This window comes from Sphaeramia orbicularis, chromosome 7 (assembly GCF_902148855.1).
Source record: "Sphaeramia orbicularis chromosome 7, fSphaOr1.1, whole genome shotgun sequence".
NCBI lineage: Eukaryota > Metazoa > Chordata > Actinopteri > Kurtiformes > Apogonidae > Sphaeramia > Sphaeramia orbicularis.
In genome coordinates, this window is record NC_043963.1 from 17,421,895 (window position 1) to 17,482,842 (window position 60,948).

At 35.3% G+C, this 60,948-nt stretch overlaps 1 protein-coding gene across 1 annotated transcript; it reads left to right on the forward strand.

Moving 5' to 3' along the window:
- Positions 1-32,590: 32,590 nt before the first annotated feature.
- On the forward strand, positions 32,591-58,625 carry tcea2 (transcription elongation factor A (SII), 2). Its single transcript, XM_030139225.1, has 10 exons — positions 32,591-32,760; positions 38,123-38,185; positions 40,056-40,161; positions 42,808-42,904; positions 42,989-43,122; positions 43,208-43,264; positions 44,837-44,991; positions 46,462-46,608; positions 51,506-51,577; positions 58,257-58,625. Exons 1-10 carry the CDS (start codon positions 32,692-32,694, stop codon positions 58,263-58,265), a joined length of 909 nt encoding a protein of 302 aa, XP_029995085.1. The 5' UTR covers positions 32,591-32,691; the 3' UTR covers positions 58,266-58,625.
- Positions 58,626-60,948: the final 2,323 nt, after the last annotated feature.

Sequence of the window (60,948 nt, forward strand, 5' to 3'; positions counted from 1 at the left end):
TTAATTACAGGAGGTTTCACAACAAACATGTTGAATAAATGCATTTTTGTGAATGTATAACATGTATAAGCACTGATAAACTGTCCAAATACAGTTTTTATCAGTGGATTGTACAACTAAGTCTCATTGAAAATTATTTATTTATTTAGAGGTAATTTGATTGTTTTAATACATGAAAATATTCTTTATTAAACATTAAAAAGTCCAAAAAATATGCAAAATCTCATGTAAAGTTAGTGCAAAAAACTGTATTTTAATTATAGAAAATTAACGTATTTTTATGAGATGGTTATTTTCCGTTATTTAACAGTATTTTTTTGGCGGCCTAGCTGCTGGAATATTACCGGTTTTTTTACTTCTTTTTTTTTTTTTTTTTTTTTTTTTTTTTACGGTGTTGCAAAGGACATTCCATTAAAAAATAAATAAATACATAATAATTTTAAAAATGTATCTGTAAAAACTGTTGCATTATGCAGTTTCCAATCAAGACAATTGTTTCATGTAAAAAAAAAAAAAAAGTTTAAATTTTCACTTTCCTGGGTCTCAGGAGGATATGAAGGGTTGAAGGGTCGTTGTTGAATGAGTGAGTAGAAAAAGCACAGAATAGTCCTGTAGAGTTACAAATTTGCTGAGTGAGTCCGTCCTGACAGCAGCCCTGTGGTGTTTATGGTGTTTTTGTTTTCTGAACTCGCTGAACTGAACACACATGGACTGACAGACCCACAGACAGACAGATGGATGACTTTTTCAACTCCCCAGAGTCCCATTGAGAGGAAGTGGAGGTGGATGTTGGGACAGGAAGAAGAACCAGGGAGCCGGCACTTTCTCAGTTTCACACCACTGCTATTCTGAGTGTAAGCCCAGAGGAACAACACAACACGTACAAACAATACACACACCTGAGGACGCACTCACAACAACAGGGAGGACCGAACACAACAGGCAGAGGGAGAATCCAGAAAACCAACAGGAAAAAAATACAACCATTTACTATCAGGACAGATGAGCAGATGAACAGGGGCACTGTTTGACCTTTGATGACATCTAGTGGTGAAAATGTATATGAACGCCAACTGAATCCCCCCTCACCCTCCCCTATGGTGGTGCTAAAAATGTGTGAAAGGCCACTTTAAAGGGGCACTTGTTCATTTGGGTCATCGTAGGAATTTCGGTAAAGGAACAATAGTTGCTTTTCCATTGGACATCTGCACAAAACTTTACCAATATTTACTAAATGTAAAAAAAAAAAAAATAGAAGTGCGTAATGTCAGTTTTTCCATTAAATCACTAATACAATGATTTGTTTATTTATTATCGCGAGATGACATGAGAAGTCATTCCATAAACATGGTGATGGACGTAAATATGGTGTTGATTTACAGATATATTCATTATTATTATATATTACCGCTCTATCTCGTACTAAATTAAAACATGATTGGGTTTCCTGGTGTGTCCACACATACTGCGATAGGTTTCTTTGAAAACTCTTCTTCTTTGCTTGTTGTAACGTCTGTCAACATTTTTTTTTTTTTTTTTAAGTCAGGCGACTCCAGCTGCAGAAAAAGGTCTTTCCATCACAGTTTTGTGTGATATACCAATTGCGCTACGCTCAAAAAACTACCTAAACACCAAAAATGACAGCTTTGGTGAAACTGTTGTTTTTCCATCAGGGAAATTTTTATGTGCAAGATATATTCACGCAATTTGAGGGTCAATGGAAAAGTGACTAATGACTCCATATCGAAGATAATAAAGTATCTATCTATCTATCTATCTATCTATCTATCTATCTATCTATCTATCTATCTATCTATCTATCTATCTATCTATCTATCTATCTATCTATCTATCTATCTATCTATCTATCTATCTGTCTGTCCGTCCGTCCGTCCGTCCGTCCGTCCGTCCGTCCGTCTTAATAGTGGATGACATCCACAATGAAAAAATAACAAGCATGGTATGATATACTGTTAAAACACAAGGGGACTAAGTACTCCAAAAGAAATCCAATAATGAACTGAGACATGTACACCAAGGTTTTTCATTTATTGCATTTCTTAAAGGCATGTAAATGCATCAGATCCTGTTATTACATTTATCTGATTACTCCCAGGCAGCAGATTTTTATGGTCATGTGAACAGGCTCAGTGTTGTTCTATTAGATCAAATTTTTTTAGGACAAATTTTACTTATGTATTAAGTCCAATCCAATCCGTTTTATTTATAAAGCACAAATTTAAATCAACACAAAGGTTTCCAAAGTGCTGTACAGCAAAATAAACACAATAAAAACATAAGATAAAACAAAATTATCGTGTGTTGCAGTTGCTCCATTCAAGTATAATAAAAAAAAGTAGTAGGAAAGAAATAATCAATACAAGAAAAACAAAAAAATATATAAAGCTCTAAATATATAAACAGATATAAAACTCTGAAAAAAAAAAAAACAACAACATATATATATATATATATGTATACAGTCTATTAAGACTCAGAACAGCAATACGTACTAGACAGTATATTATCAATATGATAATTAAAGGAATATATGTATATATAAGTATATGTGTATATTTGTGTTATTAAAAATGATGTGCTTATAATGATGGGGATTAATTTAATTGCGACATCAACACTAGTTGTCACTAAATATTACTCACTGAACCTACATGTAACTGTAACACAACATTCGTGTGTGTGTGCGTGTGTGTGTGTGTGTGTGTGTGTGCGCATGCAGGAGGAGGGGAGGGGATCTGTGAGGAAAGTGTGGGAGTGGGTCTGCCAATGCCTTCCCACACACAGACACACACACATCATAAAACACTCATAAAACACACACACACACAATCGCACATGCTCCTGCTGTGAAGGAAATCACACACCAATGAACACACACACACACACACACACACACACACACACACAGCTCTGTCTACATCCACTTGACCTGAACGGACCTGAATTTTACTGTTTTATGGTCACATTCAGATGGATTCTTGGATATATATTTTTTGCACCACGTATGGGTAAGGAACCAAATATGGTAACTTCATTGACCTAGATTTTCTACATGACAACAAAGAAAAAAATTTAAATTTGCAAAAATAATAAAGTCTTGTTATGTCATCCAATAACACACAAAGGTTGTTTTTTTTTATTTAAATTTTTTTATTTTATTTATTTTTTCATTGATTTCATTCATGGATGTGCATTTCATCAGCAGACGTTCAATAATCACATGCATTTACACACCCATGTGTGAAAAGGAGCAGGATGAAGAAAATCTTATATTTCCTGCCCCTTTCTAAATAATAATAGCCTAATAATAATAAGAATAACCTAAGATCTGCGAGGTCGCAGGTGGTCACAAGGTAGGATAGCTTGTTGCTATTCACTTATGTTGCCTGTGACTCAGTTAAGGGCCAAAATCTACTGAATTTCTTTCCTGTAGTTTTCATGGCGTTTGATAAGCCAAATAAAAGCGCCCGTTTTTAAGAAGCCTGTGCTGTGTTGTCATTTTGGAGCCACAGTATACCTAACGAAAAGATGCAAAACTATTACCATACCAGACCAAAACTAGAAAAGCACTCGAAGAGCGCAGACCTCCACCAAGGCACATCAGCCCCCCTCCCCCATCACCACCAAAATGTTATCATTTGTTCCTTGTACCAGTATCAACATTTCCTGGATGATTCTCTGAATTCGGTGCCTTTTGTGTCCCACAGATTTACCTTAAATATTTTCACATACAGTAAACCACAAAATGCATTTTTAAGTCAGAAATGGAAATGCCCATGTGTCTTTGACTATAACACACAAACATACTGTGAAAATCATGTTTTATTTTTTTTTTATGGATTGCTGAAAGTGTAGAGGTCAGCCAAATATGCATGTCCCGAGTGACTAAAGTTATATTTTTATTGGATTTAAAACCAAGAATAAACAGTTGTACGCCAAAGTTTTTTATACTGATGAAATGACATGATTTTATACTTTAACCTACATAAAATAAATCTGAGAAAAACACACAATTTACTAATAAAATATCACTATTTCATCATGTCCCTCAGTTTTGCTCAACCCCGTAACAGAACACCAATTCCCCCCGTTTTAAACATAATGGTTCAGTCCAACTTCCTCAGCACCCAGGAAGTGACATCACTTAAGTCTTCTCCAACTGACACTGTAAAGAGAGGTAGGTGTTAACATGCTTTCATTCCTGTATTTCATTGTTTTTATTGTCAGACTGGCATTGTCAAGCTCACCTGTTCAACCCCATTGCGTGTATGAATGATATTTAATATTGTTTTGGAAAAATCAAATGATAATGTTGGTAAAATATATTACATTCTCGTTTTCCTCATGCCATGTGGTGTCCCATATCCCAGTTAATGGAGATTTGTGGCTACTTTCAGCTAAAATCATCAACCCCGTAACATTCAACCCTGTAACAAAATGGCACCGAATTCAGAGAATCACCCTCCTGACAATTTCAACCAAATCCTTTCATAACTTTTGGAGTTATCTTGCTTACAGCCAGAAAAACAAACACACAATTCCACATCGACCAAACTATTTTAACTTTGTTTTCTCATTCCTTTATTGAGTGTTTTTTTTATCTTTTTGTCTGGTGGCGTGGTTCGGTCAGACCTCAGTTGCAGAGAGAAACTCACTGAATCAAATAGTTAGATGGTCCAGTCGCCTGATTGGTTAGTCCCAGTCTTGTCCCGCCTCCCTGTACACTAAACAGGTCCAGAGGATGGCTTCATCAGTTCTTAATAATGACTCCCATTCTTTTACAAGGTGAATTCCAGCTCCTTTCCTCTGGACGGAGGTTTTTAGTCCCAAGGTGCAGGACACAGCATTCTAAAAACAGCTTTGTTCCTGTTGCTGTCACTGAGCTCAATAAGAAATAGTGATGTTGCACTTTACTGACTTATTTATTTGTTCCATTTCTTTGCTCTATTTATTATTATTGTGACTTCAAATTTTTAATTTTTTTAAAATTTTATGTTCTTATCCTGGTTTTTATCGCAGATTGTTTTCATCTTTTCTGTTTTTTTATTGTGTTTTATTGCATCTTGTTTTTATTAATTTGATGTTATTTATTTATTTTATTCTCTTACTTATCCATGCTGCTATACTGATGAATGGTGGAACACTGAGCACTTTTTGTTCTGTCTGTAAGCTCGATCAAGTACCTGTCCAACATGTTCAATGTATGTCTTGTTGTAATACCAAAGTGCGATAAATTATTGTAACAATTTCCTGCAAAGGATCAATAAAGTATCTATCTATCTATCTATCTATCTATCTATCTATCTATCTATCTATCTATCTATCTATCTATCTATCTATCTATCTATCTATCTATCTATCTATCTATCTATCTATCTATCTATCTATCTATCTATCTATCAAAGCAATCACCTCGACTGCAAGACAAATCTACCTACGGGCACGGCCGTTGATCAGGGGTGTTAACCTATACAGCTGTGGGGGGGCCCAAGGGAGAGGGGGCCCCATGGGATGTTAAGATTTTTTTTTTTTTTTAAGTATTTTTTTTTCCTGTTGTTCCGCTAAATTACATAATAAATATCGACCTATATGCAAGCTTCACGCATTAGATTTTAGAAATTGGTATATTATTGTATTCCAAGAAAGTAAAGACTGCTGTCACTACTCTGTGAACACCCCTTGAGAAAAACGCAAAATGGTTCACTTCACACGGAGTTTGAGAAACGCACCTTACTTGTTAGGCTATCCATTGAAAGCACATTGGCAAGAGCATTGGACTTTAACCCTTTCATGCATAGTGGTCACTACAGTGGGCAGTTACTCTACAGCTTTACTCTTGTATATTCATGGGTTTGGTTGTTTTAGTTCAAAATCAACCAACACAGTGGACACTTATGCATCATCTCATAAACTGCAATTCATACCATTATTGTAACTTTGCTATTCTTGGTTGGTTCTTCAGTGGAAATCAATTGTTAATATTTATTTTTTGCATATTATCTCCATGAAGTGAGTAATAACTAGTATTAGAATATGTTAAAATGTGAGAAAACATCAGATTAGCTCCATTAAACATGGTTTCATTTCACTGTTTTCATATCACTTTATGATATTGGGTTTTAAATACATGTTTCTTTGCTTCAAGAATAAAATTCATGGTGTAGCTGAGTGGACGTTTTTGTAACTCCATGAAAAACAGGTTGATTAAAAAAAAAAAAAAAAAAATCAATCACATTGGGTTTTTTTTTTCATGCCTAAAGAGGAATAAAAACACTCAGGAAAAAAAAAAAAAACCTTGATTAAGGTTCTCATAATTCATGCATGAAAGGGTTAAAGACCTCATCAGGGATTTTGCCTGCAAGAAGACCCATCAGTGGGCATTTTCTGTAGAGTAAACTGGAATGTATAGAATTGTGCTATTTTTATTTTTGGAATACTTGTTCAGATCTGTTTTTTTTTTTTTTACCTTTTTTGTGTCTTTACAGGAAAATGACTATTGAGTCATGTTTTGTTTGGTCACCTTTTATGACATATTATTATAGGCTATTGAAAAATTTGGCCCATTCTTGTTCACTTAGGAAATATAGTGGGTAAATACAGTCTTGCGTGGTTGTGTTTTCTTATACAGTAGTTTAAGCAGACTTGCGAATTATGGTTAAATCATAATGTGAGCCCTGTGATATAGCCATTATGTGGACATGTGTGTGTGTGTGTGTCGGGGGGGATTCAGGACTTTTTGTGTATGGGCCCAGAATTTGGTGCTACGGCCCTGCCTACGGGTACAAATAAAGTAACCTTGAATCTTGAACCTTGAAAAAATTCAGCCCCCCTGCATCCCCCGATCACAACCAAAGTTTAATCATTTGTTCCTTGTGCCAGTATCAACATTTCCTGAAAATTTCATCCAAATCCATCCATAACTTAACCCTTTCATGCATGAATTATGAGAACCTTAATCAAGATTTTTTTTTTTCCTGAGTGTTTTTATTCCTCTTTAGGCATGAAAAAAAAACAATGTGATTGATTTTTTTTTTTTTTTTTTTTTTAAATCAACCTGTTTTTCATGGAGTCACAAAAACATCCACTCAGCTACACCATGAATTTTATTCTTGAAGCAAAGAAACATGTATTTAAAACCCAATATCATAAAGTGACATGAAAACAGTGAAATGAACCCATGTTTAATGCAGCTAATCTGATGTTTTCTCACATTTTAACATATTCTAATACTAGTTATTACTCACTTCATGGAGATAATATGCAAAAAATAAATATTAACAATTGATTTCCACTCAAGAACCAACCAAGAACAGCAAAGTTACAATAATGGCATGAATTGCAGTTTGAGATGATGCGTAAGTGTCCACTGTGTTGGTTGATATGGAACTAAAACAACAAAACCCATGAATATACAAGAGTAAAGCTGTAGAGTAACTGTCCACTGTAGTGACCACTATGCATGAAAGGGTTAATAGACAAACAAACCCAGATGAAAAGATAACCTCTGCCGTTCCTTTGCGGAGGTAATAAGTAAATAAATATGTCACAAGATGCAAAAACAAATACGAAGCAAAATGTAAAAACTTAGAACTGTTCTCTCGGGTTGAAATATTGAGTTTCATAGTATTTCTCTGAGTATCTTAGATAAAAGGTTAACCTAGCCTTTGTAGGGTTCGGATCCATGTCTGCGTTGATGTTCTGCGATTTCAAACTGTCACACTTCTTGATTGTTTTTGTTTCTTCACACTGCATATGGGAGGTTTCTAAAAGCTGAAACACACAAGACAAACTCTCTCATTCTGGACCAAACATGAAGTTCTAATCCTCGTCTCTGTTCTGATTTCCCGGAGCCGATCCTCCTCACCTTGATCTTAATTTCCTGTCTCCTGGTGTGGTCGGCCGGTCGGAATGCCTCCACTGTGATAGGAAACAAACAAACACGAACGCACACTCCTTCGACACACAACAAAGACTAACTGTTGACATCATTGGATTTATACGAGTTAAGTCGAATGTGTCTCAGCGGCCAATCAGAAACCGGATGCATGACTACATCTAAAGCACCAGGAAGTCATTTTAAGTTTTTTTGGCATGGCTGAAACAGTTTGTCAGAAGGAAATACAGCGACACAACAGAGAAAGGAAACAGCAACGAACACTGGACCGAGCATCAGAGACTCCGAGCACATTTAATGTTGGTGACTGGAAAAAAATATCCCCACTTCTAAAGAAATCTAAGGTCCGTAGAGAGGCGTTGTCATGACGATAAAGCACTGTTTATTCAAAAAAAAAAAAAAAAAAAAAAGAATCTGATCAAAATAATGAAAAAAATGTACCTTAATTTAACGCTTAAAGACCCAGTGCTACTTTTGTGGCTGTTCCCAAATGAATTTTTCTCTCTATTCAGTCTTCCTTAAGTGATATGTGACTATTCATTATACTATTATCCTCTGTATTTGGCATTTGTTGGTGTAAATCAGGTATTTTTCTCTATATTTAATGTACTGATCATGTAGATAAGGGGTGTCAAACATGCGGCCCGGGGGCCAAATGTGGCCCGCCAAATGGTCCAATCCGGCCCGGGGGATGAATTTGCTAAGTGCAAAAATTACACTTTAGATATTAACAATCAAGGATGTCAAAGTCGTTTTTGTTCAGGTTTCACATACAGACCAATGTGACCTCAACTAAAATAATAATAGCATAATAATCTATAAATAATGACTCCAAATTTTCTTAGTTTAATGTGAAAAACGTAATATTACATTACATCTATAAATAAGTAATGGTAACTTCAAAATTTTCTTGTTGTTTTAGTGTAAAAACTTACATTAAATGATGAAAATATTAACATTTACAAACTATCCTTTAACAATAAAATGCGAAAAACCTGAAATTTTGAAAGTGAAATTTTAACATTATTCTTCCTGTTATTAAATATTTTGTGCCTTTGTAGATCCAATCTGTTAATATGCATGTATAAGTGGTAAGTTGAGGTGTAATATTGTTAAAATGGCACTTATTTTTCTCAAGAAATTTCAGTTTTTTTCAGGTTATTCACATCAATTTTGTTTGGCTAGTTTGCAAATGTACATGTTTTTTATAATTTAATTTTAATTGCACTAAAACAAAGTGAAAAAATTGGAGTCGTCATTATTTATAGGTTATTACCTCCGCCAAGGAGGTTATGTTTTTGCCAGGGTTTGTTTGTTTGTTTGTTTGTTTGTTTGTCTGTCCGTTAGTGTGCAACATAACTCAAAAAGTTATGGACAGATTTGGATGAAATTTTCAGGGTTTGTTGGAAATGGGATAAGGAAGAAATGATTAAATTTTGGTGGTGATTGGGGGTGGGGGGGCCCACGGGGGGGGCCACTGATCAGCCTTGGTGGAGGTCTGCGCTCTCCGAGTGCTTCTAGTTATGTTATTGTTTTACTGGTTCGGCCCACTGGAGATCAATTTGGGCTGAATGTGGCCCCTGAACTAAAATGAGTTTGACACCCCTGATGTAGATGTTCATAAAAGCTAAGAGTAAAGTTGAGGACTATTATATCAAAAACATAGAAAACTGAAAAAAAAGTGACCTTTTCAGTAAAATATATCAATAACTGAACATAAATCAATAATGCAGTAACCTGTTCCACCTCCCAGTACTTTAATTCAAATGTGCAATACCTAGTTTTTTCCTTCCAGTACTTTTATTATTATTATTATTATTATTATTATTACCTCCGCCAAGGAGGTTATGTTTTTGCCAGGGTTTGTTTGTTTGTCTGTCTGTCTGTCCGTTAGTGTGCAACATAACTCAAAAAGTTATGGACAGATTTGGATGAAATTTTCAGGGTTTGTTGGAAATGGGATAAGGAAGAAATGATTAAATTTTGGTGGTGATCGGGGGTGGGGGGGCCCACGGGGGGTCCACTGATCAGCCTTGGCGGAGGTCTGAGCTCTCCGAGTGCTTCTAGTTATTATTATTATTATTATTATTATTATTATTATTATTATTATTATTATGATACAGTACTCTATTTTACAAGTGTGTATTTGTGTTTGTCTGTGCAATAATTGTTTTTATATGCTTTAGCTGTGTTTATGTTTTGTTACTGTTTTTTATTCATGTCCTTTTTTCTTTGGATTCCGTAACTCAGGGAAACGCACAAGAATTCCAACATACCTATACTGCGATGTATCTGTGCAAATGGCAAATAAAGTCTATTTTATTCTAAATCAAGTGTGTCCATCCACTGTCATTGATCCGACTCCATGGGTTTTACTGGTGAATCAAGGTTGTAGAAGATGACAGTAGTCGCTTTTCCATTGGACATCTGCGCAAAACTTTACAGATATTACTAAATGTCGAAAAAACAGAAGTGTCGGTTTTTCCATTAAATCACAAATGCAATGATATCTTTATTATCGCAAGATGACATGAGAAGTCATTCCATAAACATGGCGACGAACGTAAATATGGTGTTGATTTACAGATATATTCATTATTATTACATATTACCCCTCTATCTCGTACTTAATTAAAAAATGATTGGGTTTCCTGGTGTGTCCACACATACCGCGACATGTGTCTTCTTCTTCTTCTTCGCTTGTTGTAACATATGTCAACATCTGTTTTTTTAATTCACTTGACTCTAGTTATGAAAAAAGGTCTTTCCATTGCAGTTTTGCGTGATATACTATTTGCACTACGCCTGAAAAACCACCTTGCCAGCGCAAAAACTTTTAATGGAAAAATGAGACTTTTGGCGAAATTGTCATTTTTCCATTAGGTCAATTTTTATGTTATATTTGCACAATTTGAGGGTCAATGGAAAAGCAACTAGCATTTCCATGGTAACTACAGAGCCTCTGAACGTCCAAATGGGTCATATCTGATGACCATGAAAAGATGAATAACTGTATTTTACACCAATTATTTACATGTATTGATAGGATTAGTGGATCAGCTGGTATTAAACATCGTAGATAAGTAGATGGTTTGGTCGCCGGTGGCTCTTTGGGTCTTTATGGGTTAGTGGAAAATAGACAGAAGGAAACACAAAGAGCATGAAACAAGACGATATCAAACCAGACTTCAACTTCTGTCACATGTACGTCTAATATTGATTCTCTTTTATCTCGGTTTTGGTCTCCACCAAGGACTTACAGGAGAGATTTTGACTCGCTTTTAAATACTGCATGAGGTTAGTCCCATTTTAGGAGTAGTTTAAGTATCTGACAGGAATTATGTGAAAAAAACCATTAAATTATTCCCACATTGATATGTTGTTAATGAAATGCAGCCCTTTATTAGGCTTTACTTGAGCCTCGTTATTGAATGTTATTGATTAAAATTTCTAAATAGCAAAAATGGCCCTGTTTCTGTCCATCTACAGATGTTTTTATCTGATCAAACAGTCTTGTAAACAAATAATACAACCGTAGCCAAAGACGATGCAGCCTCAGTACGGACAATATATTACATTCCTGTAAGTTCTAAATCAGGCATGTCCAAAGTCTGGCCCGGGGGCCAATCACGGCCCGTGGTCAGATTTTATACGGCCCACAGCTTGGGTTTTAGAATGTATTATTTATGGCCCTCTTGGACTGTTGAACCGAGTACATGAATCATAAAAGGTTCAAAATGCAGTTTCTCCTTTCACCTCATGGTGGCAGCACCACTCTAACTCTATCTGGCTCTGTGACCTCGCCGTGAACCCTTTTCGCTAATTTCTAACCACGGCGCCTGTAAATAAAAAAACGAAAGTTGACAGTGAGGGCCGCCGCTTCCAGGAGAGATGGGAATTACAATTTTTTTTCACTGAAAATCAAGGCAATTATGTTTGCCTAATTAGTCAAGAGACTGTTGTCTTGTTGTCTTGTTTAACGAATTCAATGTAAAGAGACACGAGCAGACAAAACATGCTAACGCAAACAACAAGCTAGCAGGGAGTGAGCGCTCCGAAAAAGTGAAGCAAATTCAAGCTGCTTTAACCTCACAACAGTGACTCTTCATGTGAACCTGAGTTCACTGAATTCACCACCAGGGCAGGCTACCAAGTTGCCAGGTTAGTTGCCTCTAACTGCTGGTGTTATGTACTAGTAGATGTGACACAAATATTACTTTCTGAATGATTTTGTGAAAGACAAGAGTAAGAGTCATATGTTTTCATCTGAGATGTTAACAGACTTTGCATTACTGAGTAATATATGAGTAATGATTACTCATATAAGTCATGTTTAAAATGAATGTGGGGTTAAGATTTTTATCAACTTGGATGTTTAAGATACTCTATACAGTTTGTTCTATGTTATCTGACTCCAGATGTGAAAGGAAGGCAGAATTGTTTTTTTTTGTTTGTTTTTTTTTTGTTTTTTTTAATTTGTTCACACCTGAGTGGCTTAGATTCGGTTACACTGCCATTTTTAAAAAAATGATATTGTGACAATGAAAATAAAATTGTTGTAGAACAGCGCATTTATATGTAATTTTTACTGTTTAAAAAATGTCTGAAGGGACCACTGGCCCCTGGCAATGTCCACATTATCAGATCTGGCCCTCTTGAAAAAAAGTTTGGACACCCCTGTTCTAAATGAACTCCACTACCGTTGGAATGTAAACAGAATCCAATGCTGTATATTTTCTGTAGCATATTTCTCCTTTTTTTTAGGCCGTATTTTTCTTGCCAAAGCTTGTTTATTCATATTTTGCCGAACTAGACAATTATGGTCAATAAGAAACACCCCTTCCACTGTCCAGAACATTCTTTGCTGACAATAAAACGCTACAGAACTCCAGTCATTTTGTCCTGTTTGTCAACTAATTTCCAAGGCCACACTACAAATACATCTATATAGCACAGACCAGTTTCATATAGTTTATTGAATTTTTTTGTCGGATTTTTAAAAGTTGAAGTTAAGACTGCCATTATAACAGGCTGCCAAGGTGTCTTCATGTTTTCTTTGCAATAAAAGTGTCAGAAAATGTCTTCTTTGACCACTCTTTTGCATCTTTGTTTTCAGGAAGAACTTCACTTTCAATATCTGGCCATTAATTATCATTATTATGAATAGTATATGCTTAAAGCAGCATTTTTTAGTAAAAATGAAAAAAAAAAAAAAAAAAACAGACTTGAAGTTTTAACATATTTATTATCAGAAACAACTGTAAATATCCATTACAAAACTTTTTGAGATTGCAAAAATAAACGTTCAACTATTTTACATTTGCTCAAACATGCTTTTTGGTCTTGAACATTCAGTATTCATATTATGGCTTCATGTTTTTTGTTTTTTCTAGGTGTTTTTTAAACCCCTTTTACACAAGACTTCTATTATGTGACTATTTTACCTTGATTTCCAGAACGACGTCTGTGTAAAAACAAAATGGTGGGACCAAATATCGCAGCTTTGTGACACCTCTTGACGTAGTAACAGAAGCATGATAAAAGCAGAATCATGACTCTGGAATGCTATGTAAAAAGAACACCCTTCGTTCCACAACCAAGGTATGATGTTTTGATGACGTATTCCATGTGCCGGGGGTATTTAACCCTCCGGTATCCGGGTGCGCCTTTTATGCACACTTTGCACTTCGTTTTAAAAAACTTCATATTATTTTTCACAATTTAAATAAGGTTAGAATTCAAAAGTTGTTCATTTTTGCATGATCTTTAAAATTCTGGCCACCAACTAAAATGTACACATTGTAAACAAAAGAAAATTACAAGACTAGCATCTGTCTCCCAAGTGTGCCTAAAACGCACCATTTCTTCCATTTGATATGTATGATTAGGGCTGACCTTGATTTACAAAAATAAAATCAAATTAGAGCAGAAAAATAAATCAATATATAATATTTAATAGTTTGATTTATAGGTGTGCATTTTATGCACACTTGGTGACAGATGCTAGTATTTTTGAATATTTGACCTAGCACCAAAAATAATAATGCAAATTAACCAATGTTGGAGTTAATCACTGACATATGCCAGGATGAAAAAATCAAATAATATGTGATCCACTTTTTATGTAGTATATTGAAATTTTTTTTTTTTTTTTCTTTTTTGCATCCAAAAAAATGGTTTGTTTACATTACAAACATGGCATTTAAAGGGTTAAAAAATGTGGCAGTTATTGAGTATTTGGTATTTTTATTCACAGCTCAAGTTGATGAAACAGAAAAAAAGTGTAAAAGAATGAAAAACAAACTGTATGAAAATTTTTTTGACATTATTCCACAAGTGTGCGAAAAAGGCACACTTGGTGCTTAGTAAGGGCCGTGCTGAACGGGATACCGGAGGGTTAAAAATGAGCGCTGACCATGTCCAGTAAGCAAACACATCAACGCAACCAGAAAGATGTCAAACTGGGGAGATGCTGAGATCCACGAGCTGTTGTCACTTCTGTGCTCAGTGCATTGCCTCAAAACTGGACGGTAATTGGATAAATGCCACGATGTTGTCCCGCCCCCGGATGCTCAGGGTCTCTGGGGGTGTATGGAGCTGTGGGCGGAGCTCGGCTGGGCTGGACGCCGGGCTTCCACGTGGTGATTGGAGGATCAGTCGAAAGGTTGAATCCCATTTGATTGACAGCTATTTTGAGATCTACTCCTTCACTGACAGTTCAGTTTAATACCGTCGCGCATTCTGCTGTGAAATCGAGAGAGAACCCACTACGAAATTACTTGTTCATGTCTTGCACTGTAAATAAAGCACACTCATTGGACTTCCTTTTTTCAATTTAACATAATTTCAACGTTTTCTTGTTTCAGTTACATAATTTAATCATTTCTTGGTTGAGTTTAACCCTTTCATGCATGAATTATGAGAACCGTAGTTGAGTTTTTTTTCCTGAGTGTTTTTATTCCTCTTTAGGCATGAAAAAAACAACGCAATTGACATTTTTTTTATGAACCTATTTTTCATGGAGTTACAAAAATGTCCACTCAGCTGGACACCAATTTTTGAAGCAAAAAAACATGTATTTAAAACCCATCATCAGATAGTGATAAACTGAGTGAAAACTATGAAATAAAAACATTTTTCATGCAGATAGTCTGACGTTTTCTCACATTTTAACATACTGTAATACTAGTTATTACTAACTTCATGCAGACAATGTGCAAAAAAAAAAAACCTTTTTGATTAAGCAAACTGTTGATTACAGTCTAATAACAATTAGCAATTGATTTAATGCATGTTACTGCAGATCAGGTTTATCAACCTGATCTGCAAAGTTACAGTAATGGTATGAATTACAGTGCATTATGGGATGATGCATAAGTGGCCACTGTGTCGGCTGATATGGAACTAAAACAACAAAACCCATGAATATACAGGGTGGGGAAGAAAAATTTACAATGAACATTTAGTTGTTTTTTCTCAGCAGGCACTATGTCAATTGTTTTGAAACCAAACATATATTGATGTCATAATCCTACCTAACACTATTATCCATACCTTTTCACAAACTTTTGCCCATATGAGTAATCAGGAAAGCAAACGTCAAAGAGTGTGTGATTTGCTGAATGCACTCGTCACACCAAAGGAGATTTCAAAAATAGTTGGAGCGTCCATAAAGACTGTTTATAATGGAAAGAAGAGAATGACTATGAGCAGAACTATTACGAGAAAGTCTGGAAGATACTATTAAAGAAGAATGGGAGAAGTTGTCACCCGAATATTTGAGGAACACTTGCGCAAGTTTCAGGAAGCGTGTGAAGGCAGTTATTGAGAAAGAAGGAGGACACATAGAATAAAAACATTTTCTATTATGTAAATTTTCTTGTGGCAAATAAATTCTCATGACTTTCAATAAACTAATTGGTCATACACTGTCTTTCAATCCCTGCCTCAAAATATTGTAAATTTTGCTTCCCCACCCTGTATAAGAGAACAGCTGGAGAAGAACTGTCCACTGGAGTGACCAGTATGCATGAAAGGGTTAATATCGTTTTGTAGATAGTTAAATCAGTCATACTGTTGGCTAGGTCGGAGTGAACTAGCTATTAAGTCCCTGGAAAAGGCGCCTACTTGGTACGAAAAGGTCACTGACCATTTTCTTAAAATGGAACGGAGGGCTGAATTTACATTTAAATAACTTGACAATTTTTTTGATGTAAGCCGACAATGAGCTTCCCCTGTCTGAAAGACCAGCAGCCGCCACCGGTTTTAGATAAACAATGGTTGAACTGGTGTGACGTACCTAATCGATCTTTCCCATCTTCTCAAAAACAAACCTTGTTGTAGTCTTACAGTAAAAGTAAATCTTTCCATCTTAAAAATGTCATAAATGATGTGAATCCACTCCTCCAGCCCATGGTTTAATCAGAACATAAGATATAAGATGCATCATAGTAATTATGTTCTTGACTTATATTCCTGTTCGGTTTGTTCAGAACGTCACTACATGTTCATGAGGTCTGGCTTTAATTGTGCACCTCACCAACATCTGATCTATATTTCTCCGTAATTAATTACTCTCTAAATAATTCAGTTCGTCACTAGCGTTCGCCAGCAGAGAATTTGGTGACGAATCCTCAGCGGACTCATTTACGATCAGATCGGCTCCACACAATACTTGGCCTGCTTTCTGAAGGAAATAAGAATGGCTCCATCCATCCAACAGAGAGGACACTTCCTGTCTGAGGTCACGGCCATAGATCTACAGTAAGTAGAAAGGACACTTCCTGGTGCCGAGGGTTAAAATGAACAGCTCCAGATGAAGGTGAGTGGACGCTTCCTGTTTCAGATGGTCAATATCTGAGACTCAATAGATCCAGTTAAAGTAGAGAAACACTTCCTGGCGTCAGAGGTGAGTCTGAATGAGTCAATAGATCAACAGAAGGAGGGACTTCCTGCAGGTTTCATTGATCTGGAGCACATGAAAGGACAGCTTCATAGATCTAGGTCGGGTAGATCCAGCATTTCCTGCTGTCGTAAACTTGAATGCAAAACTTCAGACTTTTTTATTATTATATTATACAATAATGCAGGCTGTACACGAAACAACTTATCAGACGGTTTCACTGGAGGAGACACATTTCCACTGTCGCCATAAGATCCTGACTGTCGTGTTCATGAGTTGTTCCAAATTGTTTTATGTGAGGGGGTCATTAATGTCCAAAAACTGTTCAAAGAAGAACGTAAAAATTGCTTTGTTTCTAGTAAAGAAGTTTTATTTCCAAGAATAATCTGATCAAGCCTGTTTGCCATTAGAAACATAATCTTAGTTAAAGAAAACATAAATAATCCAACTAATATCTAGCTCAATTTGGTCAGTGTCTCTTTTGTTAATTGGATTTTCTTTTCAGGAACAAAAGAAAAACTTGTGGTTAATTGATTTTTGTTTTAAAATAGAAGAATTAAAATGGAATTTCAGGGTGTTTTTCTTTTGCAGTGTCAAAACAGAGACACTAAATTGAAAAAAGAGATTGATTTTTTGCTTTTTGTCCTTCTAACAATAAAAAGAAAGTTACTACCAGACAGAAATGGGAAAAAAAAAAAAAAAACCTGACCCAAAACGCCTGTTTTTTGTTTTGTTTTTGTTTTTCTTTTCATTTCTGAGACTGGATGTTGTCATTTTCAAGGAAAGAACGTTAATGCCTAGGTCACAAAGATTCTTACAAACGATGGGTTTGTATGAATCTTCCAATTTGTATGAAATCTGGACATCATAGACATGCTCCCTCCACAAAATGTCTACGAATTCCTAAAAATCTAATTAGATTAGATTAGATTAGATTAGGTTTGGTTAAACTACATTAGATTAGATTAGATTAGATTAGATTAGATTAAACTAGATTACATTAGATTAGATTAGGCTTGGTTAAATTAGATTAGATTAGATTAGATTAGATTAGATTAGGTTTGGTTAAACTACATTAGATTAGATTAGATTAGATTAGATTAGATTAAACTAGATTACATTAGATTAGGTTAGGTTAGATTAGATTAAACTAGATTAGAGTAGATTAGGTTAGATTAGATTAGGCTAAATTAGATTAGGTTAAATTAGATTAGATTAAATTAGATTAGATTTACAGAATAAAGTGCAAGCAAAAGTGTGCATGCTTAAAGATAGTGCAAAAAACAATATAAAATAATAATAATAAGAAGAAGAAAACCTATACACATACTATATGCGTATTTACATATACACAGTAGAGTGGAATTGCAGAATGTCAGACAGTAGGTGGGTCACATACAGAACAGGGTTACACTGTTGTGTTGCGTTATCATGTGACATTGTTCCATCCAGTCACATAAACTGTGATGAGGAACATGACTCAACAATCAGAAAGAACTGACATTATTATTTATCAGAAAGTTTAGGCATTTATTTTATATTGAATAACAGGTCAGTACAATATTGATTCAGCGCCAATCTCTGGTTAAGATTTGCAATAATTTAAAGCATCTGGTACTATATATACGTATATCGGCAGTTCTCATGTATTAATGTTGATCAGGAGGGAAGACATTGTGGGATAAAAAACGAACAAAAAAATACATCAGTTGATCGGAGACAAAAGCATGGAAAAGAGAAGGAGGAAGAGGCAGCTTTTGTTTTTTCAAGCATCACTTGCAGAATTTCTCTTGACTATCGTAAACACTACGACGGAGCAGCTGCCAGCTCTGCAGCTGGATGAAACTTCAAGCAGCAAGAATTCATGACAGAAACGGGGAAAAAAGTTTCACCGAGGGTTATTTACTTGTGTCGAGCGCACAGAAGAGCGTCTGATTTAAATTTAGAGAGAGACAGAGAGGATCACTGTGGCTGGGGAAGTTTATTTAACAGCAGAATCTGTTGTCCATTACAAGAAAAAATTTGGCACTTTCACTTACAGTAAATAACTTTTTCCTTTTTTCTCTGTCTGGTCAGCCAGGACTGGAGTAAATTCACATTCATTTGGAGCATTTCAAGGTGTTTGTCATCTGTGTACATGAAAAACAGCTGTGTTTTTTTCTTCTTTTTTTTGTTTTTTTAACCCAGTCACCAGAAAAATAAGTAGGCGGTTGCATTTTTCTGCAGTTGCAATTATACAGTATTATATCTGTGTCAGGGCCAGATTAACACTTCATTGTACCCTGGGCAACAATATTCAAGGGCCCCATCATCACAACCCCAGGATCCCTATAATCTGGCAAAATACAGAATAAGTTCCAGGAATATATGTAAATATACCTCATACTTCAATATCTAACTATCATCAAATGCAGTTTGATGTACAAATGTGTAAATGCTCGTAGAACTACAAGTGCACCACTATAGCCTCTTGTCAAGGCCACTCACTTGCATATGATGATATGAAAACAAAACACATTAGCATCAGTATAATCTAAAATTGATCCACTACATTAGAAAGAGAGGGAAGTGTCCTCCATTTTCACAAAAAATAAATAAGAAACCATTTCCAAAGTGTCCAGTATTTATTTAAGAACACTTTTTGCCAACACAAATGTATTGAATCGTCAGAAAAAGCCCACAGACAAAACACAAACATAATCTGATAGAATCAGATATGAATTTTAAACAGAAATCCCCTTGTCACCTCAGAATTCAACAAGAGAGTTAAAGAAAGTGCAATGTGAAATGACCTATTTTAGGTATGTTCTTTAAATTTTCAGTTTTTTTAATGTCCCTCTCCTTTTTTAATTTTCATTTGGCGCTCCCACTTAGCTGCTTCTCCATGTTTGCAATGTTTTGATTCGCGTACGTTGCATAGTTCTTGACGTCTCACATCCCGCTCAGTGCACGCACGTTGATTTGCGTCACCGCTGATTCGCTTTTTGGACTGACCAATGAGGAGAGGGTCTCAGCTCACAGTCACAGACAGCAGGAGCAGGGTTTCTGTGCAGTGCAATGGCTCCGGGCAGCAGACAGTTTCATTTATAAGCAAAAGATAACCAGATATTTTTGTTATGCCCGAGCTACCCAGGGCCCTTCAGAGGTCGCGGGCCCCTGGGCAATTGCCCAGTTGCCCATATGGTTAATCCGGGCTTGATCTGTGTCATTCAGTGTATGCATCCCAACTAAAGTATAGGTTTACATCAGTGGTTCCCAACCTTTTTTGGCTCGTGACCCCCCGCTCCAACTTCTCAACAAAAGGCGACCGTGCTTTTGCAATTCTGACCCCAACCCTCTGGAATAGTCTTCCCCATCACATCAGATCATCAGATTCTATAGACACCTTCAAGCAACTCTTAAAAACTCACTTTTATAAACAAGCATTTCATTAAATCTCTTCTGTTTACGCCCCAGTGAATTCATGTTACTGACTTGACTTCTTCCCTGGAGTTTCTGTGCTTTATCACCTCACAGGTTTTCCCAGGATCATCACCGGTTTTTCCCTGGATCTTCACAGGTTTTCCTAAGATCATCTCTAGACCTGCTGCTGTGGTCCTGCCTCTCTCCACCTTTATCATCATCACTCACTTATCCATATAGTTACTATAGTGTTTATCATACTGTTCTATACATGTTCTAGTTCAGTTATTTGTGCATGTGTCTCCACCTACCTCCCCCCTCTCCACCCCGCCCCCCTAGTCTCTCTCTATCTCTATCGCTCTCTCTTTTCTCCTCCTTTACTTTCTCGCTTTAACCCCAACTGGTCAAGGCAGACGTCCATCCTTCAGGAGTCTGGGCCTGCTCGAGGTTTCTGCTGTTAAAGGGAAGTTTTTCCTCACCACTGTCACCAGTCATAAGTGTTTGCTCCTGGAGGATTCTGTTGGGTTTCTGTAAATTGGCTTAAAATTTGATTTGATTTGATTTATCTCCCCTTTATGTGAAGCACTTTGTAACATGTTGTTTTAAAAAGTGCTATATAAATAAAGCTTTACTTACTTACAAATTTCTGGCGACCCCAGACATTCAGAACGGAGACATTGTTTTTGCTAAAATTAATTTGTTTTTGATCATGTAATAGTTTTCTATGCTATGTTGCAAATAAACGTTAATTTTAGACGACATTTAGTCTATATAATGTATATTATTATGAACGGAGGCAGAAAAGCCAGGTGTAGATTACTGCATAAAAGGGAGAATTTGATTTTCCTTGGTCAGGATATGTGCAGTCAGTCCAGCTTGGATTTACAAGGCTGACAGTTAACACTGAACAAACAAGAACTCAAACTATGAATTATGAAAGAGCTGCAGCATCTGAAACCGACCACAACGAACATTTGACAGATAAACAGTACCACAGTGCTTCAGCTTCAGCTTCACCGTTTGTCATGTCTTTTATGGATTGGGATTGTCTCTGTCAACTCACCATATATTTTTTATTTAAGTTTCTTTTTTCTTTTTTTATTCATATCAATTACTTAAAATTTCAGATGACCCCATTTGAATTCCAGGCGACCCCACGTGGGGTCCTGACGCCAAGGTTGAAAAACACTGGTTTAGACAGTGAAGTGAATGGGATTAGGGAAAAAAAATAGAAAAACATTTGGATCAATTATTAATAAATACATTGTGTCATTGTGTGTCATGTCTTTGTGTATCTTTATTCAAACATGGTCACTTTTAAACTTTAAAAAAAAATGTACAAATTAACTATTATTCAAAAATATAGAGCTCAGGATTGACTAAAGCACAGAATGGTTTAGGCCCAAAATACATCAGAGACCTTCTAGGCCAGTATGAACCATCCAGACCATTCAGGTCATCTGGTGCAGGTCTGCTCTGTGTTCTAAAAGTCAGAACTAAACATTGAGAATCAGCATTCAGTTTCTATGCTCCATATGTCTGGAACAAACTACCAGAAAATATCAGGTCTGCTGAGAGTCTGAGTTCTTTTCAGTCCAGGTTAAAGACTCTCCTGTTCACTGCTGCCTTGGACTAAACGGCTTTTGACTTTTTACATTTTATATTCTCTTTCGAAACTCTGCACTGCAACTCTTACTTTAATATGTGTGTTTTTATATTTTTGGATTGTATGTGTTGTTTTCTTACTTGCTGTTTTTAATCACCTTTTACATGTTTATTATATAATGTTTTATACGCGTTTCTTTTTCCCTTGTCGTTGTATTTCAATGTCCTGTGTGAAGCACCTTGAATTGCCTTGCTACTGAAATGTGCTATACAAATAAACTTGCTTTGCCTTGCCTTAAAGAAATTACTTGTTTAAAAGACTAGGATCAATATTGGTAGTTAAGATAATGACATGATTTACCTGAATTAAAATAAATATGTGTTCTCTTCTGTTATATATGTAGCAATGGTTACACTGAAAAAAAATTCTTTGTTTGTTGGTTTTCTTGTGGAAACATTGTGTTAATTTTAATTTTAATTTTTAATTTTTTTTAAAAATTTGAATCTTATCCTGTTTGATTGTTGGTTTATATTCTCATACATGATGTTGTTTTATCTCACACCTCTATTTTTGCATTGATTTAACAGCATCATGTTACATTATCCGTGCCCTCCTTATTCCGATTCATTTAATGTATTCGAAGTGTCTTGTTTCTGCATTGTTGTACACATCTCTCCTATTATGTTGCTTCTATTTTAGTGTTTTTACTTACATCTTGTATCCTGCTGTTGTGCCCTTTACTTGTTTGTCAAAGCACTTTGTAAGCTTTGTTTTAAAAGGTGCTATATAAATAAAGCTATTATTAGGCCCGAGCCCAGACATACATATGTCGGCGAGGGCCTATTAAAATTGCATGGTTCCGTTATTATTATTATTATTATTATTCTGTCACCGCTTTGCATGCAAATTTGACCCCCTGAACGTTAACGAAAAGTCAATTTTATTTGACCGAAATTCAAGCCCGTCGAAAATGAATTTTTTGTGAACTCGCCCAAAAAAAATTTCGTAAAATGACTCAGTGGCGCCCTCTCAAAAATCAAAATACATTACGCGGATGGAAGCCCTCCCCAAATTTTTTTCCACGTACAAACATGAAACTTGGTACAGACATAGGCCATGGTAAGACAAGTAAAAAATTACATTATGGCTCCGCCCTAAACCCAACAGGAAGTCGGCCATATTGGGTGGAAGTGTGGACCTCTTAAATCCCACCCCTCATACTTTCATCATCTCCTCCTAGGGTTTACATCCAATTTGGACAAAACTGGGTGAAAATCACCTACACACATGTGTGATCAAAAGTTATCACCTACATTTTTGATCAGATGTTGGGCGTGGCTGTGATGACCTCACAAATAAGCGGCCATTTTTAGAAGTATAGTAGTGTGTATATCTCGCACACAGAGTGTCAGATTGAGTTGGACCCAATGTAACATTTGTGCGGAATCACAACCTGAACACAATGATATGTCACTCGTATAGTTCGATCGTAAAATGGCTCTCTCACGCCCCCTACAGTTTTTGAATGGGAGTCAAAAAATTTTTTCGACATAGGAACAAGAAATTTGGCACACATATCCCTCATGCCAAACTGAACCAAAAAGCCAATGAGGACACACCCCTATTTACAATTGCGTTGCCATGACAACACAAAAACTGTGCCATAGAAAAGAATGGGGTTTTGTCAAAATCCCACCTCTCATACTTTCACCATCTCCTCCTAGGGTTTACAACCAATTTAGACCAAACTGGGTGAAAATCACCTACACACATGTGATCAAAAGTTACCATTTACATTTTTGATCAAATGTTGGGCGTGGCTGTGATGAGCTCGCGATTGAGCGGGCATTGTCAGAAGTATAAAACTGTGCTTATCTCGCAGAATGCCGGATCAAAGCCACGATATAGCGTCCTCTCGCTGTCGGTGGCCTCAGCGGTTGCGTGGGGAGGCGGTCGCGTGGGAGGGTGAGGGCCTTAACACCGCTTGCAGTTTTAATTATTATTATTATTATTATTATTATTATTATTATTGTTGTTGTTGTTGTTGTTGTTGTTGTTGTTATTATTATTATTATTATTATTATTATTATTATTATTATTATTATTATTATTATTATTATTATTATTATTATTATTATTATTATTGTTAATTGTAAATAGGGTTCGGCAAAATAAGTCTTAACTTCAGCCTAAACCCTTTCGGTTGTATTGTATATAGAACAATGGATATGTTGTTTTTGTTTGTTGTTTAAAGTAATTAACGATCAAATAAACTACAACTACTACTAAAACTATGGCCATTAAATGTTTATTTACTGTGTATATGAACAGAATTTTGGAGACAAGGTTGAAAAAGTACCATAAGTACAAAACACACAACACTATAGACACACATATGCAACGTCACAAAGTTGGGATCTTGGGTTTGTTAATCATGTTGGACTTATATACTGATGTAGGATGGACATCAGTGTTCGAAAGATGCTGAAATTTGGTTCCAAGTGAAAATCATATATTTGTGAAAATCTTGTGTTTAATTTGGCAAGAAAATAATCCATTTTGGTTTTTATGCTATCAAAAAAATGTTTTTATTCCGTGTAAAGCCTGTGTATTTTTGCAGATGGACAAAGTTAGAATAGATTTAGGCTTATAACAGTGTTAAAAAGTAATGACTCATTCAGTTCATTTCAAAATGTTCCTTATGTTTTTTGACCAGAGGAGCCATAGAGAGATGCTAAAGAGCCATATGTGACCCCGGAGCCACAGGTTGCCCACCCCTGGACTAGATAGATAGATTTACTTTATTAACCCCCAAGGGGAAATTTAAAATACGGTCACCACTCCACAGAAACAGTCATACACTGTAAGACCGGATAAGTTGAGTTTACTTTAAAAATTTGAGTAAACCGGTTACCTTAAAAAATGTAAGTAGTGAATAATGAAAACTTGAGTGTATTAAACTTAAATACTTGATTTGAATTGAATTGCTATTTTAAGTACAACTCACTAAATGCCAAGTTAATTTAACGTGAAATTTGTCACAATGTCAATTGCTTTGTATAGTCTTTAGCCTTTCTATCATCAGTTCTTTGTACTCAATTTCAAGTTGATTTAAATTAAAGTCTTTTGCCATATATAAGTACTTTGTATAGGGTGGGGAAGCAAAATTTACAATATTTTGAGGCAGGGATTGAAAGACAGTGTATGACCAATTAGTTTATTGAAAGTCATGAGAATTTATTTGCCACAAGAAAATGTACATAATAGACAATGTTTTTATTCTATGTGTCCTCCTTCTTTCTCAATAACTGCCTTCACACGCTTCCTGAAACTTGCGCAAGTGTTCCTCAAATATTCGGGTGACAACTTCTCCCATTCTTCTTTAATAGTATCTTTAAGAAAGTCGACATTGCTGTGTGATGTTCTATTGGTAGCATGTTCTAAAACGCCCCAAATAGCAGAATCCAGAGGGTTTAGATCTGGGCTAGAAGGCGGCCATGAACATGATTCCCAAAAATTACTAAAGTTGGATTTGTTGCTGTTGTCAACAAGTGTGTTGGTGTTCTTGTGTAAGATTTTAACTTCAAATCATATTTTACTGCATTTCTAACGCTCTTGTTGTCTACCTCAAGTTCAATTGCCATTTTTCTCATGGATTTGGTTGGATCCTTTAGGATTTTGGATTTGAGAGCTTTAATAAAAGCTTTGGTACGTTTTTTGTTGCTTCCTCCACTTCCAGACTTTCTGGTAATAGTTTTGCTCATAGTCATTCTCTTCTTTCCATTATAAACAGTCTTTATGGACACTCCAACTATTTTTGAAATCTCCTTTGGTGTGACGAGTGCATTCAGCAAATCACACACTCTTTGACGTTTGCTTTCCTGATTACTCATATGGGCAAAAGTTTGTGAAAAGGTATGGATAATAGTGTTAGGTATGATTATGACATCAATATATGTTTGGTTTCAAAACAATTGACGTAGTGCCTGCTGAGAAAAAACAACTAAATGTTCATTGTAAATTTTGCTTCCCCACTCTGTATAATAATTGAACTTTACATATTGTACCTTGGATGGAGGTTGGCTCATTGTCATTTACTAGTACAGGAGGTGCTTTTAATTTGACAAAACATTAAGTTTTCTAATATACAGAAACAGTCTTAGATGAACAGGAAATCTGTTGTTCTTCCTATGGCTCTGACTCATGGTGCAGCTGTATAAAAATACAAAAACAAACACAAAAAGGCCAATAAACATTGCCATACACACATTAAGTCCAAATTAACACTAACACCACAACCCCGCTGAACTCCTGCACAGAAAAATAACACATTTTCAACAACATGCCCAATACCCACAATGCAATGCGGAGATAAAAAGGTGTGGTCATGACTAAAACTTAATGATTTAAATCCATTCAACTTAAACTTTTTCGTACTTTCAACTATATCTACAAATTAATAGAATATACGTAACATTTTATAGTAATGTCATTAAACTTAAATCATTTAAGTGCATTGTCATTAAAGCATTTAGGTAAATACAACTTCTGGGCTTACAGTGTACCACATCAGCAATAAATAAATAAATATAGAGTGTAAATAGCTAAAAATAAGTTAGATTAAAAAGAAAGTGGAATTAAAAGACAAAGTGTATATTCTACCTAACATATTAAACATAAAAATATAAAAAACTCAAAAAACACAACATAAAACTAATGATAATGTTTGAATATTTTATATAGAAATATCACATACAGCCCCTTTACAGAAGTTTTCCATAGAATTTAATGCGCAGCTGTTATAATGTTGACCTCTGCTTCATCCATTGTCCTCTGGAGAATCTATACAAGATATAAATACCATACAAATACACTCCAGCTGTCACAGTATCTCCAGTATCTTACTTTTTTCAGTTCATTTTCTTTATTGTTTTATTTGTAATACCTGTCTAATGTTCTGTTTTAATCATGTACTGATGAAATCCACCTCCTCTGAATGTATGGAAATAATGTCAAAGATGATGAAGCTTAGATTTTCATATTCTGGAGATTTCTTAGCACAAGAGGACATTTCCGATCTGTTAACAAAACATTTCATTCCTTATTTGACTGATTTGTTTTTTGCCAATACATGGGTTCAAACACTAAACACCAAAAAAACAACATATTTGTCATAATGTTGGATGAAATATTCTGTAAAAACACATAACGATGCATGATTTTCAGGAATTCCCCCTGTTCATGTATACACACTGTAGAGTAATATCCTGACAACACTGACATCTAGAGGACAAATACAGTAAATACATCTGTAGGGGCACTGACCACTGCATTTCTGTGGATTTCTTGTCACACTATTAACCCTTTCATGCATAAGTCACTCCAGTGGACAGTTATTTTCCAGCTGTTCTCTTGTATATTCATGGGTTTAGTTGTTTTAGTTCCATATCAGCCAACACAGTGGACACTTACACATCATCTCATATCCTGATATTCACACCATTACTCTAACTTTGCTGTTCTTGATAAACCTGATCTGTACTAACATGTTTGAGTGTAAATCAATTGTTATTTGTTAGACAAGAAGGTTTTTTTTTTTTGCACATTATCTCGATGAAGTGAGGAATTAATAGCGTTAGAATATGTTAAAATGTGAGAAGACATCAGATTAGCAGCATTAAACATGTTTTTATTTCATTGTTTTCATATCTCTCTCTGATATTGGGTTTTAAACATATGTTTCTTTACTTCAAAAAATTAAATGCATGGATGTTTTTGAAACTCCACAGAAGAAAAAAAAACCTTGATCGCATTGTTTTTTTTCATGCCTAAGGAGGAATAAAAACACTGAAGAAAAAAATCTTGACTAAAGTTCTCACAATTAATGCATGAAAGGGTTAAATCATACCTAGGATATTTAAAGTAATTTGCTGATTTATTATCCTGTCTTGTAATTTTATTTCTCTTTTTTTTTAAGCTGTTCTTATGTTCTACCAAAAAATAATGTCCAGTTTGTGACAGATACAGACCTGATCAAAATCTTAAGACCAGTTGAAAAATAGCTAGAATTTACCTTTTGCACATGTGGATCTTAATGAGGTTTTAAGTAGAGCTACAATATACAAAAGCAAGAAGGGGGAGTGAGACAAAAAGCACTTTGAAAAAGTAATTTATTGAAAACAACAAGTAAACTGAAATAGGCTGTTTATCAGCTGATCAAAAGTTTAAGACCGCAGGCTATAAAAGCCAAAATCTGCTCAAAATTCTCATTTTCTGTCGGGCATTCACACGGTCATGCCCTCCTGATGGCTAAAGCTAAGAAGCTTTCTCTTCTAAACGTGGTCGGATCGTCCAGCTGCATAAGCGAGGCCTCTGGCAGCGTGCCATTGCTGCTGAGGTTGGACGCAGTAAGACAGTCATTCTAAATTTTTTGACAGATCCTGAGCATTATGGAACAAAAAAGTCAAGTGGTAGACCCAAAAAAATGACACCTGCGCTGAGCCGGAGGATCCAATTGACTGTCCGTCAAGACACAGGGCGGTCCTCGACCCAAATTAAAGCTCTTACTGGTGCCGACTGCAGCGCAATAACCATCAGACGACATCTGCGGGAAAAGGGTTTCAAAAACAAAAAACGAATTCAAAGACCTCTTCTCCTACAATGCCACAAAACTGCCCGTTTAGACTTTGCCAGGGAGCATCAAACATGGGACATTGAAAGGTGGAAAAAAGTTTTATTCTCTGATGAGAAAAAATGTAACCTTGACGGTCCAGATGGCTTCCAACGTTACTGGCATGACAAGGAGATCCCACCTGAGATGTTTTCTACCCAGCACAGTGGAGGGGGGTCCATCATGATCTGGGTGCTTTTTCATTCAGTGGAACACTGGAGCTTCAGGTGGTGCAGGGTCGTCAAACGGCGGCTGGTTACGTGCAGATGTTGCAGCGGGCATCCCTCATGACTGAGGGCCCTCGTCTGTGTGGTAACAGCTGGGTTTAAAAACAGGACAACACTGCAGTTCACAAAGCTCGCTTGACGAAGGACTTCTTCAGGGAGAATAACATCACTCTTTTGGACCATCCCGCATGTTCCCCTGATTTAAATCCCATAGAGAACATTTGGGGATGGATGGCAAGTGAAGTTTATAAAAATGGCCATCAGTTCCAGACAGCTGATGCCCTTCGTGAAGCCATCTTCACCACTTGGAGCAATTTTCCCACCAGCCTCCTGGAAACACTCGCATCAAGCATGCCCAAACGAATTTTTGAAGTGATTAACAAGAACGGTGGAGCTACTCATTACTGAGTCCTACTGAGAACATTTTTTGTTCTGGTTTGGAGAGTTTTTGTCATTTTTTTAGCGATGGTCTTAAACTTTTGATCAGCTGATAAACAGCCTATTTCAGTTTACTTGTTGTTTTCAATAAATTACTTTTTCAAAGTGCTTTTTGTCTCACTCCCCCTTCTTGCTTTTGTATATTGTAGCTCTACTTAAAACCTCATTAAGATCCAAATGTGCAAAAGGTAAATTCTAGCTATTTTTCAACTGGTCTTAAGATTTTGATCAGGTCTGTATACTCAGTGCCAATGAAAACGCAACACTTGAAGATTCTTATATTTTTTTAAATCGATGAGGATTTTTATTCCATAAGCTCTTTGGAATTAATCATAGGCCATTTCTATACAGTAAAAATAAGAAATCACATCCTAATTTGTTGACAAAAAATAAGGATAAAGAAAGAAACTCAAGGACCCCCAAAACCAAAAGTCAGCTCAATGTAGCGATCCTGCTGTGGCGTGGTCACGTGCTCGTCCAGGACCAGGTCTGTGTGCAGTTGAGCCAGTTTCTTCATGCCTCTGTTGCATCCTGACTATGGTGGACACATTGCATCCAAAACGGCGCGCCACCTGCCGAGCAGAGATTCCGGCCTCCAGGAGCCCCATAGCATGGCATCTTTGGTCACGTGTCAGTCTAGGCATCGCTGAGTTATTGCAAATGATTTTGGTGCTTTTCAGCTTGTCTTTATATACAGAACATGACCACTCCTTAACTGACCACAATTCCTTAAGTTGAGCAGTTCATTGTTGAGCAATGAGAAAAACAAGTCTTATGAATGCAGACAAGTTCATTCAAGCGTGACAATAGCTCAACCCGTCTCAGGTTGTTAAGAAACTGTCTGGGATTATATTATACAGGTGAAACTTAAACATATTGATGCAGCTCAGGAACAATAAAACACATTCAAGTGCTGCGTTTTCATTGGCACTGAGTATATTAACCCATAAAGACCCACTGCTACTTTTATATTAGTTCCCAAATACATTTTTTTTCTCAATTTCACCTTTCATAAGTGTTTTCTTACCATTTCTCATATTATTTTCCTCTCCATGTTGCATTTATTTCTGTAAAAATCAAGTATTTTCCATTATTTATTTTAGTGATCATGTACTTTAATCATCATCCTGAGATTACATTTGAGGGTTATCATACTAAAAGCAGAGAAAACTTGAGAAAAAGTGACTTTTTTAGTAAAATCTATCGTTAACTGAACATAAACCAAGTGTCTAGAACCATTGTCATTGATCCACCTCCATGAGTTTTATTGGTGAATTATAATATTTGCATTTCACAAATTCATCCCAGGGGCCAGATTGGACCCTTTACCGGGCTGGTTTTGGCCCCGGGGCCGCATGTTTGCTACCTTTGGCCTACAACAGGGGTGTCAAAGTCATTTTGGTTCAGGGGCCATATTTAGCCCAATTTGATCTCAAGTGGGCCAGACCAGAAAAATAATGACTTAATAACCTATAAATAAAGACAAATCAATGTTTTTCATTTTGTTTTAGTACAAAAAAAAAAAAAAATTTAATTAAATTATGAAAATATTTACATTTTGCCAAAAAAGAGATGTGAATAACCTGAAAAAGCAGAAATTTCATTTGAAAAATTACTGCAATTTTAACAATATTATACCTCAACTTACTATTTATACATGTACATTTACACACAATGTTACATAAACATTTGGTAACAGGCAGAATATTGTTAAAATTTTGGAGTTTGGAACTAAATTTGAACAATTTCTACAATATTACATCTCTTATTATTAACACAACTGCAGATCACTGTGGATCCATAAATCCACAAAACATTTAGTAACAGGCAGAATATTGTTCAAATTGCACATTTCGGGTTGTTCATCTTTGTTTTTATTTATGTATTCATTTGCATTTTATTGTGAAAGAATAGCTTTGTAAATGTAAATATTTTCACAGTGTAATGTTATTTTTTTCACTTCAATTTTTTCCACGTAATTTTTCACAAAGAAAATTTGTAGTTGTCATTATTTATGGGTTATTGTGTTGTTATTTTTTACTTTTTACTTTACATTGGTCTGTATGTGGAACCTGAACCAAAATGATTTTGACAACCTGGACCAGGGGTGTCAAACTCATATTAGTTCAGGGGCCACATACAGTCCAATATGACCTGAAGTGGACCGGATCATTAAAATAATTACATAATAATACATAAATAATATCAATTCCAAAATTTGTATGTCTAATTTCTATGTTTTAGAGGAAAAAAAAGTAAGAATATATTATCAAAATTTCTACATCTACAAACTATCTTTTAAAAAAAATATGGAAAAACATGAACAAACCATGACAAAAATGAAATTTATTAAGAAAAAAAGTGCAATTTTAACAATTTATGCCATTATTTGACCTCAGCTTCTCATTTTTACATGTTCATTACAATGTACAGATCACAGTGGATCTACAAATTCACAAAACATTTAATAACAGACAGAATGTTGGTAAAATTACTCTTAATTCTCTTAAGATATTTAAGGTTGTTCATATTTGTTCAGGTTTTTCACATTTTTTGTAAAAGGCTAGTCTGTAAATGTTAACATTTTTGTGCAATTTTACTTTTTTTTTTTACACTAAAAACAAAGAGAAAAATATGTGGTTTTCGTTATTTACACTTTTTTATGACAGTATTTTACTGGTCTGACCCACTTTAGATGGAATTAAACTAAATTTATTTCGACATCCTTGACTGTTAATATCTTCACTGTAATTTTTGTATTTCACTAATTCATCCCGCGGGCCGGATTGGACCCTTTGGCGGGCCAGTTTTGGCCCCCGGGCCGCATGTTTGACACCTGTGTTTTAGAGTGAAAAAAGTAAGATTATATTATCAAAATTTCTACATCTACAAACTATCTTTTAAAAAAATATGGAAAAACATGAACAAACCATGACCAAAATGAAATTTATTAAGAAAAAAAGTGCAATTTTAACAATTTATGCCATTATTTGACCTCAGCTTCTCATTTTTACATGTTCATTACAATGTACAGATCACAGTGGATCTACAAACTCACAAAACATTTAATAACAGACAGAATATTGGTAAAATTACTCTTAATTGTCTTAAGATATTTAAGGTTGTTCATATTTGTTCAGGTTTTTCACATTTTTTGTAAAAGGCTAGTCTGTAAATGTTAACATTTTTGTGCAATTTTACTTTTTTTTTTACACTAAAAACAAAGAGAAAAATATGTAGTTTTCGTTATTTACACTTTTTTATGACAGTATTTTACTGGTTCCCTTTGGCGGGCCAGTTTTGGCCCCCGGGCCGCATGTTTGCTACCTTTGGCCTACAAGGTAGACCAGAGCTGCAGATAAAACTACAACTCCCAGAATTCCGCGGTGCCGCACAACAACAAACGGGAGTGAGGCGCAGCTGGGAGTGAAGACAGAGACAGAGAAGAGAGGAGAAGGACTAGTGTGGAGAGTTTTCTTCCATTTCAGTGGAGGTCTTTCTCCGCTGCAGAGGAACTCAAACCCGCTGAACATGGCCAAGAACCAGGAAGTGGAGAGAATCGCCAAAAAACTGGATAAAATGGTGCAGAAGAAGAACACGGTGAGTGCAAAAACAGCTGCTGCATCCGCACAACACAGGTCAGGTGATGGGATACCTTTAACTGAGAGAGAGAGAGAGAACATTCTGGAAACACGGACACTGGGATCCACTCCACACACTGGGTTCACTGGTTTCATCCTGAAAACACGCGTGTTGTGTTTGTGCTACATTTTGGGAACAGTTTGGTGATCAGTCTGAACCACGGCTGCTCCAACAGCTGTCAATCAAACAGCCACACCTTGAACCAATTCAGCCCAAATCAACAGTTGAACAGAGACACAAGGTTAGATGATGATCTGAAATCACACACAAGTTTAGATGATTATTATGATGATCTGAAATCACACACAAGTTTAGATGATTATTATGATTATCTGAAATCACACACAAGTTTAGATGATTATCTGAAATCACACACAAGTTTATATGATTTTTATGATTATCTGAAATCACACACAAGTTTATATGATTATCTGAAATCACACACAAGTTTATATGATTTTTATGATTATCTGAAATCACACACAAGTTTATATGATTATCTGAAATCACACACAAGTTTATATGATTATTATGATTATCTGAAATCACACACAAGTTTAGATGATTATCTGAAATCACACACAAGTTTAGATGATTATCTGAAATCACACACAAGTTTAGATGATTATCTGAAATCACACACAAGTTTAGATGATTATCTGAAATCACACACAAGTTTATATGATTTTTATGATTATCTGAAATCACACACAAGTTTATATGATTTTTATGATTATCTGAAATCACACACAAGTTTATATGATTTTTATGATTATCTGAAATCACACACAAGTTTATATGATTATCTGAAATCACACACAAGTTTATATGATTATCTGAAATCACACACAAGTTTATATGATTATCTGAAATCACACACAAGTTTATATGATTATCTGAAATCACACACAAGTTTAGATGATTATCTGAAATCACACACAAGTTTAGATGATTATCTGAAATCACACACAAGTTTAGATGATTATCTGAAATCACACACAAGTTTAGATGATTATTATGATTATCTGACATCACACACAAGTTTAGATGATTATCTGAAATCACACACAAGTTTAGATGATTATCTGAAATCACACACAAGTTTAGATGATTATTATGATTATCTGACATCACACACAAGTTTATATGATTATCTGACATCACACACAAGTTTAGATGATTATTATGATTATCTGACATCACACACAAGTTTATATGATTATCTGAAATCACACACAAGTTTAGATGATTATTATGATTATCTGACATCACACACAAGTTTATATGATTATCTGAAATCACACACAAGTTTAGATGATTATTATGATTATCTGACATCACACACAAGTTTATATGATTATCTGACATCACACACAAGTTTATATGATTTTTAGGATTATCTGAAATCACACACAAGTTTATATGATTTTAATGATTATCTGAAATCACACACAAGTTTATATGATTATCTGAAATCACACACAAGTTTATATGATTTTTATGATTATCTGAAATCACACACAAGTTTATATGATTATCTGACATCACACACAAGTTTATATGATTATCTGAAATCACACACAAGTTTATATGATTATCTGAAATCACACACAATTTTATATGATTATCTGAAATCACACACAAGTTTATATGATTTTTATGATTATCTGAAATCACACACAAGTTTAGATGATTATCTGAAATCACACACAAGTTTAGATGATTATCTGAAATCACACACAAGTTTAGATGATTATTATGATTATCTGACATCACACACAAGTTTAGATGATTATCTGACATTACACACAAGTTTATATGATTTTTATGATTATCTGACATCACACACAAGTTTAGATGATTATTATGATTATCTGAAATCACACACAAGTTTAGATGATTATCTGAAATCACACACAAGTTTAGATGATTATTATGATTATCTGAAATCACACACAAGTTTATGATTATCTGAAATCACACACAAGTTTATATGATTATTATGATTATCTGACATCACACACAAGTTTATATGATTATCTGACATCACACACAAGTTTAGATGATTATCTGAAATCACACACAAGTTTATATGATTATTATGATTATCTGAAATCACACACAAGTTTATATGATTATCTGACATCACACACAAGTTTAGATGATTATCTGAAATCACACACAAGTTACAGACCAGTTTTACTAAACACTACAAATGGACCACCCATTACTTCTATTTTTTTTTTTTTTTACATTGACACAAATAAACCTGCTTACTTTTAAAGTTTACAATTGATTTCTATGATTATCATGTCAATCTGATCATTTTTTGCCAAAAAAAAGTTAAAGACGAGTTTTACTAAACACTACAAATGGACCACCCTATACTTCTATTTTTACTTTTTTGTTTGTTTTGTTGTTTTTTTTTTACATTGATGCAAATAAACCTGTTTAGTTTTAAAGTTTACAATTGATTTCTATTATTGTTTTTTGCCAAAAAAAATAAAAGTTAAAGACGAATTTTACTAAACACTACAAATGGAACACCCTTTACTTGTATTACTATTACTATTATTATTATTATTATTATTATTATTATTATTTTACATTGACACAAATAAACCTGCATAGTTTTAAAGTTTACAATTGATTTCTATTATTATAATTATGTCAAGCTGATAATTTTTTGCCAAAAAAAAAAGTGCAAGATGAGTTTTACTAGACACTACAAATGGACCACCCTTTACTTCTAGTTTTACATTTTTATTTTTTTTTACATTGACACAAATAAACCTGCTTAGTTTTAAAGTATACAATTGATTTTTTTTTTATATGTCAGTCTGATAATTTTTTGCCAAAATAAGTTAAAGACGAGTTTTACTAAACACTACAAATGGACCACCCTATACTTCTATGTTGTTGTTTTTTTTGTACTTTTTTTTTTTTTACATTGACGCAAATAAACCTGCTTATAAATAAAATAAAATTTAAAAAAAGACTTAAAAAATTAAACAGGATTGTTTAGAGTATAAATATCAACCTTAACAATCATACGTATGGGTGTATTGGCAAGAATCTGGCGATACAAATCACAATACTAGGATAACAATACAGTGTATCATGATATATCACGATACTGTTAACAAGGCGATATTTTTTGTTTTGTGTCTTTTTTAAAAACAATTATTTCCTGGAAAAACTTAGAGTGCAGCATTTGGATACATTAACATGCGGCTTTACCAGTACAAAAAAAAAAAAGCACATAAATAAATCTATAAATAATGTTTTACAGACATTACAGCTTAAGATCCTGCTTAAATCTTCATATTCTATTGCGAAAAGAATACATAGTCTTCATTTCCTGAATCATCCAACATCAGAACATTATTTTTGTGCATTTCCAATTTAAAAAAAAAAAAAAAAAAAAAAAAAAAAAAAAAAAAAAAAACTATCTGCCTCTTTCAGACAGTAAAAAGTGCTTTTAGGATGCTTGAATTATCCATTATTTAACAAAACAGCAGTATCAATTTCAAAAAACTACATTTAGGACCTGCAATATCACAGTACGACTTTTGTCGAATACAAACAACAGAACAAAATCCTTGTGAATATAGAAATAAAAGAGCTTGAAAAACAAAAAACAAAAATGAACCTCTACCATGTCTGCATTTGAATGAACACCTAAAAATATCGATACAGTACTTTTTAATATCGATACAGTATTGGGAAGTGAAATATCGCGATACCAATATTTTCTTACACCCCAGGGGTCACATGCAGCCTGATTTTACATCATGTCGGCTGGACCAGTAAAATACTGTCATTAAAACCTATAAATAATGATGACTCCAAATTTTGCCTTTCATGTAAAATAATGCATCAAATGTATTATAATAATAATAATAATAATAATAATAATAATACTAATAATTATAAACTTTATTTAACCAGGAAAAAAGCTCATTGAGATTAAAAATCTATTTTTCAAGAGTGTCCTTACTTACAAACTTACTTACTTGCTTAGAAACTTACTCACGTATACTCATGGGCTTAACCTCCTGAGACCCAGTAAGTAAACATTTTCGCCATTTTACATTTAATAATTGCCTTCATTAGAAACCGCATCATGCAACAGTTTTTCAGATTTTTAAAAAAAATTGTATTTATCTATTTATTTTCCTTTTCAGTGGACATTTAAAAAATAAATAAGTAAATAAAAAAAAAAGGTAAAGCTGGGAAACTTGTCCACTACAGACTACAAAATGAATTGCTGGGTCTCAGGAGATTAAATAAAAAGATGATTAAACTCACAGATCATAAATGGACTTGCACTCCCTCCACAAGAGGAAATCGACCCTGACTCTGGTTTTTCTTGTTTTTATTACTTGGTGTTTATTATTGTTTCATACTGTTGGCCTTCGGAGGTGTTTATGATAGTGGTTCTGCTGCAGACATTGTTGTGTCTGTAGTTCTTCCCGTGCATACACATGAATGAAAAGAGGAAAGAACTGGCCTGGTGACTCAGTAGCTCACTACTCACTCTAGTGGAGGAAAGTGGTATTACAATCTATCCATCATTAGGGGTGTTAGAAAATATCAGTTCTGCAAAATATCGCAGTATTTCATTTCACGATACTGTATCGATATTAAAAAGTACTTTTTCAATATTTTTAGGTATTTATTCAAATTCAAATATGGTGGAGGTTCATTTTTGTTTTTTGTTTTTCTTTATTGATTATATCTTATTTATTATAATTGAAAACTGCTTTATTAAATAATGGTTATTTGAAGCCTCCTAAAAGCACTTTTTACTGTCTGAGAGAGGCAGATGTTAGTTCCTTTGTTGGGATTGCGCAAAAATAATGTTCTGATGTTAGTTCTGAACTAATGGAATATGAACATTTGAACGGGATCTTAAACTGTAATGTCTGTAAAACAGAATTTAAGTTTTAACACAGGAACATTTTGTGATATAGCATTAGATCCTCTTGTGATCAAATACAAATGTGTTTATTATTTGTGCATATTTCTGGTGTGATTCAGTTTTCCCAGGAAATAATCATTTTTAAAAAAAAAAGAAACAAACAAAAAATTGCCTGTTTAACAGTATCGTGATATATCGTATCGTGATCCTAGTATTGTGATTTGTATCATATCGCCAGATTCTTGCCGATACAGACCCCTATCCATCATGGGCCTGGCATCATGTAAGAACTGTTATTTCTAAACACTATCAGGACAAATTTAGGTTGTTTTTTTATATTTCAAAGTAGAAATGCTGCATTAGAAATAGTTCTACCTGTGAGTGTTTGGTTTTCAGGATGGAGCTCTGGACCTGCTGAGGGAACTGAAGAACATCAAGATGTCTCTGGAAACTCTGCAGGTAAATATAAACACACCTGGATGATGGAAACTGGATAACTACAATAGAATAACACTCCTATGATAAACAAGAAATGGTGTTTTAACCCTTAGGGGTCCAAATTCAACACGTCTTAGCATCTGAAGTCGGTCACGTAGACCACTGGGGACAATTGCATTCGAAAATGTGGACTTGAAACACTCTCCCACTTTTTATTAGATGTTGATAGAGTAAATACAAGCGGAGATATGACGTTTTGAAACCGGAGCAAACAAGCGATATAGCGTTATTATAGCGATATAAAGCAAGTGTTATATTTCTGACCACATCGTCGTCATTGTTTGTCCTTTTTCAAAATAAAAAAACTGGCCAAATCTGTGGTTTCTAATCCACAGACTGCATTAGCATTACAGGTAAAAGTGAGAATGACCCCCACCTGATCTGGATACAGAAACCGGGAAGACCGGGGGGGGGGGGGCAATGTAAAGACATGCTTTTATGTCAAATATTTGAGTATAGTTTTAATTTATTACAATTTACATTTTACATACCTAATATTTGGAACCATTATTGACTTTTAAAGTCTTTGAAAAGGTTTGTTAAGCATCTTTGTGGCATTTATGCAATAAATTATCGGCTAAAATTTGCTTAGAGGTCTTATTTATGTCTTTGTGCATAAGAAATCAATATAAGTGAATCCCTAAAGGAACTTTGTGTTGGTAAATGCAAGTTATGCAAATTTACAGGATTTCAGTTCTGTTCAACATGCTGATGGTCATATGAACTATGTTTTCAGGTCAAAAATGTCCAAGTTATATTTAACTGAATTTACCTGAAAAACAAATATTCTATTCTTTTAGATTCCCCAATTTTTCTTACAAGATTCTATCCTACATATCACATGTTTTATTTTTACAGGTTACAATATGGAGTATGGTGCTGATCCATCCTGCTTATGTTACGCCAATACATACATTAAGAATGTCACACATCACTTTTTAAATCAACAGTTTTGTAATAATAAGCATTTTTATGAAGAAATAATTCTACATTGTTATTTACTCTTTAGTATGATGATAAACTATACAATAAATAATTCTGATCCTAGTTTTTGCACAGGGATCATTTGTGGAAACAACCATGTCACATCCGTCCACTGCCACATTTTGTGTTTTTGTGTCAGCTGTTATTGTTTTAGATCCACAATACTAACATTTATGAATAAGAGGAGAATTAGCAATGGTAAGTATATAAGTTTATTACTAATAAAGTACTGGTACTGACCAGAGCATCATGGGTAATGTCATGTCCGTCCACCAGCAAAAGTTTTCACATACATGTACTATTCAAAATCCAATATTTCTGAAAATAGAGCTTCCACTGTCAAATAATGTCAGTAGTCTGTGCACAAATGCATTAGCATTATTTCAACACAGTTCTATGCATTTCTTACAACTTTTTTTTTTTTTTAAACAAAAATGGCCACTCATTCGACCCCCTAAGTAAATTTTAGCCGTTATATAAATTTTTCAATCAGATTTTATATTTTTTGTGTATTTTTTTGTCCTTTTGTGTTGATATAGTAGGTTAAAGTCAAAAAATAATACACAGATGATACAGATGAAGATGCCAAACATGGGTATAATAAACATTTCTTTATATAGTATATAAAGGCAAAATCAAAAGTACTCAGAAACGGCCAAAATAGGCTCAGACCCCTAAGGGTTAAGTGATTACATGTACAGATGGACACCAGTAGGACTTTAACTTAACTATTTATTACTAGTATTATGCTTGTTTACTGGAATCTTGCGGGAAAATGAGAACTGGTTTTAATGCAAGTTCCATTCTCATTTGATTCCCGGTGTGTTTTTTTGTTTCGTCTGTGTAGTCGACCAGAGTCGGGATGTTAGTGAACGCTGTGAGGAAGCAAAGTTCAGATGATGAGCTGCAGAATCTGGCCAAAACTCTCATCAAGTCCTGGAAGAAACTCCTGGGTAAGTGTCTGAGAACAAGACCGAGATAAGTCTATATGAAACCTGGTGTGTATGAGTGTTTAAAGAGGATATCTATGCGTTTATTTTTCTTGAATGGAACTTAAGTATTAATGAAACGGTGTCTGAAATTGCATTGATCGGCCCGCCATGAAGAATAGAGAAGCTGTATAAAAGCATGAAATGAAATAATTTGACTTATGGATGTTGGATTTGTTTTATTTGCATTGACTATCATGTAAACCAGAGGTGTCAAACTCATTTTAGTTCAGGGGCCACATTCAGCTCAATTCGATCTCAAGCAGGTCAAACCATTAAAATAATAGCACAAAAACCTATAAATAATGACAACTCTAAATTTTTCCAGTGCAAAAATTAACTTAAATAATTTAAATTCTGAACATTTGTACACTTTACAAACTATCTAAAACAAAAAAAAAGATGTAAATAATCTAAAAAAAAAAAAAAACCCAGAAATTTCTGAAGAAAAATAAGCACAATTTTATCAATATTCTGCCTCAACTTATGATTTCTACATGTGCATTACAGATCAGATCTACCAAGGCACAAAACATTTGTTAAAATTGCACTTATTTTTCTTTAGATATTTCAGGTTGTTCATATTTGTTCCATTTATTGACATTTTATTGTTAAAGGATATCAGAGTTAAATTTTCTTTGCGATAAATCAAAGAGAAAAAATTGGTGTTGCCATTATTTATAGGAATAATGTCATTTTTTTTTTCACATTAAAGAAGAAAATTTGGAGTAATTATTTATAGGTTATTATGCTGTTATTTTCGAGTTTGATGCACTTGACTTAAGATCTTTAGGGTAATTTTTGCACTTTGCAAATTCATCCCATGGGCTGGATTGGAAGTTTTGGCGGGCCGGTTTTGGCCCCCAGGCTGCATGTTTGACACCGGTGATGTAAACTGTTTACTGTAATAGCTGTAATGGCAACCTATCTGATGGAAGCAGGTGTGTGAAGAAAGGGGCAGGTATTATAAGTTTTCGTCATCCTGCTTCTTTCCAATCATTTAGATTGGAATGAATAAATAAATTAAATTAAATTTATAGGTTATTATGTTGTTATTTTACTGATCTGACCCACTTTAGATCATACTGGTCTGTATGTGGCCCCTGAACTACAATGACTTTAACACAACTGATTTAACAGTAAGTAAGAACTTCGGACTTTTTAACAAGGCTTTTGTATGAAACATACGACAGTAACAGCAAAAATAACTGAGTTTTTGTTTCTTGGTCAAACTCTGCTGTCTAGTAATCTCAGATGTTATTTTGTTGACTTGGTTGAACATTAGTCTTGAACTCTTTTTGTTTTTTGACCTCCGCCAGGAAGTATTGTGATCGCTTTGCTTTGTTTGCGTGCATGCGTACGTGTGTGCTTGTTTGTTTGTTAGCAAAGTTACAGGAAAACTATTCCAACCATCTTTACCAAATTGTACCCACAGATAGGCCTAGGCCCTGGGATGAACCCATTAAATTTTGGGCCAAGTAGGCCAAAGTTTAAGGTCACAGCAAGGTCACAAAATCTCAACTTTTCCTATCTCTCATCATTGAGCAATTTTTAAAAATTCATAAAAAATTCAAAATGACTCAGATTAGCCTCCAACTTGATCCACCCGTAGCTTTTAACAATATCTTGTATCTGGCACAAAATTGTCCACATCCACTGTGGAATGTGGGCTCTGTGGACATTTCAATTTAACATTGAAAATCCCATTTACAACACATTTTTCATTATAACTCAACAAATATTGACTGGAATTCAACCCTTTCATGCACGAATTATGAGAACCTTAGTCACATTTTTTTTTTTTTCCTGAGTGTTTTTATTCCTCTTTAGGCCTGAACAAAAAAACAATGCAATTGAATTTTTTTTAAAACGAACCTATTTTTCATAGAGTTACAAAAATGTCCACCATGTGTTTAATTTTGGAAGCAAAGAAACATGTATTTAAAACACAATATCAAAAACTGACATACTGTGTGAAATCTATGAAATAAAAATAATTTTATTGCAGCTAATCTGATGTTTTCACTCATTTTAACCCTTGGGAGTCACACTAATACTAGCTATTACTCACTTCATGGAGATAATACAAAAAATGTATAAAAAATACTTAAACATGTTAGTGCAGATCAGGTTTATCAAGAACAGCCAAGTTACAGTAATGTTATCAATTGCAGTGTATTGTGTTGGCTGATATGCAACTAAAACAACAAAACCCATGAATATACAAGAGAACAGCTGTAGAATAACTGTCCACCGTAGTGACCACTGTCCATGAAAGGGTTAATATGACGAAATTAGGTCATGTGACTTCCGGTTACAATGGCAACCAATGTCAGTTTTGTAATTTGTTCATAACTTTCGTTCTAATCATTTTACAAAGCTCAAAGTAGTACTAAATTGTTGGAAATTCAGTTCTCTATCGATTACATGCAACAGTTGTTCCGTCCGTATAAATAGATTTGAGTTATGGTCATCTGAAGTGACCAGGGGTCAAGCGCCTAACTGTTTAATTTAGAATGAAAAAGTCTATCCACACATGCACACTGTTTAGGTTGCTTGTTGTAGGTTTGCATTCTCTGAACACTTGTTTGTGCATGTGTTACCTGGCAGACGGTTCTGAGGGAAAATCAGAGGAAAAGGAGAAGAAGAAGGAAGACTCAGTCGTTCGATCGTCGTCCAGTTCGAAGGACTCGGGCAGCGAGAAAAGGTGTCAGAATCATTAAACAAACATCAGTAGAAAATCTACAGTGAAACTCCCTTTGAAACTGAACGCAGTTTGTTTCTTCGTCAGCGGTCAGATATCAGAGGACCCTCCCACTCCGACCCTGTGCCCCCGCGTCACGTCCTTCCCCCCCGCCCCCGTCACCGCCGACAGCGTCAGGAACAAATGTAGGGAGCTGCTGGTGGCCGCGCTGCAGACCGACGGTGAGGAAACCAGGGGGCGTTTACGTCACTGCGTTCACCGGAGTGTTCGGAAACAGTCTAACAGTGGGTTTTGTGTGTGTTCCAGATGACCACAAGACTATTGGAGTTGACTGTGAGCACCTCGCAGCGCAAATTGAAGATCATATCCTTTAGCAACTTCAGTAGTTAAACTGTAAATAGTAGAAATTTACATTAACCCTTTATGGCACTCATAGAAATACTCAGAAATTCAAAATGTCAACCTTAGTGTGTTATTGGAGGACCTAACAAGACGATTATTTTTGTGTAATTTTTCAAACTTTTTTATTGTCATGTAGATGCTCATTTCAACCCTGTAGAAACAACAAAGACAAAGGCGGTCTAAGACTTGTGTGATATTTATGGATCTGGGAGGATGAATACTATAGTTAGATAAAAAAAAAAAAAAAAGTGGTTCATTGGGTCTTAAAAGGTGATTTTTTTTTTTTTTTTTTTTAAACAGGTCTTAAAATTGACTTGATTTGTTTCTTGATTGACATTTATTTAAAATAACTAGCGGCATTGTACCCGTGGTGCCATTGTACGATAGCATGAGAGGCTAAAATCACCCAGCATACCTCACAACATTTGAATACGGACATAAAATTGTGCCTAGTAGATAGTCAGGTAATGTTTCTGTTCATTTGGCGAGTTTGGTGGCGATCGGGCCTGTGAGGGCTGAGGAAAATCCGTACAAACGCCCTCCTGTGTTGCAACATCGATGGGACAGACACAGAACATGCATTATATCGTACGATTCCAAAGAAGTAAGAAAACGCATAGAACAACCGTGCAGTAACGACTACCAGCAGCTACCGTTAGCCAGTACTGTTCCAGATTCATCTCAACACAGTATGACCAGATGTGAAAAGGTTCTAAAACTGCATTAACCTTCTGAATACAAATTTCTGAATGTTTTAGGAAAAACTTGTCTAGGCTGAAAAAAGCGTGACACTGCTTGCTTTTCCATTGACCCTCAAATTGCACGAATATAATTTGCGCATAAAAATTTAAGTAATGGAAAAATGACGATTTCATCAAAACTCTCGTTTCGTGATTAAAAGTTTTTGCGCTGGCAAGAGGTGGTTTTTCGGGCGTCGCACAAATAGTATATCATGTAAAACTGCAATGGAAAGACCTTTTTCTGCAACTAGAGTCGCATGAATAAAAAATAAAACATGTTGATGGACGTTACAACAAGCGAAGAGGAGTTTTAAAAGAAACATGTCGTGGTATCATTTTTTAACTTAGTACAAGACAGAGGGATAATATATTATGATAATGAATATATCTGTAAATCAATATGATATTTACGTTTGTCGCCATGTTTATGGAATGACTTCTCGTGTCATCTCGCGATAATAAATAAAATCATCACATTTGTGATTTAATGGAAAAACTGACTTTACGCACTTCTGTTTTTACGACAATTCATTAATATTGGTAAAGTTTTGCGTAGATGTCCAATGGAAGAGCTACTACTGACACATTTTTTCAGATACATTTTTTTTTCTCTGAATGTCCTTTGCAGGGCTTTTTTTTTTAAGGTAAAGCTGGGGAACTCTTGTCCACAAACATGGACAAAAAAACCCCAACATAACTGGGTCTTAGGAGTTTAACTAGTAAACCTGACATAAACCTAAAGTCCCAGTCCACTCTGTGTTCCTGTCCGTCCTTGACCACCGGCTGCGGTCACAGATCTACCAGGAGTTCAAGTCGACGGACATGAAATACAAAGCTCGCCTACGAAGCCGAATCTCCAACCTGAAGGACCAGAAGAACCCAGACCTGCGGCGGAACGTCCTGTGTGGAAACATCTCAGCTCAGCGCATCGCCTGCATGACGGCAGAGGTCAGCCCGTCAGTTTCATCCTCATATTACATGTGATCATAAGTTAGAAAATAGGAGAAAACACGCCTTCTGGCATATAGGATGGGCAGCATATCGGTCGGTCGCATATTGCATTCACACAAAAAATAAAATTCAGCTCTGTTTTTCTGAATTAACGAGATAATTATCTCATAAAAACAGAGCCGAATTGTTATTTTTTCAGAAAACAGTATCTCGTTAATTCGGAAAAATGGAGCCGAATTTAAATTTTTTCAGAAAACAGTATCTTATTAATTCGGAAAAACAGGGACAATGTTTTAAAAACTTATTTTATACTGAGTTATGAAAAAATAAAAATTTGGCTCTGTTTTTACGAGATAATTATCTCATTAAGTCAGAAAAACGGAGCCAATTTTTTTTTTTTTTTACGTATTTTGTCTCGTAATTACGAGATAATTATCTTGTTAATTTGGAAAAACAGAGCCGAATTTTATTTTTTGTGTGAATGCAGTTCACTTCCATACAAAACAAATGTACTGACCCCAAATATGCAGTTTGGACTTGTTGTAAAGACAGTAGCCTGGAAGCTGAAGCTGAAACATAAATTCATATTCATAGTTATTTATTTTGTCACATGCAATAATGGTGACTCATAATAAAACCCACAGCTTTTACATTTACACTATTCACTTTTCTATATTACATGTTTCAGTACTTTTATTGTAGTACTGTACTTCTGTGTACTTAACTAGAATATTTCTATTTTATGAGATAATTTATATTTAGTTTCTTATTTCAGTTATATTTTTAATTCTTTTTTTTTCTTTCCTGTGTATTGTTTATTTCTGGGGAGGTATTCACATAAGCCTTTTTTGGCCTCTATCCTCTCCTGCACAATGATGTTACTTGTTTGAATGTTGTTGTTGTCTTTTAATTTTTCTCTTGCCGTTTCATGATCTAAATAAACAAATAGATTAAAAAAAAAAAAAATCATTTATTGGTCCCACAGTGGGGATATTTTATGGATTTTATTCAATACATCTGTTTCACCACATCAGACAAATAATGTGATTTTAATTCATTTAATTTTGTCTTGAATGAAGTAAAAAAAAAAATCTTGATTTGAGAAAAGAAAAAAAAAATCTGCCAATGGAGCAAGTGAAAATGATCTTGGTAAGATTCCTTGAAATAAGATTTTCCAGATCTATTGTCCAAAAATAAGTTCTTTTATCTCACTGAAAAGTTACTCTTTAGGTGATTTTGTCTTATTTTAAGTGTGATGAGATATTTGGACTAGAAATGAGGAAAAATACACTTGGTAAGATTTAGATTTTTTTTTCCAGTGTAGAGCAAATATTGGACTGTTTCAATAGAAAAGAGATGCTGTAATAGATTTAATTCAGAATACTGACGGTACTTCATGCAGGGATTCATTAGTGGAATACCTTTGGGGGGGTTTGTGTAAATCTGTGTGTGTGTTTTTGTGTGCAGGAGATGGCCAGTGCAGAGCTGAAGCAGATCAGAGAAGCTCTGACCAAAGAATCCATCAGAGAACATCAGCTGTCCAAGGTCGGAGGAACCGAGACCGACATGTTCATCTGCAACAAGTGTCGTGGAAAGAACTGCACGTACACACAGGTACAGACACACAAACGCACACAACGGAGTAAATATGGAACTATAGATGATATTCCATCTTCACACCATAGCTGATGACCTAGTGGTTCAGATCAGTGTTGTGTATAGGACCAAACCCTGACATCCTGATATCAGTTACGTGATATTCAGATGGACGATATCAGTCACAACAATAAACTGTTTGTGTAAATTCAATGAATGGAGTGTTTGTATAAAATGTGGACACTGTAGGGCTTATTTTAACCTATAAAGACCCAAACATCCATTGACGAACCAAAATACAGGTAAATAATTGGTGTAAAATGCCATACATTTCAGGTTGTTCATATTTGTTCAGATTATTCACATTTAATTGTTAAAAGATAGATTGTTCATGTAAAAAATTTTCATAATTTAATGGGTTTTTTTGCATTAAAACAAAGAGAAAAATTTGTGAGTTGTCATGATTTATAGGCACACTATTTTTTATTTTTTTTCTATACATTAAAGCTATACCGTATGATGTGGCATTTTTACACTTTTCTTTTGTCATCTTAAAATGCTTCTAATAAGCGCGTGTCAAACTAAAATGTAAAAGAAATCCACCAGGTATTGAAACTCAAAAATGTTTAATTCTCATATATTTCTGAGAAAAGTCTGACCAATCATTTTATTCGGTCCGAATGAAATAATTGGCCGAACCTGACTGAGCCTCCTGTCAATCATCCATTATCGCCGTCCCCGCATCTGATATGTGTCCCTCTGAATCTGACGCTTCACTGGCGCTGCTTCTCCTGTCACTGACCACAGTCTGCTGTCTAGGATGTGTATGGATAGAACTCAAATGCACATGTGGAAGGAAAAAACGGATTTATTAACAGAAACAACAACCAAGGAGAACAAACAGGAGTCCGATGAATGAAGGATGGAGATAAAAGTCCGGAAGTCTGGTGTACTGGACTGAACAGGTCTGCATAAAGCTCAGCTTTTATGATGGTGGGACTCATACAGGTACATGTACATGGTGTCACACAGTGTAGGATGATAAATGTATGGACTATGAAACCTCAAATGTCCACGGAAAAATTTGCGGAGGCCACACGTTCACAGTGCGTGCGCCCGTCACCTGGGCATCTCATCTCCGTGGTGCAGTGAAGACACTGACCCAGTACCACACAGACCACACCCTTAAATACAGACCACACCCTTAAATACAGGGTCTACTGATGGAACAGGGGCCGCGGGCCTGAGGCAGGTGGATGATGTATCCGACTACTGAGGGAGGGGTCCGCGGACACACCGAAGCGGACCGGACCTCCGCCTCTGCTTCCTCCACGCACATCAGGTGACAGGGGGAGAGAGGAGGAGGAGCCTCAGAGCTCAGGCAGAGGGGAAGTGGGCGGGGCTTTGGAGGGAGGCGGGTTGTTCATGTTCAAACTTTAACTAAGTGCTGTGAGAAATGCCACATCGGTAGGTAGAGCTTTAACCCAGGGGTGTCAAACTCATGTTCTTTCAGGGGCCACATTCAACCCAATTTGATCTCCAGTGGGCTGGACCAGTCAAATAAGTAGCATAATAGCCTATAAATAATGACAACTCCAAATTTTTTATATGCAAAAAATAACATTAAATTATGAAACTATTTCTATCCAAAACAAAAAAAAAAAGATGTGAATAACTGGAAAAAACTGAAATTTCTGAAGAAAAATAAATACAATTTTACCCATATTATGCTTCAACTTATGATTTATAGATGTGCATTACAGATCAGATCTACCGAGGCAAAAAACAGGCAGAATATTGTTAAAATTGCACTTATTTTTCTTTAGACATTCCTGGCTTGTTCATATTTGTTCCGGTTATTGACATTTTATTGTTAAAGGATATCAGAATTTAATGTTCTTTGCAATAAATCAAAGAGAAAAAATTGGTGTTGCCACTGTTTAGAGGCATAATATATTATTTTTCTCACATTAAACCAAGAAGAACATTTGGAGTCATTATTTTTAGGTTATTATGCTGTTATTTTTGAGTTTGATGCCCTTGACTGTTAATATCTTCAGGGTAATTTTTGCATTTTGCACTTTGTAAATTCATCTTGTGGGCCAGAATGGAACCTTTGGTGGGCCGGTTTTGGCCCCCGGGCCGCATGTTTGACACCTGTGATTTAACCCATAAAGACCCAAAACAACCATCACAAACCAAAAGCATCGACTGGTCTAAACTGTTTAATACCTGATAATCCACTAATCCTATCAATCCATGTAAATAATTGGTGTAAAATACAGTTTGTCGTCTTTTCATGGTCATCAGATATGACCCATTCGGACGTTAAGGGGCTTCGTAGTTACCATGGAAACACCGTCATCTTCTACAACATTGATTCACCAGTAAAACCCATGGAGTTGGATCAATGACAGTGGATGGAGATACTGGGTTTATGTTCAGTTAATGATAGATTTTTTTCAGAAAAAATCTTTTTCTTCAGTTTTCTCTGTTTTTCTGTTTTGGATACGATAAGTTTCAACTTCAATCTGAGCTTTAATGAACATCTACATAATCAGTGAATGAAATATAGGAAAATGCCTGATTTTCAATTAAAAATGCAAAATACAGAGGATAATATTAGAGTAAATGGTGATAAATCATCACAAAACATCCATACAAACCATCCACATACACTTTTTGTTGTCACCTCACACACAATCAGATTTGCATAATCAACCGTTTTTAATATAAACTGTAATATTTATATGCACTTGAAATATTTACTACAAATACAATCATTAATAAATATGATAATATCTCCTAACTATGATAGTCTGTGTTGATGAATTAATTATAATAATATCTTATTTTATGCATTCTTCTATATTATAACTAGATATTCATTTATTCAGATAATGTTCTGTATTTTGTTATTAAACTGGATTTCTACATCCTTTTAAATGCACAAATTGAAGAAGACATTTTTAAGTTTTGCTCCAGATTATTCCACAGAAATACACTGACTTTTTATGTTTGTTCTACACTGAATGTTCTTGAAAATTTCAGTTCCCTTTAAATTATTCTATTGTTTTTATTTGGTAGTGGTTTATTGTTGCTATCTATCTATCTATCTATCTATCTATCTATCTATCTATCTATCTATCTATCTATCTATCTATCTATCTATCTATCTATCTATCTATCTATCTATCTATCTATCTATCTATCTATCTATCTATCTATCTATCTATCTATCTATCTATCTATTGTGTTTTTTTAATTGTATGGCTTTTTATGGTTTTTTTTTTAATCTATTCTTGTATTTCTTTTATTTGGGTTTTATTTATTCTTTTGTATAGCACTGTTTTCTTTTTTGTACAGTTTCTATGTCTTTTAATCCATTCTGTATTTTATTTTTCTATTTTGGTTGTAATCATTCTTCTGTACAGCACTTTGGTTTAGTTGGGTTGGATTTAAATTATAGTGACTTTGCCTCAGCTCAGACATTTCCTGTAGACTGTAGGAGAACATATGGTCATGGGTTTTATCTATTATTATAATAAGAGTATTTAGGTCAACAAGATCCACTAGAGTAGGATATGAACCTCATACTGTTACACAATATCCTCCTGAGACCCAGAAAAGTACAAGTTTTGGCTTTTTTACATTACCCTCCAGTATCCGGGTGCGCCTTTTATGCACACTTTGCACTTCGTGTTAAAAAACTTCATAATATTTTTCACAATTTAAATAAGGTTAGAATTCAAAAGTTGTTCATTTTTGCATGATCTTTAAAATTCTGGCCACCAACTAAAATTTGCACATTGTCAACAGAAGAAAATTACAAGACTAGCATCTGTCTCCCAAGTGTGCCTAAAACGCACTATTTCTTCCACTATAACCACTGTTTTTCATCCGTAAGCCATTAAGGCATGAATCCTACTTTTACTGATATCTGGGCTTCATTCGAGAGGTGAGGGTCTAAATTAATTCATTAACGTTGTTAATGTTGCTGTTAATCATTGACATATGCCAGGCTGCAAAAATCAAATAATATGTGATCCAATTTTTATGTAGTATTTTGAAAAAAAAAAAAAAAAACTGTAGTGACATCATGATGAAAAGAGATCGTTTAAAGAGTTAAAAAATCTAAAATGAATGATTATTTGATATGTATGATTAGGGCTGACCTTGATTTACAAAAATAAAATCAAATTAGAGCAGAAAAAAAAATCAGTCTGTAATATTTAATAGTTTGATTTATAGGTGTGCCTTTTTGGCACACTTGATGACAGATGCTAGTATTTTTGAACATTTGACCTAGCGCCAAAAATAATAATGCAAATCAACTGATGTTGGAGTTAATCATTGACATATGCCAGGATTAAAAAATCAAATAATATGTGATACAATTTTTATGTAGTATATTGAAAAAAAAATTTTTTTTTGTTTTTTGCATCCAAAAAATGGTTTGTTTACATTACAAACACGGCATTTAAAGGGTTAAAAAATGTGACAATTATTGAGTATTTGGTATTTTTATTTATGGTTCAAGTTGATGAAATAGAAAAAAGTGTAAAAGAATTAAAAACAAACTGTATGAAAATTTTTTTGACATTATTCCACAAGTGTGCCAGAAAGGCACACTTGGTGCTTAGTAAGGGCCTTGCTGGACGGGATACCGGAGGGTTAAATAACTGCCTTTTTTTGAAACAGCATAATGCAACGTTTTTTTCAGATGCATTTTTAAATTTTTTATGGACAGTCCTTTGCCTTGGGTAGCGCTGCTTTGTTTGTTTTTTGTTTTTTTTTTGTGTCAAACTTTTGTCCCCACAGAGGACAGGAGGATATACTTGATCATATCACACAGCTCTGGTGTTGGTTATAGAACGCTGTCCAAGCTCTTTTCCATGTGGTGTGTGTGTTTCAGGTGCAGACTCGCAGCGCTGATGAACCCATGACAACCTTTGTGGTGTGTAACAGCTGCGGCAACAGATGGAAGGTGAGAAACAACCAACACTGTTAAACACACTCATACATGTCTGATTAAAACATTTATCGGTTACGTAGAGAAATGCATCCAGAGAAGAAAAATGAAAAAAAAAAAAGAGTCATCATGAGGAAAATCATGTCTGGTATCAGTCATAATCACATAAGTTTATACTGGAGTTATCAGATTATTAAAGTGGTCATAGAAACAGTAGAATGGAATATGGCCAGAACATGACAAACATTTGACAGAAGACAGAACATAAAACATAAGGAGGAGGAAAATGAAGTCAAACGACCAAACACTGAGACATGATGTTTTAGCAAACGGAGAAAAACGAAACAATACTGAAGATGAATGAAGAGAGGAAAAATACTAACATGATAGATTCTCCTGCTGCTTCTTTTCTTCCTCCTCCCCCTTTTCCTCCTCCTTCTTCTCCTCCTCCTCCCCCTTTTTCTCCTTCTTCTTCTCCTCCTTCTTCTCCTCCTCCTCCCCCTTTTTCTCCTTCATCTTTTCCTCCTCCTCCCCCTTTTTCTCCTTCTCCTCCTTCTTCTCCTCCTCCTCCCCCTTTTTCTCCTTCTTTTCCTCCCCCTTTTTCTTCTTCTTCTTCTTTTCTTCCTCCTCCTCCTTCTCCTCCTCCTCCCCCTTTTTCTCCTTCTCCTTCTTCTTTTCCTCCTCCCCCTTTTTCTCCTTCTTTTCTTCCTCCTCCTCCTTCTCCTCCCCCTTTTTCTCCTTCTTCTCCTTCTCCTCCTTCTTTTCCTCCTCCTTCTTCTCCTCCTCCTCCCCTTTTTCTCCTTCTTCTTTTCCTCCTCCTTCTTCTCCTCCTCCTCCCCCTTTTTCTCCTTCTTCTTCTCCTCCTTCTTCCTTTCCTCCTCCTCCCCCTTTTTCTCCTTCTCCTTCTTCTTCTTTTCCTCCTCCTTCTTTTCCTCCTCCTCCCCCTTTCTCTTCTTCTTCTCCTCCTCCCCCTTTTTCTCCTTCTTCTTCTTTTCCTCCTCCTCCCCCTTTTTCTTCTTCTTCTTCTTTTCCTCCTCCTCCCCCTTTTTCTTCTTCTTCTTTTCTTCCTCCTCCTTCTTTTCCTCCTCCTCCCCCTTTCTCTTCTTCTTCTCCTCCTCCCCCTTTTTCTCCTTCTTCTTCTTTTCCTCCTCCTCCCCCTTTTTCTTCTTCTTCTTCTTTTGTTCCTCCTCCTTCTTCTCCTCCTCCGCCTTTTTCTCCTTCTTCTTCTTCTCCTTCTCCTCCTCCTCCTTTATATTATTATTATTATTATTATTATTATTATTATTATTATTATTATTATTATTATTATTATTATCATCCCTCCCGGTGCATGAGCAAATTACAGCTCATTAAATGACTAAACTTACAGTCACTACGGTTACGTTCAGACAGAAGGTCTTAATGCACAATTCAAATTTTTGGGTAAAATCTGTTTGTTTTGTTTTTTTGTGCTCGTTCATGTTACACATTAAATGCAACCTTTATCAGTTTTGAGTATGAACTGGAGACTGAACATGAGTTGGATCCTGTGCAGTTTGCATACAGGCCCAACAGAGGAGTGGAAGACGCCACACTGACTCTTTTAAACATGATTTTTAAACATGTGGAGGGTAAAGGGGCATCTGCAAGGCTTTTATTTATAGACTTCTCCTCCGCTTTTAATACAATCCAACCCCACATTTTAATTAAAAGGCTTTTAGAACAGTTTAAGATTAGTAAAAACCTGATGGGCTGGATTTTAGATTTTTTTTAACAGACAGGTCCCAAAAAGTGAGGATGAATGGGGTTCTGTCCAACCCAGTGTTCTCCTCCACTGGTTCTCCTCAAGGCTGTGTCCTGTCTCCGCTGTTATACATTCTCTACACAAATACAGGGGTTGGACAAAATAATGGAAACACCTTAAAAAATCAACAAAATATAATTTAATATGGTGTAGGTCCGCCTTTTGCGGCAATTACAGCCTCAATTCTCCGAGGTATTGATTCATACAACTTGTGAATTGTTTCCAAAGGAATTTTAAGCCATTCTTCAGTTAGAATACCCTCCAACTCTTTTAGAGACGATGGCGGTGGAAATCGACGTCTTACTTGAATCTCTAAAACTGACCATAAATGCTCAATAATGTTGAGGTCTGGGGACTGTGCCGGCCATACGAGATGCTCAACTTCATTAGAATGTTCCTCATGCCATTCTTTAACAATTCTAGCTGTATGGATTGGGGCATTATCATCTTGAGGTGAAGGTGTTTCCATTATTTTGTCCAACCCCTGTATGTATCAGAGTGAATATGAAAACAGGACCATCATTAAGTATGCTGATGATTCAGTCATTGTCAGCCTGCTCAAAGAGGGGGAGACCAGTCACTGCCCTATTATTGATGACTTTGTCCAGTGGCGTGAGGAGTCCTGCCTTCACGTGAACACATCTAAAACAAAAGGTATGATCATCGATTTTAGGAAAAAACAGGACAGGCACGGAGTCACTTTAATTAAAGGTCAGACTATAGAGCAAGTGCAATCATACAAATATCTTGGGACGATAATTGATGAAAAACTGAGTTTTAATGAAAACTGCGATCTGTGTGTAAAAAGGGCCGTCAGCGCCTCCACTGCCTTAGAAAACTGGCACACTTCCACATCGACCGAACCATTTTAACTTTGTTTTATCATTCCTTTATTGAGTGTGTTTTATCTTTTTGTCTGGTGGCGTGGTTCGGTCAGACCTCCGTTGCAGAGAAAAACTCACTAAATCAAATAGTTACATGGTCCAGTCGCCTGATTGGTGAGTCCCAGTCTTGTCCCGCCTCCCTGTACACTAAACAGGTCCAGAGGATGGTTTCATCAGCTCTTAATAATGACTCCCATCCTTTACGAGGTGAATTTCAGCTCCTTTCCTCTGGACGGAGGTTCTTTGTCCCAAGGTGCAGGACACAGTGTTCTAAAAACAGCTTTGTTCCTGTCGACGTCACTGAGCTCAATAAGAAATAGTGACGTTGCACTTTATTAACTTATTTAGTTATTTATTCCATTTCTTTGCTCTATTTATTATTGTGACTTCAAATTTTTACATTTTTAAATTTTATGTTCTTATCTGGTTTTTATCCCGGATTGTTTTTATCTTTTCTGGTTTTTATTGTGTTTTATTGCATCTTGTTTTTATTTATTTGATCTTATTTATTTTATTCTTTTACTTATCCATGCTGCCATACCGATGAATGGTGGAACACTGAGCACTTTTTGTCTTTTTGTCGTGTCTGTAAGAGTGATCAAGTGCCTGTCTTGCATGTTCAGTGTACAGGGGTTGGACAAAATAATGGAAACACCTTAAAAAATCAACAAAATGTAATTTAATATGGTGTAGGTCCGCCTTTTGCGGCAATTACAGCCTCAATTCTCCGAGGTATTGATTCATACAACTTGTGAATTGTTTCCAAAGGAATTTTAAGCCATTCTTCAGTTAGAATACCCTCCAACTCTTTTAGAGACGATGGCGGTGGAAATCGACGTCTTACTTGAATCTCTAAAACTGACCATAAATGCTCAATAATGTTGAGGTCTGGGGACTGTGCCGGCCATACGAGATGCTCAACTTCATTAGAATGTTCCTCATGCCATTCTTTAACAGTTCTAGCTGTATGGATTGGGGCATTATCATCTTGAGGTGAAGGTGTTTCCATTATTTTGTCCAACCCCTGTATGTGTTGTTGTAAAGCCAAGGCAATCACTTAGACTGCAAAACAAATCTACCTATGGGTATAAATAAAGTAACCTTGACCTTGACCTTGAACTGAATGTGACACTGAAGTGACCCACATGCACAAAAGGGGTCCTGATGTAATACATGACCACGCAGGTACACACTGTGTTTACAGAAGTAACACTCCTGGGACGCAGAATTGTGACGTTTATCGCATTTTAATGACGTAAAGGTCCGATAAATACGACCTAGCCATTCAGACTGAAGTCACATTACAAAATATCAGATGCGTATCGGATTTAGGACCACATATGAAAGTGGCCTGGGTGGGATTTGAAAAAAAAATCAGATTTGTGCTGTTCAAACTGTCTTTAACAGATTGGAAACACGTCACATATCGGCTAAAATTTACTTAGGGGGTCAAATGAGTGGCCATTTTTGTCAAAAAAAAAAGTTGTAAGAAATGCATAGAACTGTGTTGAAATAATGCTAATGCATTTGTGCACAGACTACTGATATTATTTGACAGTGGAAGCTCTATTTTCAGAAATATTGGATTTTGAATAGCACGTGTATGTGAAAACTTTTGCTGGTGGACGGACGTGACATTACCCATGATGCTCTGGTCAGTACCAGTACTTTATTAGTAATAAACTTATATACTTACTATTGCTAATTCTCCTCTTATTCATAAATGTTAGTATTGTGGATCTAAAATAATAACAGCTGACACAAAAACACTAAATGTGGCAGTGGACGGATGTGACATGGTTGTTACGGATCCCATCATACTGATGCTCAGCAGCCATGTCACCGTTTCCACTAATGATCCCTGTGCAAAAACTAGGATCAGAATTATTTATTGTATAGTTTAAGTAAGTAAGTAAGTAAAGCTTTATTTATATAGCACTTTTTAAAACAACATGTTACAAAGTGCTTCACATAAAAGAGAGAAAGATCAAATCAAATCCAATTTTAAACCAATTTACAGAAACCCAACAGAATCCTCCAGGAGCAAACCCTTATGATTGGTGACAGTGGCGAGGAAAAACTCCCCTTTAACAGCAGAAACCTCGAGCAGACCCAGACTCCTGAAGGATGGCCGTCTGCCTTGGCCAGTTGGGGTTAAAGCGAGAAAGTAAAGGAGAAAAGAGAGCGATAGAGATATAGTTTAACATCATACTAAAGAGTAAATAACAATATAGAACTGTTATTTCTTTATAAAAATGCTCATTATTAGAAAACTGTTGATTTTAAAAGTGACGTGTGACATTCTTAATGTATGTATTGGCGTAACATAAGCAGGATGGATCAGCACCATACTCCATATTGCAACCTGTAAAAATAAAACGTGATATGTAGGATAGAATCTGTTAAGAAAAATTGGGGAATCCAAAAGAATAGAATATTTGTTTTTCAGGTAAATTCAGTTAAAATATAACTTGGACATTTGTGACATGAAAATATAGCATTAATTGTGATGAAATTGGACATTTTTGAGCTGAAAACATAGTTCATATGACCATCAACATGTTGCAACAGAGCTGAAATCCTGTAAATTTGCATCACTTGCATTTACCAACACAAACTTCCTTCAGGGATTCACTTAGATTGATTTCTAATGCACAAAGACAGAAATAAGACCTCTAAGCAAATTTTAGCCAATATGGGTAAAAAAAAATTAGATTTGAGCCACATATACCTACAGCAGGGGTGTCAAACTCATTTTAGTTCAGGGGCCACATTCACCCCAATACGATCTTGAGTGGGCCGGAAAAATAAAATAAGAACAATGAAAAAGTTAAATTACATTATGATAATGTTTACATCTACAGTGTTTCCTTAAAAATCGGAATAACATGAACAACTTGAAATGTCTTAAGAAAAACAAGTGCAATGTAACAATATTCTGCCTCGGTTTATCAATTTATAATGTACACATGTGCGTTACAACTTACATGACAATTACAAATACACAAAACATTTAGTAACAGGCAGAATATTGGTAAAATTGCATGTGCTTCACTTAAGACATTTCAAGATGTTCATATTCAGGTTATTCACATTTTTTGTAAAAGGATAGTTTGTTACTATAAACATTTTCATGTAATTTAACTTTTTCTTACACTAAAACAAAGATAAAATCTGCAGTTGTCATTATTTATAGGGTATTGTGATAATATTTTACTGATCTGACCCAACTGACATCTTATTAGTCAGTATGTGGAATCTGAATTAAAATGATTTTTACACCATTGATTGATAATTTCTTCAGTGTAAATTTAGCATTTCACAAATTCATCCAACGGGCCTGATTGGACCCTTTGGCGGGCCGGATTTGGCCCCCGGGCCGCATGTTTGACACCTGTGACCTTCAGTCTGAACGTAGCCTACGTGTACAGTGTTACAGATGTAGTACTGCTGTATGACCACCAGGTGGCAGCAGAGACCCTACATTGACCCTTTTCCTCTGATAAACTTCACCGACATTAGTCCTGTTTTTATTTTTCTGATCTCTACTCGTTCCCTCCACGTCCTTCCTTTTTTTTTTTTTTTTTTTAAACCATCTCCTCCTCCTCCATTTTCCTTCTGTTTGTTTATTTTTCTAACGCCTCTTCACCTTCAGTCCTCGTTTCCGTCTCCTACACCTCCGTCGTGTCCTTTTCACCCCCACCTCCTCCCTCTGGCTGTTTTTCCACTCTCTTTCCCCCCCGTCCACTCACTTTTCCGCCTCTTTCCTCCTCCCCTCCTACTTTTTCCGGTCTCTTCCTTATTTAGTTCTTTCTTCGGGTCAAGGTGAGGCGACTCATTTGAGTTGCCGCCGTTTTGTTTTGTCGTTCCAGCACAAAAAAAAACAATCCTGAGCATTTTTTTCCCTCATAAAGTTAATGTTTTTAACCCAAAGACAAACACAGAAAACCTGAAAAGACCAAATAAGAAAATTAGACTCAGTTCTTTGTCTTTTAATCCCTTTCTTTCTTCTGTTTTTGTCTTTCAGTTCTGTTGAAGAGTGTGAAATGCATCCCATCATGAAGGAAACTCAACGAACTGAACTGAATTTGGATTGGACATGAATTTATTTTTTTTTCCTTCTTTTGTATATTTCGTTTTTTATATATATATATATAAATATTTGACACTAAAAGCTGTAATATATTTGGGAGAAACATCTGCCAGTTTGTGTCATCCGTTTGTTTAATTTGTTTTGTATGGAGCACTTAGAGTTTCTTTTGACTGGTAGATGAAGCTTTAATCGCATTTAGGCCTGGTGGAAACAGTAAATGTGCCTTTCTTTGACATGTTGTGCTGCTCTTTGCATTAATATTAAAGTGGCTCTAGGATTAAGATCATACGGCTGCATTGTTTTAGTTTTTGGGGTGGTTTTCTATGAACATTTTGTGTGTTTTTAGTCGTATTTGTACTTGTTACAGGAACGAAAATATGATTCAGAAATAGAATAATTGTCCTGATTGGAATATTTTCTTGGTCATGATTAAAAAAAAAAAAATCTTAATATAAAGACCGTATTATATACACATATGTCACGATGAGGTTAAAATTGCAGTTTTTGGTATTCTAGATAATATTTAGTCCTTATAAAGCAGAGGTGTCAAACTCATTTTAGTTCAGGGCCCATGTACAACCCAATGTGACCTGAAATGATGAGGAGAATAAGAACACAAATATTATAAATAATGTTAATATTAAACTTTTCTCAATGTTTTAAAGTGGAAAAAGTCAAATTACATAGATAGATAGATAGATAGATAGATAGATAGAAGAAATTCAAAATATGGTCACTGCTCCACATAAATAATAAATAAATACAAAGTGTAAACAGCTAAAAATAAGTTAAATTAAAAAAAGAAGTAGAATTAAAGACAGTGTGTTCTACCTAACGTGTTCACATTTACAAACTATCTTTAAATAAAAATGTGAATGCTATTAACAAATATGAACAACCTGAAAGAAAAGTGCGATTTTTAAAACTCTTCTTCCTGTAACTAGGGTGGGTCCTTTCTGTATGTTTGCATGTTCTCCTTGTGTCTGTGTGGGTTCTGTGCTGGTACTCTGGCTCCTCCCACCATCCAAGCTGATTGGTTAATTGGTTAATGTCAGTTAAACTTCAGGGGTCCAGTGGCCCCCACACCATGATCACTGCACTACATGCACAAAGGAAAAAAAGTGCTTTATCTAAAAAAAAAAAAAAAACATACACAGCACACAAATCCAAACTAGGGGACCAGCCCCCAACCCCCCCCCCCCCGAAGTGTGGGGAAAAAACAATCCAGGTAAAAAATTTTGTGGGGGAAAAGGAAAAAAAGGAGTGGGAAAAAAATCCCACGAAAAAAATTTAGTGGGAAAAAAAATCCCAGGAAAAAAATTTGGAGGAAAAATAAGTTCTAGGAAAAAAATTATTGGGGAAAAAAATCCCAGGAAAATTTAGTGTGGGAAAAATCCCAGGAAAAAAATTAGTGTTAAAAAAAATCCCAGGTAAAAAATTTAGTGGAAAAAAATAGGAAGAAATTTAGTGTGAAAAAAACCCAGGTAAAAAATTTAGTGGGGAAAAAGGAGTGGGAAAAAAATCCCAGGAAAAAAAAATTGTGGAAAAAAAATCCCAGGAAAAAAATTTATTGGGGAAAAAAAAAATCCCAGGAAAAAAATTTGGAGGAAAAAAAATCCCAGGAAAAACTTATTGGGGAAAAAAATCCCAGGAAAATTTAGTGTGGGAAAAATCCCAGGAAAAAAAAATAGTGTGAAAAAAAAATCCCAGGAAAAAAATGTATTGGGAAAAAAAAAATGGAAGAAATTTAGTGTGAAAAAAAAACAGGTCAAAAATTTAGTGAGGAAAAAAAGGAATGGGAAAAAAATCCCAGGAAAAAAATTTTGTGGAAAAAAAAAAATCCCAGGAAAAAAATGTAAAATTTGGAGGAAAAATTAATACCAGGAAAAAAATTCATTGGGGAAAAAAATCCCAGGAAAAATTAGTGTGGGAAAAATCCCAGGAAAAAACAATTAATGGGAAAAAAAAATCCTGAGAAAAAAATTTAGAGGGAAAAAAATCCCGGGAAAAAAGTTTGGTGGGAAAAAAATCCCGGGAAAAAATTAGTTGGAAAAAAAAACAGGAAAAAAATTTGTGGGAAAATAAATTACCCAGAAAAAAAATCTAGTAGGGAAAAAATCCCGGAAAAAAAAATTGTGCGGGAAAAAAAAGCTGGAAAAAATTCAGTGGGGGAAAAAAAACAGGAAAAAAAATCCATGGTGGTGAGTGATGACTTTGCTGATCTGTTTTCCCTAATTCCAACATTCCGGTCTCGTCGTGATGAAATCTGGTGTCTAATTTCTCTTTCTTTACTGAATGCGATGTTTTTGTTTTGTTTTTTTCTCCCTCTCTTTTGCCTGCGGTGGTGTGAACAGAGGTGGTGAGAAAGCCGCTGTGGTGTTTGTTGTGGAAACAGACCTGAGTGACTCCCATACATGAACACAACAGACACTGATGGTCTGAGTGAAACCAGGTTCTGTGGAGTCTGATGGTCCTGGATGGAAACCAGACCCAAGACCCAGGTTTGGACAAAACACACAGAGGGAGCAGGATGGGACGGGAAATTAGAGGAAATATATCTGCAGCAAATTTACCTCAGAATGTCTGAATCAGCTGTTTTCAACCAAGTGAAGTAAATAAACCAGAC

What these genes read in the sequence shown, in the direction of transcription:
- tcea2 (XM_030139225.1), top strand. Translation starts at nt 32,692, where the DNA reads ATGGCCAAGAACCAGGAAGTGGAGAGAATCGCCAAAAAACTGGATAAA. An exon ending in TCGCCTGCATGACGGCAGAG is followed by an intron (nt 44,992 to 46,461) that starts GTCAGCCCGTCA and finishes TTTTGTGTGCAG; the next exon opens with GAGATGGCCAGTGCAGAGCT. An exon ending in AGAACTGCACGTACACACAG is followed by an intron (nt 46,609 to 51,505) that starts GTACAGACACAC and finishes TGTGTGTTTCAG; the next exon opens with GTGCAGACTCGCAGCGCTGA.